The sequence below is a fragment of the Egretta garzetta genome, unplaced genomic scaffold, assembly GCF_000687185.1.
Source record: "Egretta garzetta isolate BGI_Z169 unplaced genomic scaffold, ASM68718v1 scaffold369, whole genome shotgun sequence".
NCBI lineage: Eukaryota > Metazoa > Chordata > Aves > Pelecaniformes > Ardeidae > Egretta > Egretta garzetta.
In genome coordinates, this window is record NW_009260837.1 from 144,163 (window position 1) to 205,206 (window position 61,044).

The following is a 61,044-nucleotide window of genomic DNA, read 5'->3' on the forward strand; positions in this document are numbered from 1 at the left end:
GGAATGCATGTCTCTGCATGGAGGCCACTTTGTTTTTCTGGTTTCACAAAGCATCTTGAAGGCTTTTGTTTCTTGTATTTATCCCAAAGGAATGGTGGCTGTTACAGTCCTCCTTGACTCCTCTGAAGACAACCTCAGTGCTCCCCTGGCTGCGCAATGGGCATCTCACCTTAAAGAAAAGGCAGGCTTGTGCTTTTGTATGTTATTATTAGCCATTTAGTCTCAGTGTCACTCATTTGCTTTAGCACTAAAAGGGCACAAGATTACTACAAAGGCAGGTATCTTCATGGTGGCCTTAGTCTAGTCCAGTTAGACTGATGCCTGCAGACAAACCGCTGCCCTAGCTGAGAACTATTTCGGGACCATTAACAGAAAGTCACAGCAACGTGTAAGTCTGGGGGAAGGAGTACCCTCCTCTGCCCATCTGAGATGGATTAGCACATCACCATCAACAAGGCTGCTTGATGGCTTCTTGTGTCTGCTGTGGACAGAAAATGGAGTCTTCAACCTCAAGAACAGCCTATCAAGGTAGTTCTGCCAATGCTAAATTCAATCACTAGGAAAAAAGTGCTCACTGGGGACCTGTTCAAGTGTGATGCAAAGCAGCATGGGTGGGGAAGAGAGGTAGGGAACCAAAGAGTGGCTGGACCAAAGCTCTGACTTTGTAATTCAAATGGAATGAGCTCAAATCCTTTGAAGGTTGTCCATTTGAAAACATTTCTGCTAACTTTTTTCCTCACATCAATTTGCTTATAGATTAATTTTTATAAGCTTTCCATGGGGGGAAAATTGATAATGTGACCCAAAATATTTCTCTTCCAAAAATGGCTGAGTTACAGTGGAAAAAAACAGTTCAGCCACATAAAGATGTGATAGTTATAAAAGCAATGCGAGGGACTTGCACAGCCCTCCACCTGCAGCAGCTAATTAAGAAGCAGCGGCTGAAGCCAGGTCTTTCCCCTTCCTCGGAAGGGACTGCTTCCTGTCCGCCGGCACGGCAAGATGTGGGGCTTGCCTCCGGGATTATCCACTGCCCCCAGCAGCCAGCCAGCATGGGGGAGGGTTAAAAGCCCTTTCCCAGCAATCGCTGCTCTTTCCTGGAGGGAGCACACAGTTGCAGGATCAGGCCCTAATTCTGTCTTTCGCTCTACATGAGCGATCAAAGCAGCAGCAGTCTTAGGAAAGGATTAGGTATTTACACAGCCAATAAAATGGTCCAGCACCCACACCGGTGCTGTTGTGTTAGGGCTTCTACTTCCATGTGGAGGGGCAAAGCTGGAGCAGCTTGTCCTTGGCCATGGCACTCTGGGGCTCAGTTCCTCTATCACATCTGCACTGTCCAGGGCATTCATAGGGTAGCACACACCCCAAGACCTTTCAACATCTCTGAGCACTGTCAGTGGTCACCTCTCACTGACTCCCCTCCACCCCTTGGTGCTGCTCTGTGCCCTGTCTACCCCATAGCGCCCATACCCCAGGACTCCCCAGGGTCAGGCAAGGTGGAGAGGATGCTGAATTCTCCACTGAAGACTGGACAGCCACCAGTAGTGGGGTGCCAGCCGTGCAGCTTGTCTCATTGCCTGGGGTACATGCCAACATAAACTGTCTCAGATGGACCTGGAGCTTGGCTAGTAGGGGGCCACACTCTCTTGGGGTTCACGTTTGTGACCTCATTTATGTAATGCTTGATGTATGCTCTATAGTTGTTTATAGACCATGGTAGTGGTCAACATTCAATGATGCACAGAGAGCCAAGTGCTGGATTCAGAGACTGCAAGCATGGAAGAGAGGAGCTGTGTGGCCCTCTTTAACTTTCCACTGACTCTACCTCCATAGGCGCATGCTGGTGCCTCATATTTGTTCCTCACATGCCTTTAAGATCCAAGCCAGAACAGGTCTATATGTCTTTCCCCTTCTCTATGTAACATACCCCTAGCTATAGCCTAAAGAAGGTCTCTGGGTACAACTACTGAATATGGAGTATGGTGCAACTTCTTAAATAATTTCTCAGCCAGGGTGACCTGAAATGGCTGAGCTGAAAACACTTTCTAGCTCTGAACCCATCAAAACTTTGAGGAAGGTGTTCTAGTCCTTCCCGCCCTGCTCCGGGTGTTAACGTTGCCTCGTACTTCTGTAGCCAGCAGTTCTCAGAGGGCTGCTCAGCTCAGCCAGGCTTTCAGGGCTTCTCCTTGTTGGTTCAAGCTGGGCACTGCTGGCAATTTGCTGCCACAGGGTGCTGGGCATGTCCTGTCCTAGGGACAGGAGAGAGCTGGGCAGAGCAGCCAGCATGTGGCTGTGGTTGCAGTGGTGCTGGAAACAGAGCTACTGCAGCCACTGCGCTGTAGCGGCCATGCGTCTCTAAGGGCAGGGTTTCGCTTGGTGACAGACACCTAAACGAGGGTTTCTGAAGGCAGATGCCCACAGGTGTCTGAGGTAGAAGGGAGGTGTAGGCAGCTCAGCAAGGAAGTCGTGCTTTAGGTGGGGCAGAATCCCTCCGCATGCGATGAGATCTCCATCACGTCGATGGGAGCTTAAGTGCCTGGCTTACATGGGAACCTGCATTTTGACTCCCAGATTTGGTCTCTCAAACTGAATCACACTCATGGGGGCTCATCAGGATCTGTTCTCATGAAAAGATGCTCATCCATCTCTGGTCTGGCTCATGGGCCTGGAAGCCAGTCCTGGGAGTGCTGTAAAAGCCAGGCTGCTCCCCACATCTTGCAGTCATCCTGCCTTTGTAGCTTGGGATTGGGGTGTCTGCAGTCCCAGCTCCTTTTGGGCATGCTCCTAGGAAAAGCTTGAGGGAGCATGCCCACATGGTGCTCTAAGCACACAGAAAACGCCCTGTAATAGTGGCTGTGGCATCCCAGGGGCACCCCTGCGTTCCCTGGTAAACACCACGGGAAGGCACCAGGTCTGGGCGTGACCATTCTGCACAGGCTGCTCTGCATGACAGACTAGTGCAGCTAAGACTAAACTCTCAGTCCTTTCCCTGCCTGAATCAAGACACTCATTTGAGCCTGGCCTTCTACCTCCCAGCTATCTCCTGCAGCCATTAAACCCTGACATCAGTTGCTACCTCTGTCCTCATCCCAATGGCATTCAGTTACCTTCAGATAGAGCCTCAAGAGAAAGATGCCTCTGCCTGGCAACAGGAGAAAGCCTAGAGACAGCTTCCTCCTTCCCCTTTTGGGGTTGAGCCTCAAGTTCACAACACACCCCTGAACTTAGAAAGAGAAGGTATTTCTTGAAAGTCCCAACTCAGCTGCCACAGCCATGCGTGAAACCAGTTGTCCTTGCTGGTGGCTGTGGTCCCAGCAGGCAGCACGGGTGTAAGTTCATTCTTCGCTGTCTGCCGCACTCTCCCAGTGCCTTCGGGTGCCTTGCACAAAACCAGGCGTGACCTCTGCCCGAAGGAATTCAACCAGGCAGTGAGATGTCTAGCTGCTAGAAAATCACCTGCAATTATTCACACCCTCAAAATTGCAGGAGCAAAATGAGAGCCTGCTTTTCAAAATCAGGTCCATTATGTGTCTGCAAAGTATATAATCTCCACATAATTCATCAACACCATTAATCTAAACTCCTAGGTACCGAGCTCAATAGCGCATGTGTTTTCCATGTGTGTGTAATATCAAACAAACCTGTGTTTAACTTGTCAGAATATAATCAACTTCCATTAATTACTTCAGTATGAAGTCTCCAGTACCAATGGTTCTTCATATAATCACTCAAAAAGCTTTTATTGGGGAGCTAAACAGCTCAATAACACTAATTAATTGTGTTTCTTGGACAACTGAGATTGTATAAGTGGAAAGGTGGTTTTGGTACATTTCCCACTACATTGATTTTCACATTTCTGGAACGCATTTCCCCATAATAGTCGTTAGTGCACAGAGAGAAGAGTTGGAAAGGTGGGGTTATGCACTGTTTGCCAGAAATTCAAACTCTGGCAAATAACTTAGCCTTTCTAGGCTGTTTGCCCAATAGGCTGAGTGAAAAAAACAGCAAACCTAAAAATCTGCCAATATTTATGTACCAGCGTGTGATTCAATTGTTTTATTGCAGAGTAAAAGTGACACAAGAGAGAGAGGAGGAGGACAGAAACTCTACAAGTCTAGGGGAAAAAATATGAAGCATTTGAACGTTAGTGTTAAAGAATTTTAAGACCTTTAATTAAACCACCCTAAAACTCACAAGCTCAACAAAACCAAAAAAGAAAGAGAAAGAGAGCAATTGCTCTCCCGGGGCTTTCAGGGCTTTACCTCTAGACATATTTTTCTAATTCCACGTAGAGGAACAAAGAATGTGCTTTTCCCACCTGAGAAGTGTTGTTTGGTGATTCATGAAGCTTACTCCCTTGTCTGAAGTAGAGATTTCTCAGTTACGTACCCCAGGGCTGCGCCGTTGCAGAGCGGAAGAGAGCTGGCTGGGAGGGGGATTGCCAGTGGGGAGGGCGTGAGACCTGGGGAGAATTTCGGATCAGCAGGATATTACTTAGTGTCGTGCGCGTGTGTATTTATATATCAGGAGTAAATGAATTGTTGCACTCAATGGCAAGGAAAAGTAAATAAAAAAACCTCTGTCAACTGGATTGTGAATGCTGGTTGTGGGTTTGGATTTGTGGTTCAAGGCTCCATTCGCCACTGGGTTTTATGTTTACAGGCCCTCTCTGCAGCTCAAGTGTTATCTTGAAAGCACCATCTTTTTGTCTACACAAATACTCAGCAGCACTCAAAACACAAATCATCTTATCCACGTGTTCATAGCTTTTTTCCTTTGAACTTCCCTGCACCCGCCCCCCCGTCCCATGATCATAAAATACAGATTCCACACAATGGAAATGGATGGCACGGTAAGTGCCCTGGTAAATCAAGATCGAAGTGTGCTTAAATCCTATGAGATTATTCTGATTTAGTATCTTATTCTTCTTAGTAGTAAATATTGCCTCAAAGAAGTCATCATTTAGCACTGTGCCCTACTGAGCCAGGGTCTGTAAAAGTCAATCCATCCCTGAAAAGCTTCCTCTATAAGGTGACAAACATGTATTGGGAAGTGGGAAGGGGGAGGGTGTATTGCAGTGTTTAAGGGCTTTACGTTTTCCCTTGGTCTAAAAGGCAGAGCTATTTCAGACCTGTAATTAACTGAGGAATGACGTCTGCACTTTAATTCACTAGGTCTAAGAAAGTAATTAAATAATTAATAATAATAGCGATTGACAGGAACTGGAACATCCACTGCTGTGTTGCTTTTGCTGGTGATTTGAAAAATAAGTGGTCCACCAATTCAAAGAAACAGAGAAAAAGCTTGCCATTACAAATGCCCATACTGTAATTTCTTAAAAGACTGATTATAGGTTCTTGACATTTCACTGTCTGTCATTCTGACTATGGAGTTAATACCATATTCTCCAGGCAGACCTCTGAAAAGCCATTTGATAAAAAGCTGGTGCCAAGAGACAGACAACAGTATCAGTATTACGCATTGCTCCTGCAAGGATCTCCTGAGACTTTTCTGCCATTTCCGTAAGTAAGTATGTTTTCACAAGTCAGTTTTTGCAACTGTTGTTTAAGGGGCAGAATCTTAATACAAGAAAATGGACATTGACCTAAATAAAGAACTAGGCTTGTAGTCTCACTGAAATATTGGCACATCACAGCCAGGGTCTCTTTAATCCCTGGCACCAGGTGGAGGTAGACAGAGAAATCCATGTTTTGTCGCTAACAGGTAATGTCCCATGTTGGTCAGACCTTTCAGCTTTAGGACATGTAACTGTTTTCCATCCTCCGGTGATCGGTAGTTTAATTTAATAACCAGCTCACATTAGCAGTGTCTGTGATATTCCTCTTTCCTACCTTGAGAGCCAAAGCCTATTTCTATCACGCTGCACTTGGATCCATTTCAGGTTTCATCACCCTCCTGAACATTTCTGACCACTTCTTCGCATCAAGAATAGCTCATTCGGCACACACGAATGGTTGGATTGTCAGTCTTCGCAGCAAACACCTTGTGAATCATGTAGCTGGCAAAGGAAGGGGATTGAATTTGCTGTAGTCACTGGATCTGATACAATGGTAATAAAATTCTTGTCTCTTTTGTATCAAAAGTGATTGTGTATCTCTTTGGCTAATGGAATTGCCGGTGCTTGCAAAAAACCAAATCCATCTTATCGTAATGACTATATGGAAGACTCTTTAAATTCTGATTTACTTTCTCCCTTTCTATTTCTGGCTCAGTCTCCATCTTCGTACATAGCTTGACTTCACTTTGCCTCCTACTCCTGCCTCCCCCTTTCCCTGCCCACTAGTTTCTTTCTGAAGTGAGCTGCTCATAGCTAGAAACATAGTCAAAGTGTCCCTTTGAGTCAATATACCAAGTCTTTTCATACCCAGCAGAGCCTTCCTTCTGAATGATCCATCTTGTCACATAAGGAACATTCCTGATGGTTTTTTACACATCCTGCTGGCCTGTGCGCTCTCGCAGAGCAGCTCTGGGGATTCTCCGGCAGCAATTTCCTCGGCTTTGTGGCGCAGAGTGTGATTCCCCACTCGGACTACAGGCATTTGTTTTCCTGTTAGTTAGAGGCATTGACCGCAAACCAGCCTGTCAAAAAGGGTGTTGGTTAACATGTTCAGCAACCCCTTTTGAAGCTCGAGGCAGACTGTGAAATAATTTCTTCCCCTGTTGGCATCTTTTGTGAAACTAGAATTTCTCAGCAATCACCAGAGGCTCTGGAGCAAGTGTTATTTGAAGCAGCTTGTAGGATCTGTTCCGTGTTTTTCTTTGTGGTCTGTCTGCCTGTGTCAGGCTCCAGAACACAGCGAAAATGTTCAGTCTCCCATGACACTGAGTAGAGGGAATATAGGCTAATCCTGCAACACAGCCTTCAGAAAGCTCGGTGCAGGAACTCCAGATTCTGCTCAAAACAAACATACCTTCTGGAGGGTTTCTGCCCAAGTATTTTCTATGGAGGCCAAAAGCACTTACAGAGCACAGAGATCCTTCAGGAGTCATCCCATTGCACCTAACTGGAAATTTCCTTGCTTTCTTCTTCTGGCAATTTTAACTTTCATGTTAAATGTCCATCCCTCTCTGTCAGCTTCCATGTTTTTCAAGTCTGTTGTCTTCCATCTGGGAGCCACCTTTGTCCTTTATGTTAGGCTCTGAAAGGCTGGGAAAGTTAAACAGCCTCCCATGGATGTCTGCCCGGTCTCCTCTGCTGGCTGGCTGGTGGGATCAGAACTTGCTGTCCTTCCTCTCCACTCTTACGCCTGGAATGTAAACACACCTCCCAAAAACAGAGGAATAAACCAGCTGCTATTCACTCTTTTAACCATCTATTGAGCAACAGACCTCCATGCCATGTTTATAAGACAGACTGTTGAAATGGAAAATAAGGGTGGGGAGGCAACCTCAAGAGGCCATCCTGCCCCAAAGTAGGATCAATTACACCTATTTAATTCCTGATTAATATGTCTCTAACTTGTTCTTAAAACACCTTCAGTGACAGAAAGTCTACCACCCACACAGGCAACGTACTCCATTGCTTCCCCATCTGATCCCCCTTCTTCTGTTGGCATGTTCGACCCAGTAACTCACTCACCATCTCCTTTGCTGCAATTAAAACCCGTTATTACTTAACTGTACTATGGGACAAAGAACAGATTATTTCCTTCATCTGTCTGATGGCCACATATACCTGTAGATTGTTATCTTTGTTACACTTAATAACCCCCAATCAATCAATCTTTCCTTCCAGATCATGTTTGTCTCTATCTCCTTCAAGCGCAGCCTCAACAGAGCTCAGCAGAGCAGAAGACACTCACTTACATGTCATATAGTCCAACACCTAAATATATAACCCAGTGTGTCATTTTATCATAATAGCAGGATGGTTTGGGGTCATCTTCACCTTATGATCACCCGCCATCTTCTTGGGCAGAACTCCTAGCTACTTCCCCATGTTCTGTGCAGTTCATCACTCTTGCTCACAGGTCTTTGCAATACAGTTGATTAATTATGGTATTTTTCAGGCCGTTTCTCCAACATACCAAGGTAATGTTGAATTCTAACCCCAGCCCCTGATGTACTTGCAAGGAGCACCAAGTTGACAACAAAAAAATGTAGCAAGATTCTGGATTGCGACAGCTCTACATTTTTCTGCTCAAGACCACCATGACGAACAGCAGAGGCAGAGGGAGCACGCCCTGGCAGCAGCAGCCAGAGGCCTTTTCTGGGCTATATGTCCCCTAGGAACTGGTTGTATAAAACTAATAGCACAAATCCCACAGCTGAGGAATCTCTGCTTTATTCCGTTAGCCAAGCTATTGGTGAAAATACTGAACACAAACAGCCAAGGACAGACCTCTGTGGAAGTCCTTGGTGCATACTTTCATTCTGACAATGAGTCCCTCATAACTTCTCCAAGTATGAGTTTTCAACTTGTTTTATACACTCTTGATAGTAATTTCAGCTCCATGATATTTCCTCTGCTTATTTATGAGAATGTCATGTAAGACATTGCCAAAAACCAAACCAGAGTATGACCTACTGCGACTCTTCCATCCACACAGTTTGCTGTACTGTCGCAGGAGGAAATCAAATTGGCTTGATGTGACTTGTTTATGAGAAATCCATGCTGACTGTTACTTCTAGCACCTTGCTGTCCGTGAGGTGCTTATGCACAGCTGGGCTGACTGTTCCTGCCAGTTTGTCCCTTATGCAGATGAATGGTGCATGTTTTGGAGAAGACACCCTTTGTAGAGTGCAAACAGCCAGATATGGGGCTACTTTCCCTGCTGGATCATGATCAGCTGTGTCTCTCTAACTGTGCCACTACATGCATTTGCAAAGAAGGTGTGGATGGGATCTGGGTGCAGGTGAGCCTCAAGTGTTTGTTCTGGTGGTTTCCTGGTTGACCTGCAGGGACTGGAGAAGTAGGTGAAACACTTGGCTACACCTTAGAGTACTTCCCCTGTGATCTGCCCTCCTGTCTGGGTTGGTGCAGCAGTGCCCCAGGCTAGAGCAATGCCAAATCGCCAGCGTCCCAGGGCTCACTGCTCAGTGTGCCTCTGAGCTACAGCTTCTCTAAGTGTACTTCCTACCTGGGCAATGGGAGCCACCAAAACAAACTACTGAAAGCAAGGCATCGAAGTATGTTACCAGGAGTCTCAGTAAGAAGTGAAAAGCTGAGTCTCTGGGATCTTTCATGCTCAAGTGGAAACCAATATCAAAGCTCCATTGGTTTTGGTGAAAGGAGAGTTCAGCCCAGGGGCTGTGTGACATTTAAGACTTCACAGACGAAAAAGTAGCAAGTCCTCACGGTTCTACATGGGACTGTTTTTCTTTTCATGCTCATAGAACAGGTATAAAAAATTACACTTGGCGTTTGGTTTCCATGCTACCATTTTGTTGCTGTTGAGGGAATGCGGCAAGAAGTAGCTAAGTATTACTTTACATAATAATGTTTCCACATGCCTGTATTTAATTTCCAGTTGTAAATCCAGGTTCCACTGAATCCCACTCTCATGCTGGTACATGTCCTTGTGAAACAGATACAGGTAATATTTCATGTTATAAATTGGGTATAGAGTTCCCACCTCAGCTGCCCACTAGGAAATTGGAAAAAAGATTGCAACCTTCTTGTATTTTTGCTCCTGAAAGGAAATCTGATTGATGCTTCTTAGAAGATGTTAGATATTGACTGCATTTTATAGAGTTGCATATATAGCTGTTTTCATAGTAAACACTTTTATTGCAAGTAGCCTTGTTTGAGATAGCAGCCACAGAAATGTGTTTTTCTAGGAACTAGGACCATAAAGGAAAGCCTTTATTTAAAAGGAGAAAGAGCGTGGGTAAATACAACTTGTAACTGTGTAACACCTTACACACTTCAAAGTGACAAAAGCACCAGACTTTCCAGATGGAGTCCCCTCCAGTCTGGCCCTGGGCATGGCCTGATTGGGTTGTGCCAGCCTGGGCAGGCTGCTCTCAAGACGACCTTTCTGCTGCCCACCTACAGGCACCCTTCTGAGCAGAAGTCAGCTTCAGGAGTGTAGTCAGGGGTTTAAAGGATTAGAAATGACTAAGATTTTCTTTGCTCTACATCTTGAAATGTGGAGAGTCACTGCTGGCTGGTTTTGTTGTCGCATTAATTGCATGTGGCTTCACTGCCAGTGAAGTCCTGCAGCAAATCTTGGGACAACTTTGATTTTTCCGGTTGCTCAATGCCACCTGAGAAATGCATTTATTATTGCTATTGCAGTCTCTTTTTAAGTGTTGGGGATAAGTGTTAAGATGGCTTCAGTCTGATACCCCTGCTTTCTCTTGCTTTCTCTATTATTTTTAATCAACGGGCAAGAACTAGCATCCCATAGGTTCTTCCATTACCGCATTGGGTGTCCGCTCTCCAAGGATGAGGAGTACCAGCAAACGTTATGCTTGCTGTCTTCATTTTCCGGCCAAATGCAAATTCTTTTCATCATCCCAGAGAGCAACAAAAGTCTCATAGTTTTCCTTAAACCTTTTTTTTTTGAAGATACTGATACAAAAGTGACCTACAGCTTAAGCAGCATTGTGTTTGCTGAAATGATTCCACATAAAAACTAGTACTCTCAAAATGAAGTACTGAGATACAGACTTTTATATCCACAGTTCACAACGCAAAACTGCTCTGATTTTCAAAACACCGACACTTAAAAATTCTTCTATGCAATTCTAGGGGGTGTATTTTTCCATCCTGTGGAAATTTTTGAGATGTTAAAACTGTCTTGTTTTAAACTGGGTTGGAAAGTGTAAATATATAAACAAATTAATATAAATAGCCAAAAGAACATTTTTTAAAAGTCAGTAAACATAATTTGGTAACCTCAATATTTTGATAAGTTTCTGTGATTTCTATTTTGGCTTTGATTTCAACCTTTTTTGCTATAATTATCTTGCATTTCAAGACAAAAAAAAAATTAATCTGGAAAACTAGACTTTTTCATTTAAAAAAAGAAAGAAATTTGGGGGTTTGATCATCTCCAAGCTTTCTTCAAAGAAATCCAAAGAAATTAAATGCAGTTGTCCCGTTCCACAAAATGTTTCCGTTTTGCTGACCTGGCATTTAATTTGCAAAGATCTAACTGAAATCCTTCTGACCACTTTTCACGACTACACTGGCTGCTGTTGAGTACTTGGAACATTTTAAAATCCGGCCACATATTTTGTGGCCATTTCACAAGATCCCCAAAGTTAGATTCACATTTTAACTGCTGCCCAAAGCGTTTAGCTATGGATTCCAGTTATACACCCTCACTCCTCCCTGTGAATAGAAGGCTGGCTCCTTTTTTCTCTGTATGTGAAGACAGCAAACATGAATGGGAAATGTACCGTTGGAGAGGAACGCATCTGTGCAGTGCAGTGAAGGCATCGAAGTCCCCAGCGTGGTGTCTATGGGCCTGCTGTCTTCTTCCACCACACCAGCATGCAGAAGGGATGTCTTTTGCTGCATGACTTCTGGATTTCTCCTGAATCTGATGAGCACAGTCCATGGTTTTCAGGTCTGGCTGACAATTTCTTAAAAGGGTGTGAAAAAGGACCATAAAACCCTTTAGAGCGTAGATTCTCATCCTCACACCAGTTAATATGAGGAAGATCGGACAGCTTTGCTGAACATCCCCAAGTCACAGGGATGGTCCTGAGTGAAACATTTTATCTTACACCTTAACTTCTACATCCACAAATTCTGCAACTGCAAGAGGTCATTTTTTTAAGCTGGAGAGAGATGTTTCCCCCTTCCTAGGATGAGGTTTTTGAGGTGCTTTCAGTGTGCTCCTCAGTTGGTACTGCAGGGGAAGGTAGGTAGTGGTAGCCTGAGGCCACCAGGTCTCTTCATGGTGTGAGACCCACTGCTTCGTTTCCCAAGAGCGTGGTTTGTCTTCTTGACTTCAGCTGTGTCAGGTTTGGGCATCTGGTCTCAGTCAGTAGCTGATTCTCCTGCTGCAGTGAGTGAAGAGATGGAAGTGCTGCTGAAGGTGATGCCTGTTCTGGGACATGTGCCTGAGATGCAATTTTCAATCAGATATCTACAGTTCCTTAAGTGCATCAAACTGAGTGTGCCACTTACAAACCAGCACTGGTCTCTTACCTGCAGAGCCTCATAGCAGCAGGGTGAACAGTGAGGGGCATCTCTTAGACATGATCCTCATCCCACATTCCCCGGTTCTTAGAGCGTTCCTCAGGGGAGAGACCCAGCCCCTCTGCATTCACCAAGCCCTGGACGAGGCTTGCCTGGGCTCACACAGGGAGCCTGTTGCAGAAAAGAACCTGCGCTCCAGTTCTTCACCAACAAACTATCCTTCTCATGCTCAAGATAATGTGCCTTTACCGTAAAGAAAGAAATGTCCCTAATTTGTGGTTATTTACAGCACTGTAAATCAGGCACATGCCACGAAGTACCAATAAAAATTGTTTAAAATCAGCCTTAAATAGCTAAACTATCAACAGCAGCTCATAAAATGAGACTTGGCAGTTCTTAGGTAGTTATGGTTAAATTGACAGTCCTTTTGGGAGTTAAGATAGCCAAAAGCAGTAGTAGTTAGGAGTGAAGTGATAGATGGTGGAGATTGTTGGTTGAAGAGCCTCTATTGCACACTCCTGAGACTGTGTATGTTCACTGGCCCTGGGCTGGGAGAAGGGAGATACCAGACTTTGTCAGTGAACACCACCTTGTTGAACCATACATCCTTCACTTACATGGCCCTAGAAACTGCAAAGCCAGAAGAATGAGCTTTGGCATAAAGGATCCCATTGCTGTCCGCACGTAACAGGAGACTTTTCAGGAAGGAAGGAAGATAGAAGGAGAATCAAGTCCAAACCTGGCTGAAAGGAAAGCTAAGGAAATCTGAAGAAGGGACCAACACCACGAATGAAAAAAACCCCATCCATAAAGAAACCAGATCTCAGCTCCTTTTAAAAAGTCAGGTGCGCAAGTTATATTAGCCTTGAGCCAGGTCTAACTTCCGCTGCCAATAACCACTTCCACTGCCAATAACCCAAGCTGACATAACAGCAACATTAAGGAGGGCTGGGATTTTTTTCTTCTGTTGCATTAGGCATTCATGTCTCTTTTCCACTTCTTTTTTTTTCTCCTCCTTTTTTTTCACAAGGTACTTGTATTTTAGCCAACCTCCTCCCTTCTTGTTAAACAAGAGGAGTTTCAAGATGGGGCCCAAACCTAAACACTGGCTCAGCAATGCAGCACTGTGAAAACCGTGGGTCTGGGTCTCAATTCTGCTGCTCATGGGGATCGAGCATACCCAGATGCTGGCAAAACAGTGCATACAACACGAACTCACATCCAGGCTGGCCTCCTGTTGCTTCCCTTGTGGTGTGCCAAAACAGTGCTCTTGGGCAATTCAGCCCTTTGCATCGTGCTTCATCTCACTTCCCTGCCCTGGCTAACTAGGCTAGGTAGGTATTGCACCAGCGCAGCTCCCAACTATCGGTGTCCTTCCACACACAATAGCTCAGCCATGCAGGGCAGTGTTATAGTCCTCTGTGAAATGCTGCACCAACGCACAGAGAAATACAAAGACGTTGTTGTGAACAAGTGAAAGGTATAGAACAAGCAATGGTCCAAAAGATGCACAGATGTATTCATACCATGCTCAGTCCAGCCCATGCTCTGCTGGGGACCTTGGTGCAGCAGCTCAGGTTTGATGCCAAACTTGGTTACCCAGTTTCTGAACTAGACCACATTTCTGTCCAGCTGGCTCAGAGCAGGCATGCAACTGTCTGTGCTTGGCCATGGAAACATGCCTTGACCCTCGGACCTTCAGAAATGCTTGGATTTATTAGTTTAGGAGCCTGGAACCCTTTGAGGTTCTTTCTGATTCTCCAAGAGTCTCACAGACTGTTCATGGTAACACAGGAATAAAACAGGGGTCTGTCATGCTTGAAGCTGTCACTGTGACCACTAAATTGGTGCCCACTGGACTCCAGAGCTGCTTGTGGAGTACTGGAGGGTCTGTTGTCCTCAGTCCGTGCTGTGTCTGGTCTCCATATTCATGCAAGCAACAGGCCAGGGTTTAAGAAAGTGTAGTCATGCTAAGGACTGAGTGGAAGCACAACTTGAGTTGAAGGCTTCATAACAGAACATGAGATCTCACAGCAAAAAATGTTGGTATGTGTGAGAAGTCAGCCATGGTAGAAGACAGCTGCACCCTTCCCTTTGCCACATAGCAAGTGGGCATCTGAGGCAGTACCCAGCTCAAGGAGCAGTGACAAGCTTTGCTGTTGTAACTGCTCTTTTCTCCTGGCAGTACCGTGATCCCAGCTCTGCCAGGGCTGCTCTGAGGTCCGCAGTGCTCTTTTGAATGTGGAAATTAAGACTTGTATAGCCCTGGTGGAGCTCAGCTTATAGGAGTTTTGTTGCAGCTTGGGGAGGTTGGATGACTGGTCACACTTACTCTCATCTTCCACCCCACACAGGGGACTTGCCAGCAGATACACCCATCTCCCCCAGCCCTTGGAAGCCATGAAGGGAAGTATGACCTAGGGCTTCCTCAAGACTGAAAGAAACAGAGGCACCACTGAGCCTGAAAACCTTTCGAAGGATTCCTGAGGGAGGGTCTGAGGTTGGTGGCTGCAGCCCCACAACCTGGCAGTGCCTTGGGTAGGCAGGGTGCAGTGTGCCCCATTGGCACACTACCCAAATAGCCCTGATGGGTCCCAAGTGATTCCTTAGTATTCACTCGCTGTGGCAAAGCAGGGAGAGAAGGCAGTTCCCCCGTACTCGAGAGCATCCCCAGGGCAGACACAGATTCCTTTCCTTGGTGCAGGCTCCCTTTTGACTGATGCAGAACGATTCCCACATTCTCCCCCACTGCTGGGGATGTCACAGGGGGTACAAAGGAGGACTTTCTGGGCATTGAGAGTATGGTGAGTTCCAGAAGCTCATGACTATCAGACATCCCAGCATCAAAGCTGCTTCCTGTAATAGCATCTCATGTTTGGTGTTGTGGATCTCCACTGATAGATAGTTTAGATGGATAAAAACATCATTTATCAAAGCCAGGGCATATAATGAAAAACTAGCTGAGTGAAGTGACAATGAAGAAACAGGTTTAAGCTCACACAGCCTTTCCCCTAGCCTAAGCTAAATCCATTCTCTTTGCACAGTACAGAGGTGCTACCAACCTCCCTTCCCCACCTTCTCCTTCTAATCCACAATGCAGTGGATACTTCATGCACTTGTATCTGGGCATCCAAGTCTAGCTGCCAGCCTTTGCCAAACTCCAAGTTAAAACTTAAGCCATCAAGTTATCACATGTCCTCAAAATGGCCTATGTGTTGTCCCGGGCCTTGCTGTCAGTCTCCCTAGTGGAACTTCTTCACCTGGCATATGTATTTATAAATTAGGCCGCCAACTAAGAATGTGAGGCCACAAAGTGAGAACTATAGCTCAGTGCTTGTAGCTGTTGTATAATGCTGGAAGGGGAGACTGTAGTCCTGATCCCAATGTATATTCTAGCTACTGAGCAACCTGGGGCTCCCCTTAGTGTCAGTGGTTTATAAGAGGTTGTGAGTGCTCAGCTCTTGCAAAGGATTTGCAGAGTAGGTGGGAGCAGACTGAGTTGGTTTCTTCAAGTCAGACTGGTCATGTCTACTTTGGGTACCAAGTAGATGCCAAGAAGCTCAGCATCATTAGGATGTGGATGTTTCTATGCATTCCCAACAGCAAAAGTCAGGCTCTGCATATTCCCTCAGGAACTCGCATATCAACTGAATATCCAAATCCCCACTGACATGTTGGATGGTTGCAGATGCTACAGCAGTATACATATATCACAAATAAACAAGACATAAAACCTGAAAATGCCAAGTGCCCACCAAGACCTTAGTTATCACCCCTTCCATGCAACTGGAGGAACTTTGCTGAGGCACAAAAGTTAGGTGCCCAGTTGCACTGGACTCTCATTACTATGGGCACTGAACTTCTAGATGGACTGATTGCATCTCCTCCACCAAGGCTACACAGCCAGAGTGTATCCATACACAGTACGGTAGACAAATGTAGGCTGTACTCATAAAACCCCCTTAATGACCAACGTCTTTCCCAGCTCATGGACCCTCTCCAGTGACTCAGGACAGTGAGTAGCTATGGCTTCCCTCTGCACTTTTCCAATGTGGAGGATTAATAAGCATCACTCCACATTGTCATTAGCAGTCATCATCCCGAACATGCTGAAGAATCGTTTTCATCAGGGATGTGCTAAACTACTTCACAAGGTATATTAGCCAAAAGATCAGCATTTCTGTTTTGTCTTTGCCTATCACATGCTTGTACCCCAGTATAGAGAAACCCTGACTATAACAGGAAACAGAAATGCAAATGACTAGGGACAGATAAATGAATATTTAATTCAAACTAGCACAGTGTTGTTTGCAGTTATTTATTTTACTAAAATGGTTACATATATTGAAACAAAGAAGAGCAATAGTAATAATGTTTGTTTTTCCAATATCATAAATAATTATTGAGTCTTCATTAGCTGTTGGCTCAGCACTGATCATGATTTTTGTTATTTAAAAAAGACACACACATAATTCATTAGAATTTGTGTTTTCAGAAAACTCTAAAGCAGCAGTAGAAAAAAAATAAATTAAAGGAAATGGTAACAAGAAATTATGCCAAGTATTTCTTAAATTTAAAACCCATTTGATGTGTTTTACAGATTATTCTTTGTGCTTTGATTGTTTAAAAAAAGAACCATGAACAAGTTGTTTATACAATGGCTTGTCTTCTCCAGTTTTACTCCAAAGAAGTCCCCAAAAGTACCTTTTTTACAAGACAAATTTTGTTGTTTCATTTATACAGACAAAAACACTGTGAATATTTCTAAAAGAAAAGTTTGTCAAAACCATCAATTTATTGTCACAAAATATTTAATACCAGAATAACTTATAATAGTATGAACAAAAGTGAAGTATTAACTCTCTGCTATTAGTTATAAACTCACATTATTATGTCAAAATTCAGTAAAGTATCAAAAATTAATGTCATGGAATCTTAGACACATAATGATGCAAGTCAGTAAAACACATACTTCAACTGTTCATACAGTCATGACTTACATTTCTTGCTTGGCACTTTAAGTCAATGCAAATCAGCAATTTAGAAAACAAAGTAAAAATATATATGTACAAAATATTTTCATATCAAATCATTTTCATTGTACACTAAATAAACCCAACAACATGTTATGTTACATCAAGAAGTTTCCTAAGAAGTCACACCAAGGCTGATATTTGCAATGTATCTATCTTGACTATTTTAGTGCAACTGGAACAACCTCTACTTGCAAGTTAGTTTCATCGTTAGCACAGTCCCGCTTCCATTGAAGTGGGAGTTCTGCCATTAAACTCAGTGGGAGCAGGACTAAAGTCTTGTCTGTTCATTGATGGCTCACCAAAAAGAGAAACGAGGAAAGGGGTAAGTAGGAAAAAACCTGACAGGATACCCACAGGAGAAAATCCAAATCCTAACAACAATCAGCTCTTTTCCAGTTTTCTGTAACTGATTCAGCATAAATAATTTTTGGCTTTGCCACTGTTCATTCAAGCACTGTAAACCTCATTAGACTATTGTCAAAAGACTTAGAATAACTTGTACACCTCCCAATAAACCTTAAAGATAAACCTGGTTTTATGCTAGTTATTATGGTCAATTACGGTCAAGTTTAGAGACATGACATTTAATACATTGTTTAGTATCTACTTAAACCCCTCCCATCTTAAATGCTAAGATTCTTCAATGTTTCATTCCCCATTTGTGTTTCTAGTTTGGGCTGCGATAGTTTATATTATAGCTTTTTCTCACTGGAATGTGAACTGTCAATCAACTGTCCTCATTTATGCAATACATACAAAATTGAAATGTTTAATCCACATTAAAGTATTAATTTCCACCATGGAAACTTTTTTGAGCTCCATTGCAAATAATAAATGGCACTATAGATTTAGTTCTGTACAAGAAGAAAACAATTTTACTTCTATCAAAATTTTAGTAAGTCACTAGCAAAGCTTTAAAATTATAGAAGTTCAGCTTGAATTGACAGCTAGTCTGGCTAGAACCTTCTCAACTAGAAATCTTTAATGAGCAACACAGCTGGGAGCATATGTATAAGTTCAAAATAATCTGAACAATTAACTTATTTCCTAAATTTGTGTGTTCTAGAGTATTGCACTTTTCAAAGGAATGATTTTGGTATTTTAATATACTGCATATACAGGTAAGAAACATGCATAACAACCTCATTGTCACTTTGACAAAACATACTGTACAATTTTTATAACGATTAAAAAAAGAGAGAGAAAATGATGTAACAATTTCATTAAGACTCATCAATTTTTACAAGTCAAATAAGCACAATTCTCCAGGGCCTCCAGCAGTAATGTGTTTAGCCCTAGGCTGCTTAAGCCCACTTGGAATAATATACAAAGTTTAAGCATTATGGCATTGTCATTTTGAGGCATAATACTGTTGTACTATGCCCACGTTATAGCTTATTTTTTGAAAGCAAGGCACTTACTGTAATAGCAATGCAAACATCTTATGCGCACTTTGATTAACATAAAATAAGTTAATGTTTTGATAAAAACAGTTTTTTTATAATTTACATGCCTTTTATAGAAGCAATTGAACATTTCATTTAATACAATGAAAACGTCTGAGTCAGAAAGAACGTATTTTTTTAAACTGACCATACTGTAAAAGGGGGCCTATTTTCCACATTTGCCTCGTATCTGTGAATCTGATTTTGCTGAAAACCAATCCTGTGAGGAAAATGTCCGTTTGACAAGAAAAAGTAAAAGGACCCATCTCTTAAAACTGCTGAACTAATGGCACTTTAACAGTCTTTACTTCTGATATATGTGATGATTTCTGAATGATGCAGCTGGTAGTTCCCTGCAGTTTATCCTTCCCCTGGGCAAGGTTCGTTAGGGCCATAGCTGCGTTGATCTCCTTCCAGTACGTTTCATCTTTGCTGGTTCCTTTTCTGTTAGCTGCGCTAGATTCAAGCAATAACAAATATTTACACGTACAGCTTACATAGCTACGTGATATTGGGAAAACCGTAATAATAATAAGTTGGGAAAACTGTGAAGTCCCTTACTCACCTTTCACACTTATTTGGTCCATTCTCCAGAGTTTCTGAAAACAGAAAAAAAAAAGATGTCTATTTTCTTTCAATAGATTTTAAAACAGGCGAGTTCATGGGATAGGCATATGGAAAAATAACCCAAGATTAATTCCAAAATAGATACCAGATTTCCAAATGAAATCTTTGTTTTGACATGTATAAAGGGCCAGGTTCATGCAAGTGTCTGCCTGGAGAAATCTACGCTGAGCTTGGAGCAGGGCACACATCAAAAAAAGTGCTGTGGGGAGGTTCCTGAGACATGACCTTAGAGAAACAGGCTTTGGTGAGGCAGAACCTCACCAAGCTTCACCAAAACCATAGTGGCAGAACTGGTTCCGAACCCTGCCCAGCACATCCCGCACCATCCAATGTCTGGGAAAAGGTTGCCTTGGCAAATAGTGAGCATAAAGCTGGTCTTTGAGGTTCACCTACATTTTGCAGGGTGATAGAGCTAGTTTTTCAAAAGGACATAAGGAATTGCAAAACCTAAAAATAAAAAATCAGCTTCGTTGCCCTTCAGTGAATGCCTTCTTGTATGCACTAAAAATAGGACTTTCACCCACGCACACATGATGTGTGTGGTTTTTAATGCGCCCCTTGCCCAGGCTGCGACTCAGTCACAGAGGCAGGCTGAGAAGGGTACAAGTAACAAGCACACCTGGTTAACAGCCTTCAAAGGTGAAACTGCATCACAGGCATAAGCTACACTTTCCCATCAAGAGTCACATTTGTTCATTCATTAAGTCCTCACGCTGCAGAGAAGCCAGAAATATTTACCAGGCAGAAATGTATAAGCTTTATTCAGTGGGCTTGCTATCCTGACACAGAAACACATTATAGAGGAACGAGAAGCCGACGCCTAACTGCAATACCTATGGAGATCCAGTCAAACAAAAGAAACAGCAACGGCACGAGCATTAATGGCTACAAAACCCAAAAAGCCCCTGAACACAGCATAAATTTCATAAAGTAATGCACTTCTTTATGAGACTGGATTCCCAACTAAAAATCAACCTTATTGCTAGATTTCCATCAGATTTTTAATTACAAATTGATCTTTTCTTTAAACTGAGCTTCCAGTGGAACAGGTCCTAAAAGCACATGGCAACCCTTGGTAGCTCTCCATTTACAGGCGGCTTTGCCCACCACTGACCAGCAGCCTGTTTTCTCATACAGCCAGCCCATGTTGAACAACTCAGCCCAGCCGCACTCTTCAGTACTTGGAGGTGACCACCGAAGACCACAGTCTCACCAGAAGAAATGCAGGAGACCAGCTGTAATTCCAGAGGTCAGACGTTTGCCAAGCTGTTTGAGTTAACAGGCCCCCATCCTTTTGCAAAACAGCTTTAAAAAGAAATGTCCACAAGTGACCAAGGTTTACATTTTGTTCCAAAAGAGCATATCTTAAATCACTATCTCTTAGGCTCTTCTAGATCAATACTTGAATCGGATTCAAGAGCGGGAAGTTCAACCTATGCAGAGGAGAGGGAACCAAGGAAAAAAGAAACATTCGATCCAGAGAGAGGTACTGAATGACACCAAAAGTCTCCTTCTTCATGCTGTACTTGGCTACAAAAAGTTTTTCAGCCCTCTTTTTCTTTTTTTTTAGTAGAGACAATTTTAAAGAGGAGATTTAGGACTGAATAGGTCAGTAGGTATAGAAATGGAAATGGCAAGTAATAGAGATGGTCGTTGCCAGAGCAAACCTGGATATAAATACACCTCTCTCAAGCATCTGTCAGTTTCTTTTGCTGTTGGAAAATATTTCCTATGAACAAAAAAATTGCTTGTACAAACTTCTGAGGAAAGTAGGTGTGAATGGTGACACACATTCCAATTCCAGCGTTTATTTGAAGGAGTATTTGCAAATATTTTTTACTGGTGTTTAGCCAGCTCTAAAAGAAAGCGGCTTGCCCATGGTATATAAAAGCAGCAGCAGAGCTAAAAAATAAAATCCAGGAGCAAAGAGCTACCCATTCTTCAACGTTGCTGAAGATTTTTCCTGAATTACAAGTCTTTTTATATTTCATTCAGATTTTATGTTTTTTTCAAACAAATAATTTATGTCAAAGAAACTCGAAACTGGGTTACAATAAAACCATCATTGATAATTTGCAAAGCTCTTGCTAATAACTGCTGTAAAAGCATGTTCCTACAATGAAGTCTGAAAATCCATCATTTCAAAGCACAGGCCCCCTTTTTCTTGCCAAAAATCCTTTTCTGCTATACCACACCTCTGACAGCATATCCCAGTTTGCACTACCATAGCATCCAAGCAGCTCACATCTGTCTGAACAGCCCTTAGTGAAGGAAGTATTACAACCATTTTCTGGATGGGGATAAGCACATTGAAAGACACAAAGACCATTCCTCATGCTCTCCTTTACATCTTGCTGGTCAAACCAACTTGATCCAACTCAAAAGGACGAGTAGAGTTCACCTCACTTGCCTTGAACATGCCATCTAAGAGTGGTAATAAGAGTGGTAAAACACTGGAACAGGTTGCCCAGAGAGGTAGTGGAGGCCCCATCCCTGGAAACATTCAAGGCCAGGTTGGATGGGGCTCTGAGCAATCTGATCTAGTTAGCAGTGTCCCTGCTCACTGCAGGGGGGTTGGACTAGATGACCACTAGTGGTCCCTTCCAACCCTAAACATTCTATGATTCTATGATTCTATGATTCTATGATCTAAGTCATGTATCTTTATCCAGGCTAGTTGTCCATTCACAAACAACAGAGATGTCCTCCAGACAACAGAGATGTCCTCCGACAAGCGGTTTCAGCCCACCTATCTAACACTGCAATCCAACATCCCTGAGAGCTGCTGCAAAACCAGACCACAAAGCCCTTTTTTATGGCCACCTCCTCCACTGTTTCCCTTTGGGCAGCATTATCATCCATGTGGATATGCCGTGAGCTGGATGAGGGTAGGACCATGCCTCTCCTTTGGAGATTAAACTGGTGGTGTAACTACAGCCTTAACTGCTTAGCTCAGCCTGGAAGAATTGCAGTCTGGCTCTTCATTGACAAGAGAGGGAACATAGATGACAAAATTTTATCAAATTAAAAAAAAAGGTGGATCTTGCCCAACGTTTTGCTTTTTCTTCATCTTTTGCAATCTACCTGCTCTATCCCCAACTACTAATTAAGTATTTCGATAATTAAAGCCTTTTATATTTGACATATCTGCACAACAATTGCAAAGTATATTTCAGCTGTAAAAGCAACATTTTGGTGAGACTGTTTCATGAATATAATGAAAGAACAGCATTCTCAATATGGAAAGTGTTTGGTTTCTTGACCATCACACAACATATTCCTAGATTTCTCTGAGGCAACGAGGAAATGGCACTGGGACTGGGTAACATCTCTGGAAATGGTGGTGAAAGGAATGGAAAAATGATGCATCACACTGAATCTCACTGAGTAGCCTCAGCTGAAGGACTCAGCCCAGAGCAAGTGCTGATGGGCAGACCTCGCACTTCACTCATGAGCCCCCTCTCACTGTGTGAGAGGCAGCACTTTATACAAGGTACCAAGGATGCACCATAGCTGCCCTCGTGGTTAACTTTAACCTAACACGCCTGAGGTGGCAGCCGCCTCTGGGCTCTCCTGAAAAAGTGGGGTCCTCTCACTAGTTGGCCCAAGGCAGGCTGTCGCACAAACTTCAGCCCCTACAGACTGGAAAAGCTTAGATCAACGTGTCAAGTGACTCCAGAGAAAGCCAATGCTGATGCATTATTACATTCCACACTGTTCCCAAGACTTATTTGATAGGGTGTACACTGAAGTTCATCAACAGCATACCACTGGCCAGCACAAATAATTTTCCTAAACAAACTACAGTTGTGCTCCATAGCATATTTATTAATTGAAACTCAAAAAGAAGCTGCTACTGACGGTGGTTTGTTCTGCCTCAGAAAGCAACGTCCTTCTTGTGAAAGGATGTCAGTAGGCTTTCAGCATATATTGAGATCCTATAGTAAGTCTATTTAATATTAAACATCAGAAACATCTTTTTGTTACAAGTTTGGAAATTACTTAAAACAGCTGTCTGCTCTACAACTGGAAAGTTTTAAGCACTATGAAAATGGAAACTCAATCATTTATAATTAGGGATTGTCATTTATACCTCACTTTCTGGTGCTTCACTCTGCACCCAGTTGCAAGCATCCAGAGAATCAGCTTTTGCCTGGCCAGGAATGTCTCATTCTGCTCTCACCATCCGCCCAAAGAAACCAGCAAGGCAGGATATTTGTTCCCTCTTGTTTATAATAGGAAGTCACTATAAATCACTTACCAATGGAATCCTGTATACCTTTCCATTAGTATGAGTTTTCAGTATACAGTTTGCTGCAGCACGCAGTGCCAAGAGTGTAGTCACTGGACAATACCAGCTTTGTGATACAGTATGGTATTTTTCAGGAGTCACATCATTATTAATAATATATGTAGCATATATTATTTTTTTTTCACCATGAAATTTCTTCATAAATATTCACAGGCTGATCCTGACAGCTCTCTTGCAAGGTAGCCTGCAGTCCCGTTTGAGCGGAGATGGAAATGAGTCTCAGAAGTCCAAAGACAACATGCCTAGGCAATACTTTGACCATTTCAAAAGCATTTAAGAGCAGAATTTTCCAGGATTTCTCCTGTATTTAAAATGTTTTCTTTTGTTCTTCTGCTATCAGAAAGGCCCACCCAAAGAAAATAAACCCCAGGGTTCTTGCAGGCAAACCATCCTTACACCGGACAATTAGCATCACTTCCCTCCAGTACATTGCCAGTACACTTGATGTTGTCAAAATAACGTACAAATAACTCACAAGAAGATATCTATCTACGTACATACACCGTGCCCTTTTACGTACTACATCCAGTACTAGAGAAGAAAGCCAGAGCGTAAATGCCTGCTCCAATTTACAACACACAAAGGCGCTCTGGCTGCGCGGTGCTTGCGGCACATTTAAGTATTTCCGAACAATTCAGACCCTTACCGTTCGCCTAGTCCAGACTAATAACTTTTATACACTTGGATGACTTCAGGGGTGTGCTAAATAATGTTAATTACAGTCACATTTTATTCTTTGGATCTAAGAATTCTGACCTAAGAATATGACACGTGTGTGGTGATGAATTGACTTCGCCTGAAGGCCCTGCTGGGAACAGCAAAGGAAAGACGGACCACTTACGTAGGACCAAGAAGCATCCACGCTGTTCCCCTGCTTGGTGTTATACAGAGCTCAAGCTGAACAGGAACGACTGGCTTAAAACCCGGCTTTGTGTTATCAGGCAACACTGACAAAGCAAAGATGGCTCGAAACCAACAGGGGAAAGAACGTGTGAATGAGGGAACGAGACAGAGGAAAGGGTACAGAACATTATGTAGTGGGGAAAAAATGGACATGGAAGTCAAGACACGCAGTAGGTCAGTCCCACATGACCGTCCTATTTCTTGATGCTACTCAAACGTGTACAGATTCCTGATGAATTACACACCTTCTATTCTAGCTGAAAACAAGAGGGGAAAAAAGAACTGCTGGCCCCAAATGGTGAACACTATAAAATATTTGTTGGTTCAGCAAAAGGTCCCGTATAACTTATCTTCATTTTAAAATTGGCAATGTTATTCGGCTGTTTCTCTCTCTGCCTCTCCTGAACTTTCTTTTGTTGGTTTTGGAGACTCTGGCTTAACATGTGTTGACCAGCATTTTCAAAACAAGCAAGAGGAGGAAAAAGAGGGAGGAACAGGAAATAAATTGGGGCAGCTGAATGAAAAATGAAGTTTACATGTGTGAGTAAATTAGTGGTGAGATGAGGTATTTCTGTAGGTCACACACGCGCACCTTGACTCCAGTATTTTCCAAACCGCAGTTTCAGGGCACATATGACTTTCAGACCTCCGGTTCTCCGAGAACAAAATTGGGTTAACTTGAGTTAATATTCCCATACTCTTCTGCATTGACACAGCTCCTTTCCTCCCAAAGGATCCCAAACTAAACCATGAATCACAGAACATGGCTAACGTTTACCCACATCTGGGGAGGGAAGGGGGCTTAGCACAGGCTGCTCAGCAGCGCAAGGGAGGGGAAATTGTAGCCCAAAGCACTGGGCCAGGCCCTTTCCTCTTAGAAGAAATGTCATTTAATCTTGGTGCAAAGACTGTAGCACCTTTTGAAAAACCCAAGCAGAGCAAACGTCAGCTCCTCCAGCTTGAATTAGAGGAAGCAGGAGTTGGCCTTCCCATGCTTACACTTGCAGTGCTCCCATTTTGAGCCTGATGTGAACAGACAAATGAGTTTCTGAACGCGGATACTGCTCAGCCAGAGACCCACACTACCAAAGGCTTTCTAGACCTAGACAGGACTCATCCGATCCAGCACAGCAACTCTTAAAACCCTTTTCCTTTTGCACCATCCTCCCAGGTTTCCTCAGGGACATCAGACCTATTAAGGATGAATTACGGGGAAGCACAGACAGGAAAGCTCGTGCTGGAAAAGACTCCAAACTGCAGAGTCTCTTAGAGAAACATTCCCCAAACTCACCCCGGTGGCTGACCTCCTGCAGACCCCGGGCCACCTCTGCATGGGATCCACTAAGCATTGTCCCTCATGAAGCCACTCCTGCCCAGAGCAGGTCCTGGACAGGGCAGGTCTACGTGAAACCAGCCCAGCCGGGGCTGGCAGTGCTCATGCAGCAGAGCCTTTTGGTGGAGGGATGAAAGTCCCCATTTGAATTTCAGACGACCTGTGGCTGCAGACACAGCGAGGCACTGCGACCTGGGAGTGCGCCTGGTGCCAATCGCAGCGGGTCTGACCTCAGGGGGGTACTGGATTTCTACTGACAAAGATTTATTACCATGTCCTTTTGTTGGGTGGGTGGAGGAAAACTGTCAGAAACTTGCAGGAACGAGGTCTGGGCCCCGGCTCTAGAGAAAACTCCTTTTCAGCAAAGTTTTCATTTACCACTGCTCTCTCTTTCTTCCAGGATGCGGCTATGGAGCAGCTCGTAATGAAGTCACCCCTGCAACCCCGTTACCTCACTCCTCTGGCTTCACAGTGACACCAAGTGTAACAACTGACCTGTCGTCAACTGTTACGTCCTTTCAGATGAACAAACCGCATAATGACAATTTATGTTCACAGTGACAGCTACAGTGAACATTTTTCCCTGTTCTCCCAGTGTTTTGTTTTTTTTTTTTTTTCCAGGAACAGCTTTAGCCCTGGTCTGATCTCTTCTATTAAGACCCATAGGTTGGGTCTTGCCAAGGTTGGAAATATCCCTTTGCCACCATGCCTCAAACCAAGTCTTTTCAGGGAAATCTTTCTTTGAAATTTGCTTCTTGCACCAAAATGTCAGATATAAGCTTTAACTGTGAGAGACTGGTACCACTCAAGTTTTTTCCTGAATACCTGGGAACTTGAAGGCTTCTTTTCCCTGTGCAGCCTGGAGGCTGCTGAAGTGGGAGTAGGCATCTAGTTACAGTTTAATACATGTGATTTTTATAAAATGAGTGTACATGCCCACAGAGACTGGGATAGGTGTATTTTATAAACCATAAAAGAGAATTGAGTTTGCAGGTCTATATTAACATTTGTATTAATAAGTGCACTGAAAGCCCCACATAATAGTAGGCACAGTGCAAATGGTCTTACAGTCTTGGGCTACGCACCTGCATGTAAGAATTTATGAGTTAGCAAACTAGATACAAACCTGGTGTAAATCACCTCATTGTTTGGGCTGTCAGGGCTGGCTCTAAATTTCCCATGACCGGTGACAGTGTGTTCTCCTTGGTGAGATGTGGGGCACTGTGTGAGACTTGTTTTCTTAGCCAGACTTTAGTAGAGCTTATAATGGGACTCGGGGCCGGGTAGTGTTGGAGGCGAGTTGTTAACGAAGTGGCGGTTACGTGGTATTATGTTCTTTTCAAGTTTGCTGCAAAGCTGACTGAAATCAAATCTTTCCTCATTGAGTTGGCACGTAATTAAGAGCGTAATGTTGTCAGATTCCTTGGTGATAGTCTCCCACATGCATTTCATAATGGATAAACAAATATCTGACCTAGGCTTCATGGTTGGGGTTTTTTTTTTGGTGTTATTTAGAAAGGGATTTACAGCATGTGTTGTGCTGACTGGAAGGATGAAGTAGTTAGCCCTCCTATTGCAAACCGTTACGGGTTAACAGTGAAAACTAGGCAGCAGGGAAGGGGGAGGGTGAAATAAAGAAAAGAGGAGAAAGGAGGAGAGGAAGAAAAAAAGAAAGAAAGGAAAGGGCATGGGAGATGTTAAAAAAAAAGGAAATGAGAAAACAGCAAACAAAGATTCATTAGGAAAAAGAAGAGTAAGGAGTATGAGGGGAGAAAACATACCACTGTGTTAATTTTCTTTATTTTTAATATAAAAATATCCTTTTCCCACCCAGGCATCTCGTTGTTGTGCAGGCAGGCACGTTCAGGCTTTCACTCTGGATCTAAAAAGTTTAATTGGGAGCTCTTAAAGCCTAAAATAAGGCTTTAAAAGTAAAAACCTAAAGTCAAATGCAGCCAGGGTAAGCACTATTACACTCCAGCCCGATTGTTTTTCATTAAAAAAGCGGGGTGAAAGGGAGGGTTTCAAAGCCATATTTCAACCTTAGGCTGACACTACAGCAGTAAAATCTGATTTTGTTATGCTAGTTGGCTGCGGGTTTGGGAGCAGACCCTACATATGCGGTGTAACGTTATGATATGAATGCATGCACACAGGATATTTTCAGAAGCCTCCTGCAGAATTTGGAGAAACGTGCCCCCCGTTCCCGCGGCCCCGCTCGCAGGAGCCAGCTCCTCTCCTGCCCCTGGGAGCCAAGCGGGCTCAGACATGGCATATGCTGCACAAAGGCAATTTAAATTACAAGGTGCTGCATTTTCAGGCAAGCGGAGGAACTTCTAAGTGAATGCCAGAACTGATTTCCAGGGTGTGTTTAGCCAGCAGCATGGAGTAAAGAATGGATAAGTCTGTCAGGGAGAGGCAATTCACTGTTTCTTTCACTCACCTGTAAGATAAAGAAGAGACTCTCTTCTAAACATCACTACTTCCATCTGCTGCATGGGGTACTGACACGTGCGCAATACTTAAGTCCAAATATTAAACGCCAGGTACCTAAGTTATGTCCCAAACTTAGGGCGCTCTGTGCAATCACAAGCATAGGAATTCAAGCAGCTCGCGAGGAAGTGCACAAGCACATACAGGGCTCCAACAGTCAAACAGCCCTAAGAACGGCCGTAGGCTGCAAAAGAGCTTCATGGTAACCCCAGAAAACCATTGCACAGCAGATCCTATGAATGACAGGATCGCATGTGAAATTTCAAAAATTATAAGGAGATACAGATATATTCATATATATATATATATATGTATGTATCTGCTTCTATATCATGGGTGCATAAATATGGGAATGCCTAAGCAGTCTGCCTTCCTCCTAAGCGTGCTGTGAGATGCAGCAGTACAATCACACACGGTATTTTGTGCGGTCGCTGCCTCCCCGATGGCGCAGGACAGATCTGCTCCGGGGCCGAAGCTGGAGCAGCAGTGAGACCTTTCCCCACGCAGCCTCAGCACTACGGGACAGCAGCTGCAAGGCTGTTGCGGGAGAGGAACACAAGAGGATAAAAGATCGTCACATGGATTTAAAAATGCCAAGTAAATCCTGTTAGTGATTGACAGTCTCTCTGCTTCTGCTACAGGTTGGTGCAAGGGGCTCGGCGCGATGTTTTAATCAACCTTTTCACTGATGCCATAGTACGTTCCCCAGACTCTGAACTCCAACTCGAGAGCCTGGGCTCTCATCTTCAGCAGTGCTGAGCACTTGCAGGTGCAAATGAGGTCAACGAGAGCTGTGCTTTGAATGCATAAAGAGCCATGAAATCATGAGCATGCACAAGGTCTTAGGTATCTAAAATGGCTTCAAATTGTAATTGTTTGGTGCCTCAGTTCCCCATTTGTGAAATCCTACAGACGTCTTAGGAAAAAAAACTTTATTAAAGTTCGTGAAGAACCAGATGGAGTGTATCAAATGGTATGGAACAGCACATCATGAAGTTAATCATCCTGTCCTCAGAGCTGCTTAGCTGCGTTCACATTAGTGCCTTGCTGGTAGACAAGCAGCAACGAGAACCCAGTGAGGAACGTGAGCTGGGTTTTGAGGCTTCTTTCAAACTGGGGTAGTTCATATACATCACAAAAGTATGTGAAGAACCAGATGGAGTGTATCAAATGGTATGGAACAGCACATCATGAAGTTAATCATCCTGTCCTCAGAGCTGCTTAGCTGCGTTCACATTAGTGCCTTGCTGGTAGACAAGCAGCAACGAGAACCCAGTGAGGAACGTGAGCTGGGTTTTGAGGCTTCTTTCAAACTGGGGTAGTTCATATACATCACAAAAGTACCTCTTTCCTCATCTAGCTAGAAATGTGATGGGAACCCCTTTATTCAGCATCCTGAGCGATTACAGGAACCTATACAGAGAGCTGTAGTCATACATCTCCTTCACCATATGCAGAATAACCAGCAGAAAGAAACACTGCTGAGTGAACTGCAGGGGGAATAGTTGTCCATGGATTATTCTCAGCTCCGATTGCACAAAAATGATTTTAGTGTTTGACTGCATTTTTTTTGAGTCAAATTTTTAGTTCTGCTCCCTTTGTTTTCCCTTGTGAAGCTACTGCAGTCCTCATGCTCCTGCTCACAACTGGCACTGTTATTATTTCCATTACAGGATTTCTTCCCAAACCTAAATATTCCCAGACACCTTCTGAACAGGCCCTCAGAGATCCTAGTAAACTGGGAGGTATCTCAAGAAGGGCTGTGTTCTCAGTTTTCCTATTCACCAAGCAAGTGAGAGGCAGTGCAGCAAACCAGGCAAAAGGGGGGGGGAGGCTCTCAGAGCAGAAGAATTCTGTGTGCCCAGAATTATTCAGGAAGCTGTACCCATTTGCCAAGAGGTTTTGAAGAAGCAGAAACGCCTCCTTCTTCTCCAAACATCATCTTGTATTTACAAATGGTTTGAGTCCTAGCACAGTGCAATTTCAATGACTCTGCGGGAGAATCGTACTTAGAAGAGCTCGAAGACTATCCTGCCTATCTTGGAGATTGGTGCAGTGTAAATAAATCAGCCAGGCTGAGCTTGAATCCTCAAGGAGCCGCAAAACCTTCAGACTGCAGATGCTCACTAATTGAAAGTTGTAAGAGCCCTTCACAGCAGAGTCTTTGCGTAAGACAGATGAGGCTCCTGCACTCCAAAGGAGCATGTCTGGGAGGTCCTGAAACAGTAGTAGGCCGGTATTTAACATTGCAAAAGCCTTGGATGTGAACAGCTTTGTGGAAGAAGATGGAATTGCTCTTTTGGCAAAACATGTGAAACTGTCTGTGATAACGGGAATGAGAGCAAGGATGACTGAACAAATATTTGCACTGAATGCCTTGTCAGGACAGGGGAATTGCTACTGATACGATCTTTACTTTCAACGTTACTGCTTCTGACAGTCTTACAGACTTTGCAGATGTTTATTGGCCACTAAATCATTCTTCAAGAATGTTGGCTCCGTTCCCAAACCTGAAGAGTCTGAATGTGAAGGGGTTTGTTATTCAACACACACTGCTGCTTTTGGAGACAGTGATTTTCAAGAAACCAGCAGGGAAGCGTCGTCAACTGATAACAACACGGGACTGAATTCAGACTTCTCAGCACTCGGGGCCTCAGGCGTGAGGCACGCTCGAGTAAACGCACACCGCGTAGCGGGGCATCGCGTATCCACGTGGCACAGCGTTCTGCCGGAGCCACGGCAGCAGCGCTGTGCCACATTAATCGACCTGTATCGTAGCAAAGATTGCTGCGGAGAGGCAGGGCTTACTAGCTCATCCTGACCTTGATATACGGCTTGCAGTTCTTGACATAGTGCAACCGCATGAATTTTAGGGCCTCTGTAAAACTCACTCCATGGTGCTGCAGAGATCGTTACTGTTCCATTCGGCTCCTCAAGCTGTAGGACGCACTGTGCGCCAACGAGGCGTCTTCAAACCCTCTGCCATTCACCCCAGGAAGAGCAGTTCACAAAGGCTGAGCTGCAGAGGACACTAAGACACCGTATTTCAAGCCAAACAGATTTGCTTTCAAATAGAGAGTATTCGAACCGCGGGCAACATGCCCAGGCTGTTTCTCTGAGTGAAGATGCCGATTCTCTGAGATCATTGCAAACAGCTCTCACCTGAAAAAGCTACACTGGCCACTGGAAACGATACTTAAATAGCAACTACACCAAAATAGCAGTAATAGTAATCGTGACAGTAAGAACACATATCTTTTAAATAATGAGTGATAAAACGTAATCCATGCCTTTGTACTAATAAAATGACAAATTATTGAGGCACGATGTATTATTACCACAGGGGAAAAATGTATTATCCAGAATGAATAAGCATTCTTTCTCCCAAAAAGGCACTGAATTCCTGTGTATTCATACTTGAATACTTGTGTAGCCCAAGTCACAACAGTGGACATGATCTAACAGCAGTTAAAGCCAGTAGCCTCCTCTAAAACCTAACTGAATTGCCAGCTATCAGCCTCCAAGATCAAAGACAATGTTACCTACTACCTGACCCCCCCAACATCTTCCTCCCCAGTAGGGTGAATACTGTTTCTTTAAAAATGTCAGGTTGGCGCTGAGATAGGGTGCTTCAAAAATATGTAAGACAGGTGCAGAAGGCAATAGCATCATATTTACTACATATTTGGTTTACATTAGCTCATACATGTTTTACTGGAAGTCAGGAGATTTCTATTAGGGAACTCTCTCCTGCAAGAGTTTGCTGTGTCAGACTTAAAACACACATATATATTTATGGTAAAGCCATATGGTATTTATGGTTAAATCAACTGACATACTTCAAAAAAAAAAAAAGAATTTTGAATAATTTGAAAGAACTGTAGATCAAAAACAACTCAGAAGCTTTACCAGTATGTATAAATAACCACTCTTCCCTCCTGTTACCATAAATCAAAGAAACCCTTCACCCAGCAGGGTTTGCAATCAGGGGAAACTGGGCTACATATATATATATATATGCATAAAAATAGGGAAAATATCATCCACAGAATGCCATTCCTCACACAGACGCAGTTGGAAATCACTGTGGACTTTTTTGCTCAAGGAGCAACCGAATTAACTTTATCTCAGAGCAACTCGTGCTTCTGTAATTTGCTTATGCGTCTTCCCTGACCTGCTTAGATGCTTTCCTAAGGGTAAGCAGCATCTGCAACAATCACATATTTGTATAGACTGCCCTGCATGCTCATCTCCCTTTTAAGAATTTCCACTTCTATAGAGAAAAGCAATGAGACAGGAAGTCATGGTTCCAGGCATAAATAACATTCATATTTTTTTAGGGAACAGCTATGGTGAAAAAAACTGAGATCCTTTGATCCCTCCAACACAGTCCAAGCCTAGGCTTTGAGCCTTTGGACGGAGGACGGGAGGAGGACTCTGAGCAGCCACGTGAGCCAGGCAGCTACGATACAAAGGCTCTAAGCTCTGTGAACTGAAATGGTGCATGTTCTCTAATTAACTCGCTGCTATTACTAGCAGTATTTCTGTTTCCACTTTTAAAACAATAAAAGCTTTTTCTTTCATTTTGCAGAAATTTTTACTTTTTACTTTTGCCCGTGAGCCAAAGCTTTCCCGTAGAGCAACAGCCTCTACATCACCGTTTGTGAAGTTTATGGAGACCTGCAAAGGGTCTGCAAAGCAGAAAGCGGCAAATCCCACGTGCGGACAACGCCTGCTTTCCTCACCACCCTCCTTCTGCGGCAGCGGGCAAACAGACCGTGCACCACCAGCAAACGTTGTACGTGAGGGTGCAGATTCATCAGGGCACACAAAGCGCTCGCCCAACCAGCCTAGCGGGCTGCCAGCAGCCGTTTTACTTCAGAGGAACAAACCAGCGAGGCGTTGGCAAAAGCGGCGCCTGGGCGCAGTGCTGAGAGAGGGGCTCCCCACAGGCAGGACTCAGCTAGTGCTGGCCTGCACCAGCAAGCCCAGCCACGACTCCAGGTGAAGCGTATCTTTTAAAAATACTCTCCTGAGAGCACTTCCTAGGCAAGCGCCATCCCAGGTAGGAGCATCTTGAGGGCTGCTCAATACACCCTGAAGGCTGTTGACCACCCATAGCCTCCTCCAGACTCCAAATACTGTGGCCTTTGAAATCAAGAGGGCAAAACGTTTTCTGTTCAAATGATTGGTATTGTGAAAGCAGAAGATTCGCATACTAAAACTAAGGTTTAACTTGTTCTCCAGTTTGTCAATAAAATCAGACTTGTTTCTTTTTGTGTCTCAGAGAAAAACAGGATCTGTAGAAAACATTTAGTAGGGCACGAACATTTAGAAAAATGGGCAAGATTTATAAATAGAAATACTACTTTTTCAAGGATGATGAAAACAGTATCTAGATATGTAATAATATAAAATCTACTGCCTAAATACTATGTCTACTTGCACAGCACATTAAAAAAAAAGCATTTATATTTCAAGGAAACAGTACAAAATTTGCGCTGATTATACAATGAAGCTTCAGATGAGTCTACAGCTCATCTGTTTTTTAACTGTTCTTGTTCTCACAGATACGTGCAAGACACGTTCCTTTACAAAACACTCCTACATTCTAAGCAGCAGAAAGGATGCCCTCCTTTGGGCAAATAAAACACTTTTCATTTATTTGGATGAAAAACTATTAAACAGAACAAATTTCCAATCAACACTCATTAATTTGAAACACTAAAGAGTCTCCCGTATTGAAAGCAGATTGCTCTGAAGAAACACTAATTTTCAAGGTCATAACAGCGCTGGCAAAACTCAAAAAAGTTGTAGTCCAACTTGCTTGTGTTCAGCTGTGTTTACTTAGTCTCAATTTGACAAAAGTCTGCCTCTGATTATACATAGCAGTCATCTGCCCACAGATAAATAGATATTACACAAACATTTGGAGGGAATGACGTTTGGCTACCATTATTTTTGGAATAATTTACTCTGCATCCTGAACTTAAAACACCAAAATGATTCATAATGTGTTTGGGACCCAAGTATTTCCATTTAATAAATAAATTGACCTCTACGACCTTTGTGGACTTCATATTGTACACGTTAGTGGGTAAAAAAAAAAGGTAATTTATTGTTAAATATTCTGTATGCCTGGGAAAGGTGGATTTATACAGAACTGAGACCGAAGCCAGTGGCACATCTGGTGCACTCACTGCAGCAGGTCAGAGCCCAGCACCTGCACTGCAAAGGGCTCAGGATGCTGCTGGATTGGGGGCTCTAACCCCGCTCTGCAGGACACCCCACCCCGTCGCAACCTGTGGGCGAACGTGTGCTGCTCAGCTCGCCGCAGGGCATGCACCTGCAGTCAAAGCCCACGCTAGCAGAAAACCTAACGGTGGTGCCTGAAATACAAATGTGTTTTCTATTTCAAATGTACCTATGTCAGATGTAAACTCAATAGTTTTCTGCCTGTTATTTGTAGGAGGGAAAATATGAATACATATTGGATGCCAAACTGAAATTTTGCCTTTCCTGAAGCAGGTAGTTGTTTCATGAGATTTATAAAACAGCTTATATTTTAAAACAGACCTGCAGTATTTCTCTGATGTGGATAGAAATTTTGTCCAGTTACAAGATATTACTTAGCCTAATGCATTTTGTGTTATAAATTATCCAAGAATAAGGTAAAAACTTACGAACAAATTATAGTCCCTGCTCCCATTCCTTCCCTCTCCCTAATTCTCTCCCCTTTAAGCCCCTGTCAGCTTCCCAGCATCAACCACCCCAAACAGTGTTTCCATGTCAAGCCCTGGAAGTATTGAGGGCACTTCCAAGTCCATGAGGGATGTTGTTACTGCTGTACATTTGAAGTGGAAGATGTTTCCAGAGTATGGTGATAGATGGAAGAATAAAACCTAGACCAGACAGAGGAGCAGATAGATTAGTTTCTGTAAAGTTAGCATGCTTTCAAAAATGTCTTTTCAATTAGAATACCAAAATTAAGAAAGCCTCCGATGCAATAGGAACCATATGTGTTTGACATATCCAGCTTCTCTATCTTTGACATCTAAATATTCAGTTTAAAGAAAATTAAGACATTTGTTTACAAAGAACTAGTTTATGTGTTTACAAGACTAAGCTGGAGGTTTTCAGATGGAACGATTATATACTAGTAATTTCCCCTCATTTTCCCTTGTTTCAGGAAGGAATAGTACTGTGAAGAAGGAATGTGTTTTCGATGTGGACAGCTGGAGGTACAGAAAACAGATTTTTGTCACGTGGAACAAATGCAGCAAATTCCTTCTCTACAGGCTGTTTTCTTACAGAGACTAAGTCTTAGGAGATCATTACGCTATGATGCAAAACCCCACGCATTCAGAAGCGTGCTAACGATCGCAACCCAAAGAAGAGTTAATTCAGATGGAATCCAGGAAAATGAGGCAGCACAGAAACCTCATCAGCGGTCCAATCACATGACAAAACGCGAGGCATCTCCAAAGCCACTGCCTGCCAAAAAAAGAAAGGCTGCTGCAAGAAAAATACTTTCACAGCTTGATATCTGGGTCTTGTGACTGCTATCCAAACAAGGAGTAAAAGTGGTACTATATAATGTGGCAGGGTAAACAGAACCACCCACTCGTCATCACCAATCATGTTTTTAATTCAGATAAATTCTGTTTCTTTAAAAAATGATGGGGGAAAAAGAAACAAAACCTTTTGTTGAACTTGAAAATTGTGTGTATAATCTGATCTGGCATGACATATTTTTGGTTCATATATATCATGAACTATATAGGAATGCATGACTTGCCATGCAGAATCAGACTATCGGTCCATCCCGGGTGATGTCCTCTCTATGCTACTGACCGATGCTCATCTCAGAGGAGCACAAAGGCATCTATGCAATAGGTTAAGAAGATTTTCTGCCTGCAACTTACAGATGATGACTTCAAAAATTTTCAAATGAGAGATCTAACCTCCAAAATTTACAGAAAGGAGTAGACCTGGGAGAAGTTGGAACTTTCAGGAACACTGGGGCAGAAAAGCCTCTACCTTTGGCCAAACTGTCTTACAGTAGCCTGAAAACTAGTTATAGTTTTCAAAACAGGTCTTGGTGAGATTTGCCAAAGTCTGGGTTGGGTATGATTAAGCCGAGGTATGAGAACTCTTCTATGCTTTTGTGTTCAGCTTAGTCAGGGATTGCAGATGTACCAAGAAACTGGGAACTGAATAACCACATGCCCCATACAAACAGACACCCTTCACCACCACTGCTACCAGAACTACAGTACTTCCCAGACTCGGACTAAGTTCTGTTTTTTTCCCTGAGTTGCGAGCAACAGTTTGTATTACTTTGCCTTGTATTCTAAGCAAGGTCATACTCTTTTCTAGAAGTGTATTTGCTCTCAGCCTGCGTAACATGGAAAACAACGCCAAGACATAGTAATTGGATTCAAAGGTGCCTTCCAAGAAGAGTGGCAGTATCTTGAATGCTTATCTACCCTCGTTTGTCAAACACTTAGAAAAGGAAAATGTCATTCTCAGTCCAAACTTCTCATTTTGGACAGTGAAAAAATGCTAGTATCTCCTATGCTTCTCTAATTTATTCTGGAGCCCTTCCCCGTTACACTCCAGGTTCCTACCAGTATTTCCATCATATCTGCTTCCCCAGTGTTTTTATCTTCTTACCTTCATCCCCTTGATGTCTTTTCTTTCCTCGTCCTTCCCCTCCATCGCTCTCCCCTTTCCTCTTCCTTTTTGTTCTTGTCCTCAGTTATGCATTCCCTTTTCTGCATCCTCTCCCAGCACTCTCCTCTCTCTATGATCTTCCAAAACTTTCTGTTCTTTATTTTCCCACCTGTATTTATTTCCTGGCTAATTTTCCTTTTTCCTTTTGCTATCCATCCTTTCTTCTATCTTTTCCCTTTTAGAACCAAAATGATACTCCAGCCATAACGTACCTGAGGAGCGGGCCACACCTTTTAAGTCCATTCTCAGTACTAAATGGATGGAAAGTGTCTCAAAAAGAGGTAAATGACTATTCCAGTCACTGCCCCGGACAAACAAGTGTAGCTTCCATTCACAGCTGGAGGAGTTCAGCGCCTGAGTCAAGTTATTCCCCATTTGCTACCAGTCACTGTTTGGTGTGGGATTCCTGCTATAGCAATCTGTACCCACACCAGGGCACAGAGAGACAGACAGAATTTCTTGCAGTGGCCGCAGGGTGTTGGTGATGAGAAAAACAACTCAGATAATGTAAGTCCCTTCTTCACTATTAACTGAGATCGGCACCAAACATAAGCGAAAACTTTGTTGAAGTTTAAAAGACTAAGGAAGAGGAGGACTATATAAATACGGAGACAGTTATGCACCGCTTCACCCCCTGTACTCTGCTGGATCTCTAAGAAAATACCAAAGCATCACAAAAAAAGTTCCCCGTATGGCATGCATCATGTAATTAATATCACAACTAATGAAAATCTCTGTCTTGGCTTCAAGTGAAGTGGTTTAACATCCTGTGAAAGGACAGAATTACACCACACAAGCAATTAGATCAAGAGGATAAAAGACTAAGAAGCATTGATTCCTTGAACTTCTTGAGATCCGCCCATCAAAACAGTAAATGTTTGCTGTCCAAGACGAAACAAGCTAATAGAAACATGCACTAGAAATCATCTTTATGGCCAATGCTCCAGAGAAAATATTGGAGGACGCTTTTGTTTTTCATGGTGAATGTGTTGCCCCTGTTACACCCCCCCAGTTGAAAGCCTGGCTCCCCCCCTCCAGCCGGTGCTGCCTGGGCAAGTGAGAGCTGCCTGTGCACAGCCCAATCCAACTTGCACACCCGATCTTTCAAAATTGTCTCTGTTTTCTTTGTCTCGCTCTTTTTATATTGCTTCTGGTGGTTTTTTTGTGTGTGTTTTTGCTGCTGCTCGCTTCCCACCCCTACCGCTCTCCAACTGCTTGCTGGGCAGGCACAGCAATTCCATGTAAGGAACGCGGGGAAGAGCAGCATTCCTTGATTTTTCTGTGCACAGTAACTTGCACGACATTTGATCATACACAGAGATTAAGTCATTCATGAATAGGGCCCAAAGGGAGGAACAACTCCAGAAAAACAACCCTCCTTGCTGGTAGCGCAGCATCCAGGACTCCACAGTCATTACTGCCACAGTTACAATTCGTAGCCGATCTGGCAAAGCGAGGAATCCAACTGCAGGCTCTGTGGTTTAAATAAAATGTATCTACAGCAGCTTGGATCAATGTTTAAAAATGTTCCATGTTATTTTAGTCCAAGGACAAGCTTTTAAAATTAAAAGAAAACTTTGGCTTTAATTACAGATTAAAAGTGAAAGTTGTTTAAAAAGAATGCGGTTCTGAGAAGAACAGTAATAGGAATGATTTAAAATTTAAAACTCGTTCTTCTCTCTCCCAGCATGTGACAAGTCTCCTTGTAAATATTTAAACCAAAAGTTTGAAAGCGATTCATTTGCGGACACTATTTAGGGTGCTTCTGCCTTGCTGTCGTGGATCTTTGGCATAGCTCGACTTTTTCCTACATTTATGTTTTCAAGCTAAAGTAAGTGTCAGATTTTGATGCGTGTTGCAATGGCCAAAAAAAGAACCACAACTGTAACTTTTGCCTCCTTTTCCCCTAAATCTTGTTACTACATGTGTGATGCAGCACATGTCACCACCTTATACATAAATGCAAAGGGTTTGCTCCAGATCAGCCACGAGCAACGCGATCCCAAAGCGGTTAGGTGCTACAATGGAGAAGTTGCTGCTCTTGGGATGATTTTCAGCAACAATTGCCCATCTGAAAATCATTAGTGCATAGCAGTGGATTTTCCACATGTTCAGATGCTGGACAAGCAGGTTGCCCTTGAAGTATGGTTCCCCGGGGGAAGAAGGAAAACCCAGAGAAAAGTATTCTATTGTCAGATCACGGTTTCGCTAGAGCCAGACAAAAATATGGTCAAGCATTCACTTGGCTGCTCTGCTGGCAAAACTATAGGGTACCGAAATGGAGACAGCTAATGAAGAAGGCAAAGAATGAAGCTCAGGAGGAAGAAGATCTTAAAGGAGTACAGATTTTTTTTTTCTTTAAAAAAAATCAGAAATAGGATTAAGTATGCAAATTTAATGACGTTCACATTACTGACCTTTATTTTTATAAGGCCAAAAAGGTTTAGGAGGGGTAGTATTTTCCTGATAAAGTATCTCATCTTTTCCTTCAGCTGTGTTTGAAGCACCGATGCGAAAGTATTGAAGGAGCCTAAATAAAAAAGGCTATGAATATAACCAGGCAGTATTTGATATTTAATGCCCCATTAATCGATAATTTGGCTTGAAGGAGGAAAAAAGTTGGCAAAAGCGAATGGAATTCTTTAGCTCCTTGTTTTACTTAAGAAAAATTCCCAATGGGCTTCACTTAAACAAAGAACTTTAGTTTTCCACTGGAAAGACAAAAAGAAAATCTTGGTCTAGCATGTCCTGCCACATGCTTTAACTACACAGTAAAAGAGTATGTACTTGGATCCCAGGCACATTTCAAAAGTGTAGTATTTATTAGCTGCTCTGTTGCCAAGTTCCACTATTATCATTTTATTATAACTAAGGTATATTTTTACTAACTAAATTATATTTAGGTCTTTAGTTTAAGCATTTGAAGGTCTTGGAGTGTCACGTACAAATGACATACAATATATCACAGGAATTTGTTGATTTTCTCCCTCCTCCTCTCCTCTATAAACAGTTACCCTATATCTGTGATCTCGGGGCATTTGACTTTCCTAAACCCATAATCCAGCTGTAAAGATACGCGGGGGCCGAGGGAACGAAATCCTCGGACGGAGCAGAGCTCGCCAAGGACGAAGGTGAGCCCTGTTACCGGATAACCCACGGCACACACGTCCCTCACACCCCGAGGGGCAGCACAAACCCACCGCTCCCCACCACCCCCCCAGACACCTGGCTCCAACCCTCCTCTGCTGCCCTTCGCCCAGCTCACCCAGACCTGGCTTTTTGCTGAGACATCCTGTTCCCAGCTGGGGCTGGGGGCTGGTTTTTCATACGCAGGAGGTGTTGCAGGGTGGGACGCAGCCTCTCCATGGGCGAGAGTGAGCAGGGGCCAGCAGCTCAAGCCAAGTCTGCCCCAGCAGAGCCTTGTCCCACACCCCTCGTTAAAGGATTTTTGGTCCCAGGGGAAGCATGAGGCTGCTGCCCGGAGGCTGTTGGGATGGGACAGAAGGAGGATGTGGCCATAAGGCAGGAGAGGGTTTTGGTGGGCTTACGTCAGGCTGGGTGTTGCTGCTGCTCTGGGCAGGGAAGGGGTGTCTCCATGTGGCCATGACACCCACCGAGAGATGACAGAGCTCCTCAAACCTCAGCAAGTGCAGCAGTACCGTGGGGCTGAGTGAAGCCTTTATTTTTCCTATTTTGTGCAAGGAATGAAGGAAGAGCAGCACCCAAGTATGAGCACTTACATTCTCCAAGGGTCACAGTCTTTGATCTGTGGGCAAAGATCCCACTGAAAGCAGCTGGAGTTCACCAAATGAAGTTTGGAAAGCTTTGCAAGCACATGAACATTGTGTGTCAAACCATGTAGCGTGCTTTGGGGCCAAAGCTCTCGAATACCAGACCAGCTTTGTCCAACATTACGCACTTCCAAAGGCTTGGTTTTAAAACATCTGAGTGCCTGCCCATCAGTTGTCAGGTGAAGCTAGCGGCACTTTGAATCGGACGTCAGGTGTAATTATTAGCCCCTTTTGAAGTAACAGGGCAGAGAATCAGGGATGTGAATCTGTGAGTTGAATGAGGTACAGAGGACTGAAGAATATTAATGACCTTTTCTCTATATAGATCCATAATGAAAGTAACAAAAGCAAATTAATGCTCATGTGTGCTTGTAGCCAGGAGATGTTATCACTTACGGCCTCATTAGACTAAGAGTGAAAACAGCAGCAGAAACGCTGGGAGTAGTACCAAAAGGAAAACAGGCTTATAAAAATGCCTGCCATTTTTTTTATTAATTTAAAATGTTTAAACAAGCATTTCTTTACTTTGGTTTAGCCAGCAAAAAAGGCCTCTGCAGTAAAACACAGGATCACTGGGATCAATATCTGCAGGTCAGCCTCATCTTCTCTGCTGACCTCCATTAACAGGATTTTGGGCTTTGCTGGGCAAGCTGGAGCAAGCGCTTCAGTGAGGCATGGGATTTGAAAGAGAGATACCTCATCATTCATGGATAATACAACTGGGAGCCTCTCCTCCTCCATCTTTGCAAAGTTCACTGCCACGGTGAACTACTGCACAGCTCTGGGCTAAAGGAGTAAGTACAGCAAAACAACAAGGCAGCAGGCTTGAATTCTACAGATATTGTAATAGAGAGCTGAGGAAATCTGTATACGTGTGTGTATATGTGTGTGCGTGTGCATATATATATATATATATATATGAAAGATTGTATGGTTTACAAACACCACTACAGTCTCTGGAGCTGGCCAGAGCAGCACAGCTTTTCTGGGGGGTTCTCCCCACTTCAGGAAGTGTCTCTAAACACCCAGTCCTACTGAGATTCAGTAATTAGGAAGCATGGAACAATTGCAATTTGGAACTTGCGGACAGGGGAGGGCCTCAGGCTTCACGCAGCACCCATGCTCCCCCCGCTGACGTTGGTCTCACAGGCTACATGGGGCTCTTACTGGCACCGCTTTCGCCGCCGGCACAAACAGCACTCCAGGCACCCAGAGCCTTCCCTGATAAAGGAACAAAGGCCATTGCCTTCTGGTGGAAGCTCCCATTTGAAGACGATCCTGGAGTAACGAATTAGCGGTGCAGTAACCCGCAGCTACACTGGCTAAACAACACGAGGAGGAGAAAAGTAGGACAATGAATTTATAGTGTGTCCCTGTAACGGGCAATCCACCACCCCTCCTGTGCAGAGCTGTCATAAATACTGGGGAGCAGACGGTGTAATTTGCACACCAGCTCCAGGACCTGCTCCCCCAGCAGCTGCCAGCCCAGGCTCCCCATGGCTTTGCCCACAACGGGGCAAAGCCAGACCCTGCTCCTTGCAATTAGAAGAGGGACCTGGGATGAAAGTCTCCCTGAAGTCAACGGCCGAGACAAATTCTCCAGCACACCAAGATCTCATTAAAACTGCCCACAGTGTCTAGTCCACAAAGTACAAGGAGAGCAATCCTGCTGCTGTTTTGCAATGCATTACAAAATACCTTGGCTAGCAGAAAGAATTTGAGGCAATTCGCTCCTGAAGAGCCAGGTCGTGGAGAGCTTTCATTTTTCCAGAAAACTGGATTTAAGTTGACAAATAGTAACTGAGAGAAAAAAAGCCTGACAAAGTAAAGGGGAGATGGAGAAACCGACAACATTTAACTTGATCTTTGATGGTGTAAATCTGTCAATACCCACAAATGACCACAAGGCCACATGCCAGTTTTTACTCTGAGATACCGTAACTAAGACATTTGGCTGGTACCTCACATTGGAAAGAAAGTTTTTACATTTAGAAATGTAAAACATTGTAACATTTAAGGAATTTTGGCTACAGCCCACTAGCCAGCCTTCCCCCAGCTTCAGCTAAGGGATTATTTGGAATGTTGCTTTGCTTTTCATGCATCTGTTGCCTAAATCAATGTGGAGGCATGAGGGAGGGACTGAAAATTGGCCCTAGAAATAGTGGTATATTTTAGTGTCATAAATGAGAGTCTTGGCAATCCCTGTTAACTTGAAATGTCAGTGCCATACCAAAGGATCTGGTCATCATAACCTCAACTTCTGGCCACCAGTGAAAGAACAGAGATAGAGTCTCCAACATCAGGTTTCAAGGCCACTGTGAAAAATTAAGGAAAAAACATTTCATGGCTTCTTGGAATTTCACTTTACCTATTTTTGTGTGCTTCTTTTCAGCTATTCCAGCTTTAGATGTTTATCTGATCTCTTTCTGTTCGAATTGTTTTTACTTTTTCCAGATTTTCTACAATGCAGTTTTTAAACTCCTGCTCCTTTTTTTTTTTTTGTAGCTCACATAAAACTCACTTATATTATACAAGCCTTCTGCGTGCTTTGACTGTTAGGACATATTTCCCCTTTAACAGATCTAAAGTGGCTATCTGATGCCAACTTAATGCCATAAAGCATAAGAGACCTCAAATGGTCTTCAGTAACCAGTGATAAATTCCACATCTACCCCTTGTATCTCATACCCAAATTTTTAAGCCTGGAGTGAAGTGGACTAAATAGAACTGAATCCAACTCTGCTTTTCTGGTTTTGGATATCAGAAATTAAACTTTACAGACGAAGATGAGGGACGTTTTTCCGGAACAGGTGTTTTTATGACCGTTCCCCTTCCTCCATCAAGATGGCAAAATTCTCGTACACAAACGACACCCACAGGTTCCCTACATTTTCCGAATACAGTCAAGGAGTTTTCCGAGTGGCCGGTATAAACTCATCCTCAGCCTAACATTAGTCCACATAGAGATCGCTTCAATCCACTTCTCAAATTGTGCCAAAATCCTCCCGAAAGCTTCTCTGTGAATACACATGGAAGATCAGAAGTCTGGTCTCGCTAAACTGCTTTCATCATTATGTTTCTGGTATTCACATTATGGACAAATGACCTAAAAAATTTCAGTTAAACACATAAAGGAGTTTTTTTGAGTTACCGAATGACTTTCAAAAACCACAAACCTGCAAAGGGAAATAGGATTTGCTGGATCAGATAAGATTACTAGTCTATCTGGTCAGGCACACTCAGTGTGTAGCTTTTTAGAAAAGAAAATTAAAACGGGAGGAAGTGATGGTGAATAAAAGTAATTTTGCAGTTCAATACCGAATCAGTTTTGAAGGTATTTTAAGAAGAATCCAATCAAAAATCCCACTCAAAAGAAAACAAATCCAGTCTTTTTATTTCCCTATTTTTTTTCTATTAGGATCTATAGATAGATTCTACTTTTCGCACCAGCATGAATACGATTTCTTATGCTACCTGGGAATGATCAAACCCTGCTCTGGAGCAAGACCCTGCAGAGTTTCAAGTGTTTGCCACCCACATCAAAATATTGCCATGGCAAGGAAAATGCATGTACTTGTACGTGTAAGCAAACGCAGAAAAACCCCAAACATTTTCTTTATTTACAGCTATATGACTGAATACAAACAAGCCGCTTTCCACCAGTCTCACCACGGGCATAAAATACTTCAAACTCCAGGACTACTGAGAAGCTCACAGTTTTATTCAGCAGTCATCATGCTCCAAATTTACAAGCCTAACTCCGATGGTTATTACTGGGATGTACCTGCTTAAATCCCTTCCACAGATGGGAGAACGAACGTTGCCCATGCCAAGTTTCAGTCTGGATTGATTTTTACAGCTGGGTCATAAATTTGTGGATTAAAAGGGTTCTAATGGAAACACAGATACAGCCTTAACTACAGCAATGTGAACAGCAGCACTGTGCACTGCACGAGGGACAGTCCACGCCACAAGCAAACCCCAGAGTTGCATTTTTTCTCCCCAGCAGCGGAAGGAGGGTGGGACACATAGGAACCCCACTCCAGGTATGAAGTTTCAATTCAGACTTTTTTTTCCAGAAAGAAGTAAAACATTTATAGGCTCGCCATTCCTTTAAATTTACTGCCCCAGAATGTGAAAAGTCCAGCCCTCGTCCCCCTCCTGCTACTACCCCATCGCGCCTGCGCCTGACTTTCCTGCGCCCCGTCCTGGTCACCCTTTGCTGAACTGCAGATAGATGAGTGTGTTAATAAGTGTCACCGAAGACAGCGGTTACTCGTGAAAGAGGTGACAGATTTCATACGTAGAAGTAATTCACTGGGCAAAAAGGAAGGTTTTGGTCCCTGTAATTTTTCTTTATTCTCCACGCAGGTGCCACGGGCAGATGTCTCGGTGCAGGGGCAGAGCCAGCTGAAGACCCACGTGAGCCCCGAGGAGCTGAAGGGGCACATTTCGGCATCGGAGCCTGTGCAAGTCTTGCTTCGCAACCCAGCACCAGGGTGATCTGCCTCCAGCCATGGCTTTGCATACAAAAGCACTTTCCAATCAATGATATATAAAGTTAAGTGTGTGATTTCAAAGCCACTCCTCAAAGCACACGTCTCTGCGTTTCTGTCTTTGCAAACACTCTTGGGTTTTGTTCCTCTTTTTCTCACTTTCATGTTTAAAATTGTGCCGTATTTTTCACGTTCATTGGCCTACATCCCCTCTTTGGCACGAATAGCCGATAATCACATTTTGCTGCCCGGTTTCCTGGGTAGGGGAGAGAGTAGACATGCCCTCCTTTGCGCCCCCAGAAGCATATTGGGGGAAAGTCATGGCGGCAGGGTCCCTCTGCATGCACATCAATGCAGCACAGGGTGGTGAGGCTACAGGGATGACCCACGGGATGCAAACCCACGCTCCTGCCGGATGCTGCCCCGCTCCGTCCCTGGCTGCTGCACCAGTGCTGCAGCACCCAGGGCTTTCTGCTGCTCTGCTCCAGCTGGTGCATTTCCCCGTTACCTCGTCTCCCTCTCTCCCCCCGCAGCCCCCTCTGCCCTCCTCGTTTGGGCAGTGCTTTCTTTTGCAACGCATGCAACCGCTCGCAGCGGCAGTGGCTGCAGCCGGCTGGCATTTGCAAGGCTGAGGATCCCCTGAATTGGTGCAAAAGCCACCGTGCTGCTAGGCAGCATGGAAATCTGATGTTTCTGCCGTAAGAGATCTGCACAGAAGTTTGGCTACCAGGGAAAATCCTGCTTAGGCAGTGGAAGGGGGAAAGGAATCACATCCATTTCACTAAATCAGTTTTCCCAAGCTGTAGTTTCACACACTCTTTAAATACTCCTTAAATTAACTGCTAATTTTCTTACTAATTTCCCTATTATATTCATTACCAGCCATGCAGTCTACAGCTAAAACTGGAAAACAGTCTGATTTATGATCATGTGCTTTTCCATGCACATAATTTCCTGAAACATTCACATTTGGGCAGGCCCCAGGTTTTAAGACCAAGCATAATTCTGAAGACGTTTTGAACAATGGGAAAATGGGGATAAATATCTCTTTCTCTTTGAACACACACCTTCGCTAAATGAATGAGGCCCAAGGCTTGCCAGGGAACAGCCCTTGCTGAGGCCTGGAGCATTGGCTAACTCTAAGGAGGAGTATTAAAATATATAGTTGTTAGCAATCGGTGACAGCACCATACATTTTTCCTGCTGTGTCTGAGAGAGGTCTTGGGCAAGCGCAGGGGTCTGCTGCTTTTTTGGCTGCTGCTATGAATATTTGCATTGGGGAAATTTTAATGGCCTGGGATAAGCAGAGGCGGGCTGCTGTACCGGCACGGGCAGCAGCAACCTGTGGCCACGGAAACATGGCTGATCCCCTGGTTTGTTTTTTTTTTGTCTCTGATTTTTCAGTCAGATGTTGTCATCTTTTCCATTTCAAATCATTCATGCAAGAACATCTCATTCTCTGCGATGATAAAGCTGTCAGGAGTCCGGAGGCATGCTGCCCTGAAGCAAAGCTGACTTGAAGAAAATCCTCTGCAGCCAAACAACTGCCTTGAGCTAGATTTTACTGAAGTATGTGGAAAATTTCCCGTGACATCAACAGGAGCAAAACCAGCAGAGGTACACATGCACCGTGGTGTCTCCACAGCAGTTATACCCGAATTATATCCACCAACATGCTGTTATTAATTAGAAGCACATCTGACCCGCACATAGCCCAATCTCCAGAGTCTTTAAGAAAATAAAAAAAGGCCAAAACATTCATAGCCATTTGCACCTGAAAACAAACCGATAAAACAAGGACGCACAATGTTTGCACCCAGGACCTGTGAGAAAACCAGTACTCTCTTTTCCCAGAAAACTGACCATTATAAGCAGGGAATGGAGCGAAATGGCTCAGAAAAGCGAATGCTGCCCGGAGCCCTGCTTCCCCTCCCGGCGGGGCTGGCTCCAGGCAAAGCTCTCCCCTGCTCGCCGGCAGCCCCTGGGTGCCCAGGCTTTTGGGAGGGTGCTCTGCCCCCGGCGCTGTCAGCGCTCCCAGCCCACCCAGCGCTCCCTTCCTCCGTTCCCCCATCTGAGAGAGGTTGGAACTGCTACCTTTCCACAAGAAAAGACTCAGTTTTGATGAAGCACTGTTTTCCAGGGTCATGCGGAAATAACCCTGACCCACTCCCCTGGCAGCTCAAACACCAAGAAACTAAAGGGAGTTGAAAACCAGCTTATTTGATTTTTGCTGTTCAAACTGAAAGAAGTGCAACAACCGACTTAACTAGCGGGGAGCAGGCAGGATCTTTAAAATTCTCAACTTTGGGCTATCACACATCTGGTATATTAAATCTGACGCTGTCCCTGCATTAAAGCCGTTTCCTTTTAATCTTTCTTTAGAAAAAACAACAGAACAGCAAATTAAACGCAATCCTCTCCCTTCAGTTCTCAATTCCACGCTGCTATTTCAGTGTTGACGAATCAGGCCATGTAATAATAAAATTCCTGCAGAAATATGATCTTAACTGTGTAACCTTCAAATCGCAGTTATGCTGCTGTGTGCATTTAATACTGTACTTGACATTCCCCTTTTCCATTTCACTTCTGGATGACATTAGGATCTGCAACAAGGACCTCCTTCAACTCTCCCAGGTTACCATTTATTTTAAAGTATCCCCAAGGTCTCCAGCACTGTTTAGATCAAACTTGCAAAAGTCACTGGTACTAGCGGTTTTTGCGGGTCCCTCGAGTTGTTTCTGAAAACAGGTTCCATTGTGTTCGTATTAGGCTTTTAAATTTTATAGCTCATTTTTAAATTACATGTTAATTTCTAAAAATGTTAAATGGCGAGGAAAAGTTGGCAAGGACCACACAAAATCACAGCACTGTTCTGCAGCTTGCGTGTGTCTCTCTATAGTACTTATGTGCATGGCTATACCCATACGTTTAAGTACTCCGGATGAATGTGGGCCTGATCCTGCAGCGTGCTGAGGGTCTCATCAGAGGTGCTCAGTGTGCTGCAGTAAACAACCCACGATCATGCTTTATAAACCACAAACTTTGCAGGATCCAAATGGAAGAAAAGAAGGAAGGTGAGAGGAAAGAAAAAGGCAGTAGTAATGAAAACATCAGGAACAGCGCACACTCCTGAGTATAAACGTCTAAAAATAGAGACCAAATGTCTTCAAAAAGCAACCAGTCATTCAGGAGGGTTTTTTTTTTAAAAGTCACCCTCCTTTCCAGGCCTGCAAGTCTTTAGTTTCCTCACTATTTTTATTTGTTCTGGCTTTTCTACTGCTCTAAGTAACATACAAAGTGAAATCAATGAAAATCTCCCTGCAGAAAGAAGTTAGAAAACTCCCTGCCTTGCCATTTCACCTCTCTCTCATTTTAATTTTTGCTTTCGCTCGCCCAACGTGGCTCACCAGGCAGCGATATCCCAGAAAGTCAGGATTTCTCATTTCCTTGTGTGATAAGGATGCGGAACATTCTGTTCCCGCAGGTGACTGACGATAGCGTGCTCACAGAGCGGTGCAGTGTGGTTACAAGAAAAAGTCAGCATTTTAGTGATCCGTAAACCAAAGACTGACGTGGCCGCTTTAGATTTATGTCCAGCCTCGCTATAAACATTATTAGATCGTTCCCTTATAGATTTCTGAAGTGCTGGTTGCAGTCGGACTGTTGTTCCTGCGTGCGTTTGTACAACAAATACAGATAGGCAAGTCTGGTTTTAGTTATTCCTGTCACACAGAGAACCTGCTGTGAATGACAGCATGCCAAGGAGTTAATGAAAACTTGTTCTCCAACATGGATTTTTAACTAAACAAAAACACTGAACCAAGCCTTCCAGCGGTCAGTTTAAGACACATATTTGACCAATTATATACATTTATATATTATACCTGCACTAGGATTAATCCAAACTGAAATTTTCTGCCTTAAGTGAACACATTCGCCTATGTCACATTATATACATAAGCATATCAGCTTACGACAGAAACGCTTACATATGTGACATATCCGAGTATGGCTGCACTCCTTCCCGGCAGCTCCGACCTCCCCGCGCCAGCCGCCCGCACCACCCGGCCACACAACCGGAGCGGGACGGAGCGGCCGGAGGCACCGCACCTGCGAGGGAGCCGGCTCGGGGTTTGCTGCTCCTGCCCCGGCACGAAAGCCGCTTCCCACGAGCTGGGAATAATCCTGCAGAGGTCTGCAGCGAGGCCGTGCTCCTGACGGCCGGTTATAGAGCCTGTCCTTGATCTTTACACGGGATTTCCCAGTTGCATGAAGCTCGAGTGGCGTACGGTCCTGTGTTATAAGCATGTTAATGACCGAAATGGGAAACTGCGCAACCCGTTCTCCTTATAAACTGTAAACTGCAATTGCTTGGTTTTGTCATTGGGCGCTGCACTCGTACCCCATTAATCTGGCGCAGGCTGTTGGGACGTGCGTGGCCACACTGACCCCAGGCCCTGGGCGAGTGAAGTCGCTCTGAAAAGACTGATGTACCCAAAATCAGGATCTGGCCCATAACATGAACCATACACGGTGAGTAAGCTTTCTACTCGCCATCTGCTACGAAAAGCTGCTTTTCCAGGGAAGCGCAAGAAAGAATTTGCTTCAACACCAATGACTGCCTGCGCTTAGGAGCCCAGCACCCTTGCCAAACGCTTCTCAAAAATGAAACGTCAATAAGTTTTCACTCCGTGCTTTTTGAAATACTACTCAAAATGGCTTCATAAACCACAACATCTAGTAGTGACGTCGCAGGTCTGCTTCAACTCCTTTGTGTTAGAAATTAGCTGCTTCACTTAAATAAAAATTGCAGCGGGGAACTCCTTATAAGTAAGCGGTGATCTCTCACTTAAAAATACACTGGCTGCTGTCAGGAAGGCCTGAGCGGTACAGACATAGCCTGGTATTTTGCTTAACCAAATGGCACTGAGAACTGCCATCCCAGGTATTCAAATTACAGAGAAAAGACATTAAAAAATAAAACTTCCTTATTTATCTCTTCCTAGCTAATGATGACTTGGATAATTTCATCTATTTGTAAATAGATTGCACAAATGGATGATAACTTGAAAATACCTGCTTTGTTTGTGAATGGCTCAATTCCTGTATGTTACAACATCATCCGAAAATCCTTAATGGGACGGTAATATCGAGGCTGAAAAAGCCTATTTGTACCTATTATTTCCTGAATGTGCACACCTCTACAGGAAGGATACCGAAACACCAAATAATACAGCGTGTGCACATCATCTTTTTCTTTCTATCAGCAGGCTACTGCTTGTCTGCTTTGGAAGTGTAAACAGAGTAAAACCTGAGAGCTGCTGGTGCGTCCTCCTCAAAGGCCATAGCACTTCAAAACGTTAACAAAGATATTTAAGAACTAACTGAAATACAATCTCAAGAGGAGTTCCAGGAATGTCGCTTATGAACTTTAAGGACAAATATATTGGTTTTCAGTCGTTCCAGCCCAGCTTGTGAACCGACACAGTTACAGTGTGCCTGTCTCAGCCTTCTCATTAAAGACTGTATTTTTCAGTGCAGCTTGAAACTTGGCAAGAAGAACTTAATCCAGTGGCAAATTTATTACAATTTTTTAAAAAGTCATTGCGTCCATTTTTAAGTTATGGTATAAAAGTACAGAAAAACAGAAGTTTACATATCTGAGCTGCTGCATCTGCTCTTGAGTAACTTTTCACTTAAAAATAAAACTTGGCAGACAATACACCCGTAATGCAGACCAAATGCATTTGGTATGTTGAAAAAAAGAAGCTAAATGAACGGAAAGAGTTAATTTTGAAACTCATTCATCACACATGCACTGTTTTTCCTCCCCACAAGATCCCGTTTCTCTGTGGGGGCCCCACTCCCCCCCTCAGTCATCCCCTGATGACCTGCACGCACCAATGTCCTCCTACCCCACCAGAGCATTCAGCCTCCTGAAATCCTTGTGGTCCCTCCACAGGGACAAAAAATCACATAAAATGTGCCAGGAAAGAGAGGGCAAAGGCTGCAAAATTGAGAGGTTGCAAAGGCAAGAGGCACCTGAACCTGCCTGCCAGGGAAGCCAAGGGGAATCAAGTACAACATCTAAACCTACATTAGCTTCGGTGCAAAGCCCTCCAGTACGTTTCATCAATATTCATCCACCCCGAAAGCGATGCTGCCTGCAGGGTGGTCCCTGGCAGAATAACCCCCCAAGAAAGGCCTTGGGACAACATGAAGGGCTGCTGTGATGGGTGGAAGCCCAGAGATGCTGGCAGAGACCTCCAGAGCTTGGGATGCAAAACTTCTTTTTTTCGAAGATAAAGGGACAGCCTTTGCCTTACATCCCCACAGAAATACAGAACGAGCTTCACAAGAGGAGCCTTCCAGCACTCCCTGCCCCACAGGGACCTGCACAGGTCCTGGTCTTGCACTGATTTACATCAATTTACTGGCATGAACCAGGCAGTCCCATGTGCCTTCCTCTGACTGGTAACACAACAGAAGACATAAATCATGCTTTTATGTTTTTATGATAAGATTAAAATAATAAATTATGTGTAACCCTTCAAAAAAACATTAAGCCAAGATGTTTAATGGCCAAGCCTGTGGCCCCTTAGCTCAGTGCTCTGTGTCTGGAGACCGATGCAGAAATTGGTCTAAACCAACCCCTGCACTCCCAAGAGATGCACGAGCACCAAAGGGCCACGCACCGGAGAAGGCACTGTGAGGACAGAAAAGATGCTGTACAACAGGGGAAGGTGTTCACATGCACTCCATTGCGGGGCATATGGCTCACGGAATTGCCACAAACAGCCAACTTCAAATTTCAAAGCCCTCCGCTTCCTCGCAGCTGGGGCCATGGAGTAGTTTAGTCCTCCTCTAGCCCTCCCTTATTGTAACAGAATGGTCAAGAGTTTTCTCCTTCTTTAGGCTTGTCTTAGTGCTGACAAAAACGACTTGTAAGTGTCATTTCAAAAATCAGCCCCATAGCTCCATTCAAAAAGCAAACCAGCTTCATCAGCAGTCAGTAACGGCATTTAACTTAATACTGCTGACAGAACTTCTCCAGTGAACGAGAGGGTGGACAGGACTTGCCCACTCTCAATAGGAGAGGATGGACAGGAGTGATCCACTCTCATAAAAGGCACAATCAGGTGACACTCATTCCAGCTGACACCATCCACCACAGCCGGCTGTATTAGAAATGATGTAGAAAGAATCCCTTACCTGTCCGGTAGACAAAATTGCCTTCTGTCTCTGATGATGACGGAGACACCAATTCCTCCTCAAATTCATTGGAACTAAATGAACCAGAGTGATTCCTTTGCCTTGTTTTTTCCATCATAGCTGCATTAGTAGCCATGACATGTCTCAATGAGTCATTTAGGTAACGATTCAATAAGCTGCTTTTGTATTTGGGGGGTGACACGTAATCCTCATTGGCACTTGTTTCTGGTCTCACTCCTGTTTTTATTACTGAACTTTCAGTTTTAATCACAGTGTGATGAACTGGTTTGTTATATCCCCCTTCATTCATATGGTTTCTTGGAGGATTTTCTCCATCTGAAAACAAAGGAAGAATCAGTAATTGCGTCGAATACCTAATATGAAACAAGATGCTTTCTCTACATGTTTTAAATTGCTATAAATACAACTAAACCTAGACAAATAATTTTAGACTTCAGCGTTAGACAATTATTTTTCATTTTCTCCTGTTCACACATTGCTCACAGTAGTTCCCAGGATTCTCAGATGTTTCAGCAATTCCAAATTAATTAACTGTAGAAAACACTGTCTGGGTCTAATTTGTTCATGAGCAACACAAAGCAGGTAGAAAAAAACTGAGAAGTACCCTAAATCAATGATAAACATTTCAAAATCTGGGTGAATAAGATGAATTCTTACTATCATAACTTGAAATTTGCTTCTCCTGAGTACTACAACATATTTAAGCATATTGGCTTAAACTGTACTCTTAATTGTCCTCCAACCAATCTTTTAAAAGGAAGTGCAAACCAAAGAAATGTGAGTACAAACTGAAATCAGGACAAAGAGGATTGAAACTGAGTATAAATTGAAACATACTCTTCTAAAAAATCACATACATTTCTGACGATGTTCTGGAGCATTTGTTCCTGTCAATGTATCTCCATGCCACAACCGACTAAAAAAGCACCCACGGGCACAATTAATACAATTGTCCTATTAAAAAATATAGGGTGCTATATAAAAAAATCTTACATTTGTTAACTTGGGTAATAAAGAGAATTTCAGTGCAGCTTTTAAGGAAAATGTTTGCTGGTAAAATACATTAAACAAGTAACAGTAATACTCAGTTTAGCATATAATAAGCCCCACTGAAGTTAACCAGATTCTCTTGTTAATCAGATTCTCTTGTTAATGATGTGATATTGCTATAGCCCTTCCATCAAGGAAAGTACTAGTCAAGAGATTTCTCATTTCCTTAAACCAACAAATGTAATCAATTTTTTTCCTTTAATGAAGATTAAAGCAATAGGCTTGTAGAATCTAATGAACTAACAATTCTCTTTCTAGTAACAATGCTATATGAAACAGGCAAATAACCAGCAATCAGACTGTCACCCTGATTAACCTACACAGTCCTGCTTTGCAAGGCTGCATAGTAGTTGGGAGCCAAAACTGGCACCTAATTCACAAAAAAGTAAAGGCAGATCCACTGAGGGCATTTTGTAAGAAATCAGAGCTGACTAAAGGTATCTGGTACTTCATAAATACATTGTAATTGGTTTAAAATTGATAAAAAGAGCGTCAACAAACCTTCAGAGCATGAGTCATCACTGCTCACGCTGAGTCGTTCAGCATTTCCTTGAACGTATTTGTTGTACAGTTTTATTCGTAAAGCCCAGCTAAGATCTGGTTGCCTGACAGTATTCTTCAGGCGACGTCTTGCATTGGCAAACCAGTTTGATACCTGCATACAAATGAATGTATTAGTTTCCCTTGAAAATGATGCAGATAAACAAATCTAACCCATATGGTTTTGATGAGCTTTGTGTATATCCTAATAAAATGACAAACAAGGGAGACATAAACAGGAGTCCATGAAACTACACTGAGCAGAGCAGGAACCTCAGACAAGAAGGCAGGTTCAGGCTTTCCACCCTTCCCAAGTATTAGCAAATCCTCACTACTAACAAGGCTTTAATTAAGGTATCCTGAAATACTAATTTTATATCCATCTTGCTTTTTTTTTTTTAAAGATAACGCCCTAAACTTTCAATACGAATCTTTGCTATATTCCTAACATCCTACATGAAAACTAAGAGCTAATGTTAGGTAATTTGCCTTTGACATTTATGTAGGCTACAATAAGGCTGCTGAACAGAAAAAAACATTCTGAATGTGATTATACAAAAGCCCATATTCTCCCTCGTGCCTTATCAGTACTCTGACAGCTAGTGGGTACCAGGGAAGTCTTACACAGAATATAATCTGCTTTGAGTCACTGCAGGAATCAACTATTTGCTCTACAGAGCAGCAGCTTTTATGAGCTCTTTCTGTTATGGAAATTCTAAAAAGCAGTGAAGATGCAGATTCCTCACGCAGGGACTGCTAAACAAGAGACTGGCTTGTCTTCACTCCTCAGCTGCAGAGCATTTTCTAGTTTGACACTGCAAAACAGATACACGTTAGTATCCTGCTAGCATACAGGGTCACCGCAAAGTCAGGCTCAAACACAAGGATTTCACAGTGCCTCAGGTACCAAAGCAGCAAATGGGCATGGTACAGTCTGCTGTGCCAGCAGTGCTAATCAGCCCCCAAATGGGATGCGTGTACTTGCAGTGACTTTGCATGAAAGCATACCTGAGAAAATGCTGGCCTCGATTCTACTGTAACTTAAAAATACATAAAATAGGAAATACTGATACTGACAGAGTGACCTTACCATAACCTTACTACGAGCAAGAGCAGAGGCAAGCTACCTACACTCTAACAATATTTGTTTAATGATAAATCAGGTCTTAAAAATGCTATTTACTCCTTGCAGGAGTAAGTGTATTTTGACATGACCTCTGTAAGAAGGAGGCAGAGTAGCATTACTTGCAAAGGAGAATGTAAAGAATGTCAGGAGAGTCTATAGCCCTGCTCCCATCTTTGTGTTCTGAAAAGTGCAGACAGGGGAAGCTGAGAGCACTGCAGTCATATTCTGATATGGGAACAATCACACCGTTTGATTTATGGTAACCTGCAAAGCACGTTAACGCATTTTTTATCAATACCTGCAACCCCACCTACTACAGAGCTGAACTGTAGACCCCAGTGTTGGGTTTTGGCTCTAGTTTTGTCATCTGTCTATTGTAGCTGAGGTTGTATAAATTGCACATAAGTATTTGGCTAATTATTCTGGACTGATAATCTCTTCTAGGGTGATTACGAGAAAAATAAACACTATCTGCTTAAAGGAAACACAGAACTTCGGTTCAGAGTCCCACCCAGAATTTAGCAGTGGCGCCTCAAGCCTGTCACTTTGATTTTACTTGAAATCACGTTTACAGGAAACAGGGTTCCACCAAAATACAGTGAGCCCCGGATCAGCGCTCAGATGCCAAACACATAACTTCACAAACCATGTAGTTTGCTATGGCAGGTTAGAAGACCAAAACTGTAGCTGGCAGAGAAGAGTAAGCAGTTTTCATTCTCTTCCAAGGCTACTTGTTTATATTCATCATATTGACACAGCAATCATTGCAGTAAACCAGAAAGGGTGGGCTGGAATCCATCCACTTTCTAACGCCGTTAACGACCTCACTGCAGACTGCTCAGCGGAAGCAGCAGTCACCTGGCTGCTGCATGGTTTAGTAACACTCTGAAATCAGGTATGTCACGACAGAGATGGATCAATCCAGGATCCCACTGAATATTACAGCAGCTACGGCAGCATCTTGCAGAACTGACAGCTTTCCAACATCTCACTAGAAAGAGGTTCATTATGCTCCATTTCATTACATACTGAAATATTTCATCAGTGAAGCACCACATACAGAAAAGAAAGATAGGGTAGTATTAGTGTGACTCATACATAAAAGCAATTAAATTTAGCAGGAGTGATTTTTGCATGGTACTCTTGGTTTATTTTGGGCTCATTCTTCCCATGCCAAAGCTGCGCTTTCCGCATATCAATATGAAAAGATGAGTCATATTTTAAGTCTTCTGCTATGAGAGGAGGAAATAGTAGTATTTGATCATTATGAAAGAACCTTAAGTCAGCATTTACAAGAGAGCTTTCTGCTAAAACAGAAAATAGCAGGCTGTCACTCCAGAAATTCTTCTCCCAAAAGCAATTACACCAAGGCCTGTGGAAGCTGAAGGCAAATCCACTCAAGAGATTTTTAGGCAAGATCTACAGCGTGGTATCTTGGGGTGCTTTCCTGCTCTCGGGCACTGGTGTATGTTGCTGGAAAATCTTGATCTTTAAAGACATCAAGAGATTGAACACCTCTCCCCACTCCTCAGTCCTGGAGAAGCTCCAGGTGTGTGGCCTGGAAGAGGCTGCACCAGACAGCACGCTCGTCCTGAACTCCAGCCCTGGCTGGGGTATTACGGGCTCTTCCTGGTTCCTGTAAAGCCAAGGACAGTTTTGCCACTAATTTCAACCAAGTGTTACCTTGTGTATCCACACGGTCTTTAAAAAGTTGCACGCCTACCCCCCTAGGTCCCACTCACCACAAGTGCCTGTTTGCACCACGCTTACTTGAGCTATTCCAAAAAGAAACAACTTCAGCTGCCAAAAGCCAGCCATCCTTTATGATGGCCCCAAGTTACACTACGGTGATCTCCAAAAATAATAAAAAAACGCAAAACAATGATTTACATACAACCCAGTGGGGAAATCCTTGTCTCAGAAACCTCCTGAAGAACTAAGTACCTCGAAAAAACGCGTGATGAAACTCACCTCTCCTTGTAAAGTAACGATCACGCGGTTTTTCAAGAAGTAAAAAGACAAAACCCAAGGAGAACGGTAATAGATGTGCTTTCCAGCATTCACGTTTTACGGCAGCGCAGTCATTCCCAAAGACCATCAGGTACTTATATCGACATCATGAAATACTGACCCACTGGCTTTGCTTCTGAAGAGATTCTTCGATTTTATTGTAATTTGTTCTGCTTCACTGCTTAAGAGTGGCCAAAGGTTCAGAAAGGGAACAGAAATCAGGCTGTTTGATTTGCCTGCACTGCTCCTCCAGTAATCCAGATATGCCTTTATGAATCTGAATACTATTAAATCCATAGCAGCGCATGACCGATATATTAATCCTAGTATTGCAAAAAACTTCTCTTCAACAATACGGCCATTCATATTTCTTTCTGGAAGGAATATACAGCCATTTTTCTTCTTTATTTCACAAGAACACCTAAACCAAAATTTAAAACCAAATAAATCAAGCACTGTGGTAATAATACAAATGAAAATGTAGCATATTAATAGCATATTAATAGGACAAATTATTGGATTCTGAATTGGAATCTAATTGGAATAAAACATAAAATGCCTTTTCAAACTATATTGCTTTTTTGGTTTCCTGCTTTGGCAAATGGGGAAGTAAAAAACTTTGGACTCCTGGACTGAAGGCTGCAATAACATTTGCCTTGAGGACTCTTGAAGACCTTGTTGGCCTGCTGAGGAGTAAGTCAGCCCAGAATTTGCCCCGGGTTTTGCTACTACTTATTAAGAAACAGGATGATTTATGATTCCTGCGAAATCCTACCTCCTTGAAGGAGTTTGACTTTCCCTCTGCAGTTCCGTTGGGCACGCAGCTGGAACAGCCCCCCCCTTGCCATCCCACTGCACCCAGGAACAGGGGATTAAGCCAAAGTATTAGTGAGGTAGAATAAATTAATTTAAAATCAGCCAACTGGGTGATAGCAAAACATGAAAATAAAATCGTGGAAGATTTGACATGCAGATACTGTCCTAATAATAACAGTAGAAATCAGGGCTGGGTGTTCACCTCCTTGTCTCACAGGAGGATCAGTTGTAACTGTGCCACAGCCCTGCAAAAGCTGCTTTGGATAGATGGTACATACTGGAATAAGGTTCATTCGATGAAAGAAAAGCACGTGGAGAAGAGTCACAGCCGTATTATCAATATCACTGTGACCAACATCATCTTCCAGGCAGCTGCTGAAGAGCTTTTCCAAGGTCAGCAGTCAGGTGAAAAACAAAAAACCCGACCATTCATTCCCTAAACGGCATTTTGGCAGAAGCTCAAAGGGATTTTCAACAGTATCTTTTGTCTTCCCTAGGGCTTCCAGCGACAAGGTGTCCACACACGAGGGACACTGGGATGAGGTAGTAGCTGTCAGCAGACAGCAGCCTCCACAGGACTGGAAGGCTATGGGGCAAGCGAACGGTCCCACCGAGAGCAAACACTGCAGGACAGCACCGAGAAATGGAAGAAGAGTAGGACATATGAGACAGGTCAACCAGCGTGGAGGCGTGTAACCCGGAGAAAACATCATTCGCTGATTCCTGGTTCTCCGGTGGTGTCTGGTGTTACTAGATTAGAAAAGCAATCACAAGAGACCCTGGTTGACGCTTCTGCAAAGCGCCCCTCCTGGGAGAGAAGCAAAGCTTTCCAACAGATGCTGAAGCCCAACCCCAAGCCTGCTCTTGGTTATCCCACTCAGCTGAAAGAGCACAGCCTTCGGGGAAGCTATTTCAGATGCACCCAGGGTGATTGAGATCACAGCCTGGCACTCTCACTCTCAGAGAACAAGAATTTTGATCTGGATTACAGTCTTGTTCTTTCTGGGCATCCTAAAAGTAGATGTGGGGTGTGTGGTGTTTTGTTCTTCCAGGCTCAGGAATTACTGCTGGTGCCAGACACATGCATTTACCTCTCGTACAGATGCTATAGTATTCCTGAATGAAAAGAGCATTGCACCCAAACGATGGAAGAAACATCTGGGGTTTCTTTTTGATAGTGTGCTTCTGTAAATGAAGATAGATGGGCTGGTTTGCACAGCTCTTTCAAATATTACAGTTCACAGGAATAAGGCTGGTCAAATTCAGCTTCAGCATAAATCCACTAGAGTCACAGGAGTCTAACAATGGTAGATGTAGCCCTCTGTGATTCTTTTTAATTTGATTCTACACCTCATGTAGATCGTAAAGCTCTGTGGAGTAGTGGCCACAGCTCACTCAAGGCTTTTATAGAGGCTAACGCAGCACATCCCCACCAGGATTTATCAAAGCTGCCACAAGAGAAATATTGAAAAAAATGCACAGGTTTTTTTTTTTTCCCTTGTCTGTTCGTTCCGAGGAGTTTATAGAAGAGCAGGAGAAGAACTCCTCAAGATGTCACTAATGTGAAAGTCTCCCAGCATGTATTCTGGATGTGTGTTTTAAATCTCATGTAAAAATACAGGAATATTCTAAAAGCCATAGCCCAATAAACTACTCCCATTGAATTGCGGCATTGAATGGATAGTGTTTATGTAATCATATTTTTAAAAGTCTGAGCAAACCTTTCATGTATATTTTTTAAAAGCAAGAGAAGTTGTTTTAGCTATATCTTCCAGTTATAACTGGCATTTTCTGAGACGTTAATATTATTTTTGTCAAAGCTGTAGTGTTTTTTCTAGTGCAATAGTTTCACAGTGAGGTACTGAAGTGTAAAAGTTTCCCATTTTGCTGTTACTAGCACTGAAGTTCCTAGCACCGGCTGTTCTGAGGGAATAATCAAAGGAGTAACGCTGAATTTCCACCTTCTTTTTCTAATACTTCACGTTATTTTGGTATCTTCGCGTCCTTTGCAAAGTGACAGATAATGCGGTAGGCAGAGCCCTGAGGACCTGATCCCGCAAACACACGTGTTTCCTTTTATGCACCTCACAGTAGCTCCCAGGAAGGGAATTAGATTCTTCACAACACGTAAATCTTTGCAGCATCCAGACCTGAGCGCGCATCACTCAGCAACCGATAGCGTTTAACCACGTATTTCGACAGAGTGCCAGATGGCAAAGAGAACACAGAAGTACGATTTATAAATGTTCGAAGCCAACTTTACACCTCTTACTGCAACACAGCTGCCAGTCGTTTCGGGGGAGTTTTACCTGAGAGCAAAACAATTACTCCCCACGTCTAATTACACCGTAACGATAAATCCTGCGAGACTGCGAAGCGCAGTGACTGCGCGCTGAGCCGCTGCACACAGCGTGCACGGCAAGGCTAGCGCCTGTGCAACAGGTGATGCTTGCTGTCAGAACAACACAACTGTTTCCATTCTAGCCCATTTGCAAAAGGGAAAAGCGTAGCTCCCTGCAATTTCCCCAACAGCTCCTATTCTGTGCTGAAACCTCCCATTACTGATTGGGGTTTTTTTTTACCTTAAGATTTTTAAAGACTAAGCGAAAATAGTTGCACTGTATTTATGAATGAGATTAAAGGATGAGGGCATCTTTTCCTAGGAGGGAAACCATACACACGCCTTTTGCCGACTGTCTTTAGCACTCCCCCGACCAGGATAGCCCAGATGTGGGAACTCCTGTTTGAGGGATACAGTCCTGCTGGAGGGGGAGCCCTGGGGAGGGCGGAGGGAAGGATGAGCTCGGGACCCCTGGCCCTGCTGGCTGCGCTGATGCCTCCCGATGCCCAGCGCCGCCCCTTGCTCAGCTCACAGGGGGGCTTGGGCTGATGCTGACCCTGTCCCACCCCCCGTCCACGGAACACCCGGAGGTGGGGGTAGGGGCGTCCCTTACCTGCACCAGGGTCATCTGGGAG

At 43.5% G+C, this 61,044-nt stretch overlaps 1 protein-coding gene across 1 annotated transcript; it reads right to left on the reverse strand.

Moving 5' to 3' along the window:
- Window positions 1-18,871: 18,871 nt before the first annotated feature.
- On the reverse strand, window positions 18,872-54,237 carry MKX (mohawk homeobox). The gene is made up of 4 exons (XM_035902443.1): window positions 54,078-54,237; window positions 52,506-52,841; window positions 19,168-19,201; window positions 18,872-19,058 (listed from the first exon to the last, which is right to left on the reverse strand). The coding sequence occupies exons 1-4, from the start codon at window positions 54,235-54,237 to the stop codon at window positions 18,872-18,874; spliced, it is 717 nt and encodes a 238-aa protein (XP_035758336.1).
- Between the last annotated feature and the right edge of the window lie 6,807 nt (window positions 54,238-61,044).

What these genes read in the sequence shown, in the direction of transcription:
- MKX (XM_035902443.1), bottom strand. Translation starts at nt 54,237, where the DNA reads ATGCAGGTATCAAACTGGTTTGCCAATGCAAGACGTCGCCTGAAGAAT. An exon ending in TGATGACTCATGCTCTGAAG is followed by an intron (nt 52,842 to 54,077) that starts GTTTGTTGACGC and finishes CTTTGTTTTCAG; the next exon opens with ATGGAGAAAATCCTCCAAGA. An exon ending in GGACCAAATAAGTGTGAAAG is followed by an intron (nt 19,059 to 19,167) that starts GTGAGTAAGGGA and finishes GCTTGAATCTAG; the next exon opens with CGCAGCTAACAGAAAAGGAA.